Source organism: Amblyraja radiata, chromosome 34 (genome assembly GCF_010909765.2).
Source record: "Amblyraja radiata isolate CabotCenter1 chromosome 34, sAmbRad1.1.pri, whole genome shotgun sequence".
NCBI lineage: Eukaryota > Metazoa > Chordata > Chondrichthyes > Rajiformes > Rajidae > Amblyraja > Amblyraja radiata.
In genome coordinates, this window is record NC_045989.1 from 18,879,831 (window position 1) to 18,945,027 (window position 65,197).

The 65,197-nt window shown below is 44.4% G+C and overlaps 3 protein-coding genes across 10 annotated transcripts in view; 1 reads left to right on the plus strand and 2 right to left on the minus strand.

The window, feature by feature from the left end:
- Positions 1 to 3,050: 3,050 nt before the first annotated feature.
- dpp8 (dipeptidyl peptidase 8) lies at positions 3,051 to 31,833 on the minus strand. 5 transcript variants are annotated; one of them, XM_033050628.1, is made up of 20 exons: positions 31,789 to 31,833; positions 29,972 to 30,241; positions 29,057 to 29,169; positions 28,799 to 28,972; positions 25,967 to 26,135; positions 24,964 to 25,074; positions 23,299 to 23,427; positions 22,307 to 22,368; positions 22,124 to 22,224; positions 20,869 to 21,046; positions 20,550 to 20,709; positions 17,693 to 17,772; positions 14,225 to 14,377; positions 13,821 to 13,956; positions 12,241 to 12,386; positions 10,626 to 10,772; positions 7,339 to 7,491; positions 6,111 to 6,253; positions 4,612 to 4,723; positions 3,051 to 3,950 (listed from the first exon to the last, which is right to left on the minus strand). In XM_033050628.1, the coding sequence occupies exons 2-20, from the start codon at positions 30,228 to 30,230 to the stop codon at positions 3,834 to 3,836; spliced, it is 2,643 nt and encodes an 880-aa protein (XP_032906519.1). In that variant the 5' UTR covers positions 30,231 to 30,241; positions 31,789 to 31,833; the 3' UTR covers positions 3,051 to 3,833. The 5 variants fall into 5 exon arrangements, 3 of the variants coding, with proteins under 3 accessions (XP_032906519.1, XP_032906518.1, XP_032906517.1); XM_033050627.1 differs by lacking the exon at positions 31,789 to 31,833 and adding an exon at positions 31,559 to 31,781; XM_033050626.1 differs by lacking the exon at positions 31,789 to 31,833 and having other exon boundaries at positions 29,972 to 30,629.
- A 9,089-nt stretch (positions 31,834 to 40,922) lies between these two features.
- Positions 40,923 to 58,077, plus strand: LOC116991525 (organic solute transporter subunit beta). 4 transcript variants are annotated; one of them, XM_033050186.1, is made up of 5 exons: positions 40,923 to 41,038; positions 48,514 to 48,624; positions 55,285 to 55,410; positions 56,777 to 56,867; positions 57,572 to 58,077. In XM_033050186.1, the coding sequence occupies exons 2-5, from the start codon at positions 48,567 to 48,569 to the stop codon at positions 57,843 to 57,845; spliced, it is 549 nt and encodes a 182-aa protein (XP_032906077.1). In that variant the 5' UTR covers positions 40,923 to 41,038; positions 48,514 to 48,566; the 3' UTR covers positions 57,846 to 58,077. The 4 variants fall into 4 exon arrangements, with proteins under 4 accessions (XP_032906077.1, XP_032906076.1, XP_032906079.1 ...); XM_033050185.1 differs by lacking the exon at positions 40,923 to 41,038 and adding an exon at positions 45,421 to 45,912; XM_033050187.1 differs by lacking the exon at positions 40,923 to 41,038 and adding an exon at positions 45,423 to 45,697.
- Positions 58,078 to 65,060: 6,983 nt separating this feature from the next.
- The window catches only part of rasl12 (RAS like family 12), a 5,819-nt gene continuing 5,682 nt past the window's right edge, over positions 65,061 to 65,197 (minus strand). The window contains exon 5 of the mRNA XM_033050231.1: positions 65,061 to 65,197. This exon is cut by the window's right edge and continues 398 nt beyond it. The gene's annotated coding sequence lies outside the window, so the exon portion shown is untranslated.

A 65,197-nucleotide genomic window follows, 5' to 3' on the forward strand; every position in this document is an offset into this window, starting at 1 on the left:
GGCATGGGATTATCTCTTTACAGAAATTGGAGAATTCACATACACGTTAACAGTTCATTTTCAGCTTGCATCAGATATTTCACGTCCATTTGACCATTGCAAGGGCGCACCGCCTCTCTGTGCAACAGTAAGAGTGTGGAGTATCTAAGTACAGAGATGTTTAAGGGAAATCGAGATAAGCTTTCAGCAAAGAGGATGTTGATGGGATTTGATGTGGTAAGATTGTGGGAGATTTGGCTGGAGCATAAACACAGTCAAAGGCCTTTGTTTGTAAACATAATTCTCTGCAGCTAAGTATAAGATTGTGTTCCTTAAATATTTTATTTGACCACAGCTAGTATGAATGCAGCAAGCCTCTCACACTGGCACAGCTTACAATCGTGACAACTTACTGGCCAAGCAGCATATTTAGAACGATTTATGAGAAAGCAAGTGGTTCCAACAAGTTAATCAAAGCAGGAACAAAAAGCTGCAGATAGCTAGTTTAAACATCGAGTGAAACCATTAGCAGCACAAAGAAGTCAGCCAAGAGAAAGCGGCACGAGGTTTCTGAAACAAATGTACCATGAATGCACAGCCACATAAACTGCAATCTGACTCCTAAAATCTGCATAGTCATGCCTACCATAATATCCAGAACCAACAGCAATTGTAGATCAAAGCTGCGTTATGTAACAAAAATACGACTGATTATTAACCAATTAAAACGACTTCAGTAAATTTGAATTAGATGAATACCTCAATTATTTCTTCCTTTCAAGAGATTTGATCCTCTCATGTTTTATGTGGGGAATATTTAAACTTACCCCACCATCATGTAGTGTAAAAAGAACCAAGTCATGGTTGGACTAGTTCGAAGGTCCTATGGAAAGTGGAGGTAGTAAACACCAATACCTCGCAAGATTCCTAGACTAGAACACAATCAGGCAGCAGGCGATCTGCACTGTCCCTTTCAAAGGTCGCAGAAGTGAAATGTTTACTGCTACCTTCTCCAGAATTGCTGCCTGACAATTGCCTGTTTAGCTTCAGATACTGGACTGCCTTTATAGTGAAATAACACAGTGCCCTGCATAATGTTTGGGACAAAGATCCATCATTTATTTATTTGCCTCTGTACTCCACAATTTGAGATTTGTAATAGAAAAAAAAATCACATGTGGTTAAAGTGCACATTGTCAGATTTTAAATAAAGGCCATTTTTATACATTTTGGTTTGACCATGTAGAAATTACAGCAACGTTTATACATAGTGATCCCCCTCCTCATTTCAGGGCACCATGTTTGGGACACATGGCTTCACAGGTGTTTGTAATTGCTCAGGTGTGTTTAATTGCCACCTTAATGCAGGTATAAGAGAGTTCTCAGCACCTAGTCTTTCCTCCGTGGCAGCAATGCAACATTGTGGATGCCGGCTGCCGTAAAACTCCAAAGAAGAAGAAGTCTTTCCTCCAGTCTTTCTGTCACCTTTGGAAACTTTTATTGCTGTTTATCAACATGAGGACCAAAGTTGTGCCAATGAAAGTCAAAGAAGCCATTATGACACTGAGAAACAAGAATAAAACTGTTAGAGACATCAGCCAAACCTTAGGCTTACCAAAATCAACTGTTTGGAACATCACTAAGAAGAAAGAGAGCACTGGTGAGCTTACTAATCGCAAAGGGACTGGCAGGCCAAGGAAGATCTCCACAGCTGATGACAGAATTCTCTCTATAATAAAGAAAAATCCACAAAACCTGTCTGACAGATCAGAAACACTCTTCAGGTGTGGATTTGTCAATGACTACAGTCCTCAGAAGACGTCATGAACAGAAATACAGAGGATTTTAGCCACTGCAAGATGCAAACCACTGGTTAGCCGCAAACATAGGATGGCCAGGTTAGTTTGCCAAGAATGCTTAAAAGAGCAACCACAGTTCTGGAAAAAGGTCTTGACATATGCGACGAAGATTAACTTATATCAGAGTGATGGCTAGAGCAAAGCATGGAGGAGAGAAGGAACTGCCCAAGATCCAAAGCATACCACCTCATCTGTGAAACACGGTGGTGGGGGTGTTATGGCCTGGGCATGTATGGCTGTTGAAGGTACTGGCTCACTTATCTTCATTGATGATACAACTGCTGATGGTAGTAGCATGAATTCTAAAGTGTATAGATATATCTTATCTGTTCAAGTTCAAACAAATGCCTCAACTCATTGGCCGGCAGTTCATTCTACAGCAAGCCAATGATCCCAAACATGCTTCTAAAGCAACAAAGGAGTTTTTCAAAGCTAAAAACTGGTCAATTCTTGAGTGGCCAAGTCAATCACCCGATCTGAACCCAATTGAGCATGCCTTTTATATGCTGAAGAGAAAACTGAAGGGGACTAGCCCCCAAAACACACATAAGCTAAAGATGGCTGCAATACAGGCCTGGCAGAGCATCACCAGAGAAGACACCCAGCAATTGGTGATGTCCATGAATCGCAGACTTCAAGCAGTCATTGCATGCAAAGGATATGCAACAAAATATTAAACATGACTAGTTTCATTTACATGACATTGCTGTGTCCCAAACATTATGGTGCCCTGCAAGGGGGGGGACTATGCATAAACACAGCTGTAATTTCAACATGGTGAAACCAAAATGTATTAAAATGGTGTTTAAGAAAGAACTGCAGATGCTGAAAAATCGAAGGTACACAAAAAAGCTGGAGAAACTCAGCGGGTGCAGCAGCATCTACGGATGCTGCTGCACCCGCTGAGTTTCTCCAGCTTTTTTATGTACCTAGTATTAAAATGGCCTTTATTTAAAATCTGACACTGTGCACTTTAACCACATGTGATTTTTTTCTATTACAAATCTCAAATTTTGGTGTAGAGGCAAATAAATAAATGATGGGTCTTGGTCCCAAACATTATGGAGGGCACTGCAAACCCCTGTACTTTTATACTCTGCTCTAACTTCACAGAATGAATGCAAAGCTCTGCAGATATCCACAGATCTAAACCAGACATGGCATAGAAACCTTTGTATCCAGAAGAGAATAAATAAATCATGACCAGATGGAGATATTTTAAGTAAAAAAAGATACTATTTAAGACATTAATCAAGATATTAATTGTACATAAAGTGCTCAAAAATGTTTTACAATCATCTGCATTTACTCTACACCATGGAAACAAGTGTAATTTTATGGTCATTTAACAAATGAACAACCATGCGGGGTTGATGCTGTGAAGGTAGAAGGCAACACTGAAGGTCTGGCAGCTGGAAGTACAGGAAGAAAGCTCTGATAACAAATAGTGTTACAAATAGCTTTGTGAATCAAGGAGGAAGCAACATAAAACGTACGAAATACTGCTACATTATCCAAATCTTACCGCACACGCACGTTCTTCAAAAGGAAGCATCCATAATGCCCACAACATGCTTGTGGTTTTGTGTGTTCATGGATCTCATTCCATTACATTCTTAGAACAAAGAGCAGAAGTTACTGTCAGGCACTATCAGTGAGATTATGGGGAGGCGTTATAATTGTGGGGACACAGGGAAACGGCGGCAAATGTTGCCATGGAGGGAGGGAGATGATCAGATGTGGGAGCTCCAGTTGTGAGATTCAGAAACATCAGCAATGACAGAGAGGGATTCAATAGACAATGGAATGCGGCTATTGCTGTTATTACCGAAACAGTGAGACTGTTGCAAGCAAGAAATGAAGCAACTATCATTAGCTGGAGGAAGGGGGGGGGGGGGGGGGGGGGTAGTCACAGTTGATGAGGTAAGGAAAGGTCTGACATCTCCTGCATTCGATTGTTGGCTGAAATTTGTGTCAAGAATAATACATCATCTTCTACTTCATGGCAGCAATCTGGGAAGCCAGGTTCTCCTGAAGGTAATAGAGCAGATACAGTTCATAATGTTCTCCAGACTCTGGGACCCGAATACTGTGCCGTTCTTGGGGATACACCTGAAAAGGTAATTTCCAAATTGTAAAATCGTATCAGCTTCATTGGACGACAAACACACGTAACTTTCCTGCCACCAACCTGGTTAGAAATGTGGGTTTTCTCATGGATCTCGAAACTCACGTAATTTCCCCTAAAGTTACTTCCAGTATTTTTCTATCGACAATACATTATTAGCTCAGTGCTGGGATGTTTATTGCAATGATTTGTATCTTTAACGAGGATAAGAATTAACTTAATTTAGAGATACTGCGCGGAAACAGGTCCCTCCGCCCACCGGGTCCTCACTGACTAGCGAGCCCCACACACTAACACTATCCTACACACACACTAGGGACAATTTACAATTTTACTAAGCCAATTAGCCTACTAGCCCTGTACGTCTTTGGAGTGTGGGAGGAAACTGGAGCAACTGGAGAAAACCAACGCAGGTCAGGGGACAACGTACAGCACCCGTAGTCAGGATCTACTGCAGGTCTCTGGCGCAGTAAGGCAGCAACTCAACTGCTGCGCCATTGTGCAGCCCGAAGTACCAATACATTAACTCTCAAGCACTTACAATTATAGAGAGGGTAAAGCCATGTCCAACGAATGGGTGCATTGTTCTTAGTGTCAATGTCCGACTTGATGATAGTTTATTCTGTGTGCAGTTTAATAGATTACCTGCAGGTCGTACGGTTTCCCTGACTGAACAAGGAAACTAAGGAGAACTGTGGTGTGAGAAAAGTGGACGTTCTCATCGAGGAAGCCGTGCAGGAGTAGGAGGCGGTTTGGTCTGTGGATGAGATGGGAAAGGAAAGCTGATTGCAGTATTCTCATGTTCATAAGTGATCGGAGCAAAATTATAGACTATTCGGCCCATCAAGTCTACTCCGTCATCCAATCATGGCTGACCTATCTCACCCTCTCAACCCCATTCTCCTGCCTTCTCCCCATAACCCGACACCCGTACTAATCAAGAATCTATCTATATCTGCCTTAAACATATCAATTGACGGCCTTCTGTGGCAATAAATTCCAAATTCACCACCCTCTGACTAAAGAAATTCCTCATCTCCTTCCTAAAAGGATGTCCTTTTATTCCGAGGCTCTGACCTCTAGCCCTAGACTCTCCCACTAGTGGAAACATCCTCTCCACATCCACTCTATCCAAGCTTTTCATTATATTCATTAATTTTCAATGAGGTTCCCCCTTCCCCCCTTCTCTGGAACAAATTGCATTAAGACCGGCAAACAAGTTGAAAAATGCTCTGGTATTCCAATTAATTTTTAATTTGACAACACAATTATTGGAAAGTAAAATTGAAGTTCTCATTGGATTGCCGTGCAGACACACAGATCAGGGAGTTTCCAATCACAGCTCACACTATCAGCAGTAGCAGGTAGATTTAACTCAGCACATTACTCATCTTATTCACATCAGTCTTCCAGAACTAGCTTATCAAACATTCTGATTGATAAATGGTTTTAATTTTATTCAGTCCGAATAAATATCATATAAACTGTTGGGGGTTTAGGCCCAGAAAAGAGGGAGTCTTACAGTGACCTCCCCAGTCACAATGTCAAGTAACCACATAACACTCCCCTTATCACTTCTTCCTCCACATAAAATCCCCTCCCCTTGCTCGTGCCCGCCTGGACTTGCACCTATTTCTCCACTCCCACCTACATTCATCCCTCCAGCTTCACAATTCACAACTCTTCAATCCTTTTTATCTCACATCTTCTGTTTTATCGTCTTTGGCCTTTGCCCAACAATCCTTTTTTTTTTTTTTTTTTAAACCCTTCACGCTTGTATCAGCCTTTTACCTGCCAGGGTTTGTTCCGCCCCTCCTCTCTCCCAGCTTTCTTCTCCCTCTCCTACAATCAGTCTAAAGAAGCACCTTGAGCTGAAATGTCACCTATCCATGTTCTCCAGAGATCTGCTGAATTACTCTCACACTGTGTCTTTTCCCTCCACTCTACCTCGTTGCTACGTATAAAAAAGAAATACATTTAAATTACTGAAAGACCTTTAAAGCTGGTACCAGTGATTGCAGCATCAGCACGGATTGCATAACTTCTCTCTCACATGAAGTGAATTTCAAGTTGGGTATACATAGGCTTGGCACACAACTGGGAAACAACAAAAACACCAGGCATTGCTAAATGGTAAAACTCACTCCAGAGGGAAGTGGTCCACTTGCATTGCCGCTGATCCAATGTCATAGCCACTCTCATTTTTCTCTGGGAGTCCCATGTAGCGCTCGGTGTATCCCGTGTCATAGAAGATCCACAGCGTCACTGGGGCTCCAGCAATGGCTACCTGTGAGAGACCAAGTGGCAAAACATAAAGTCCATAGCTGGCAAAAGCACAGCTGTCCGAGATCATGCATCTTCCAACATGAAAAGAAACCAGTCTGCTCCTGAATCAGCCACATTCACTGCCACCTCAACTTTGAGATCACGGATGCTATCATCCTGATGCAGAGTCTCAACCCGGAATGTCGGCACAACTCTTTCACCTCCACAGATACTGCTTCACCCGAGTTCGGCAACAGTTTATTCGTTGATTCAGATTTCAGCATTCGCGTTCTCTCATTACTCCTTCTCAACTATCTTCCTTAAATCTGGGCATCGTTTCAACAAAACCAAATGACAACTAAGTTCCAACTTAACCCCAACCAGAGATTCCAAAGGTTCCACCAGCATCCCCTTCAGCCCATAAACTCAGAGTACGGCAACAGGCCCTTTGTCCCAACTTGCCCATGCCGATCAAGATGCCCATCTACACTTGTCCCACCTGCCTGCGCTTGGCTCATATCCCTCTAAACCTTTCCGATTCATTTACCTATCCAAATGTCTTTTAAATGTTATTGTGCCTGCCTGGACCACCTCCTCTGGCAGTTTGTTCTGTTTGAACCTTTATTTTTTAATTTTAAAACTTCAACTGGTACATGTTTTATTGAGGCTAAATTAACAGCATTAAAATTCTTTAGCATTTCATATTCCATCTCGGTGCTGTAGAATTTATACTGCGTGTCAGTAACCAAACTTTGAAGCAGGTACATTAAGAGATATATGCAAAGTAAATGTTCTTCAACTGACCCCATTAAACAGTTTCAGATCAGGTATAAGATAACATGGGTTAAATACACAGAATGCTACCGTTGCATTCTGAACGCATCCTTAATTTGATCAGAAGCACATGAACAGCAGTGTTCAGCTTTAATACCAAATACCATGTACATAAAATCAAATGAACAGGAGGGCAATTTTGGTATTTTATTCACTGTGAAGTCAGGTGATCTACAGATGTTCTCTCCGACATCTGTCCTCCCCCGAGCCTTTGACAAGATTCCCCAAAGCCAAATAAATGAGAGCGCTGTGCAGATGATAATAAGTTAGCACCTTAAATATGTCTGGTCTCCTCACTAGAGCCATGAGGGACAGATAGCCTCCGTATGACCAGCCATGGATTGCTACCCGCTCAAGGTCAATAAATCTGTACTTAGCGGCCAGGTACTGTAGCCCTTCCACCTGGTCATCGACTTCCACCTGCCCCTGCAAGAGAAATGTACCCATTAGAATGGTAAGTCCAAGACACATTCAATGTAAATAATCTCAGTGCACAAAAAACTCAATGTTTATTACTTTGTGGGATATAGTTTAGAGATACAGCGAGGAAACAGGCCCTTCGGCCCACCGAGTCCACACCAATCATCAATCACCCATACACTATTTCTATGCTATCCCATCCTACACTTGGGGCAATTTACAGAAGCCAATTAACCTACAAACCTGCATGTCTTTGGAATGTGGAAGAAAACCGGAGCACTCGGAGAAAACCCACGCAGTCACAGGAAGAACGTACAAACTCTGTGCAGACAGCAAGCATAGTCAGGATCGAACCCAGGTCTCTGGTTTTGTGAGACAGCAGCACTACTACTGTGCCAAGGTGTCGTCGTATGGAAGTGACATCAATGAAAGAGAGAAGGGTGCCAACCCTAAACTTCCCCTTTCCTTTTTCTCCAGAGATGCTACTTGACCTGCTGTGTTATTCCAGCATTTTGTGTCTACCTCCAACATTTCTTGACCCTACCTCAATGTTCCGGCACTGAAGGGGTAATTATCAGTAACCACACCTGGGTAGGATTTCATTTCCTGGTGGCCATTTACGAACAAAACAATGATTGTGATTACTATCGCTGATGATTGCTGTGCTTTATTTTAAAAAACCCACTAGATTTATTTAATTGAGAAATTTAAACTCAAATTCTCATCTCGAAATCAATAATGCAGATCTCTGGATACTAGACATGTAACCTAATCACTGCACAACTGTGCCCATAAATGTATCATTCATCAAATCTGTTTGCAAGTCCCAGGGTCCCTCATTCTAAGAATTATGAACACAATGTCACTTGTATTTAATATGAATCTCTCTGTATGGAGTGCGCCCCTGCCTGTGCTGCTTTGAGGTGCAGAATGTTATAAGTGGAAGCCCCTGGAGTGGTTCCCTGTTGTTCCGAAGCATGCTGCTTGCCAGGCCTCTCCAAGTGCGAGCTGCAGAAACAGACCTGACAGCTCATTAACTTGTTCATGAATTATTCTTACTGTAATAAAGCCAAAATACGTTACGCTTTGTTGCACGAGGTGTTAATGAGATTTTAATAGTGTTTATTAACAGCGTGGACACAGTTGGCAAAGCTCGCATTTATAGACTATCGTTCTCTCCAAGACTACTTTCTCTCAAAAGAAAACCAGACCATTCTCCAGGTTTCCCCAGCTCTGTTATATCTGCTTTGATGTTGGGTCTTTTCACAGCGGAATTCTTAAAATGTCTCCCCACACTGAACCGCAGCTGTTCCTTTGCCACTGTAAACAAAGCCTTTGATCGCACCTTTCTATTTTCCATCTCTCACCCACCCCCCCCCACTTCCCCTCTCGGACAGAGCTAGGATGGGGGACCCCGGTCCTCGTCTACCATCCCACCAGCCTCTTATATTCAGATCATAATCATACTTTATTATCCAAGTATGTTTTGCAACATACGAGGAATTTGATTTGCCGTACAGTCATGCTAATAAAAAGCAATGGAACACACAAAATACATTTTAACATAAACATCCACCACAGTGACTCCTCCACGTTCCTCACTGTGATGGAAGGCGAAAAAAAGTTCAATCTCTTCCCTTCGTTGTCCTCCAGCGGTCGGGAGCCTCTAACCTTCTGTTGACGGGACGATCTGACTCCCGTAGCCGGTGGCGGGTCTTCTTGTCGGGGCGATCAAGCTCATGCATCAGGGGCGAATGGAGCGTCGATCCCTGGCAAGGAACCGGCTCCGATGGTAAGCCCAAGCCCCACGGTGGGGATCAAAGTCAGTCCTGAGCAAGGCCTCCAGCTCCACGATGTTAGGCCGCAGAGCGATCGGAGCTACGACCCGGAAAACAATCGCATCTCCGGCAAGGTGAGAGATTGAAAAAGTTTCCCCCTCCCCCCCTCCCACATAAAACAAACCAGAGAACATTAACACAAACGTTTTAAACACAGTAAAATAAACAAAAGAAAGACGAAAAGGACAGACAGACTGAAGGCGAGGCTGCCATCAAAGCACCACCCGGTGGATCCTTCACAGTTTCAGCCAGCCTCACCGAGATTGTGCGCCACACATCTTCCACCATCATGTGATGATCGCTGCCCCATGACCTTAAACCTCTCATGTAACTGCAGCAAGGACACCTGTCCTTCCACCTGTTCCCCCTCCCACCATTGAGGGTCACAAACAATCTTTAAGGCAAAACAGTGAATCACGTGTATTTCTCCCATTCGAGAGTACCGCAGTCAGCATTCTACATTATAGTCCACACTGTAGAAATGACACGCAGATTGGGTGCATGCTTTGCAGAGCATCTATAGACAAACTCCCATTGCCTGACACTTTAATTCTCCATCCCATTCACATTAATTGTCCATGGCCTTTTGTGTTATGATATCCATGTCTATTATAAATGGGTCCAATGTGAGAAACCGTGGGATTGGATGAGACACCTTTGTTGGCATGAGCCAAAGGCCTCTTTCCACACTCCATGACTATTATATGCGCCTTAGAAAGCATTTTATCGGGATGCATCACAGCATGGTTTGGGAACTGTTCCATCCAAGACCGCAAGAAATTGCAGGGAATCATGGATGTAGCCCAGACATTCACGGAAACCAACCTCCCTGACATTGACTCCATCTACACTTCATGTTGCCTTGGAAAGGCCAGCAGCATAATCAAGGACCAGTCTCATCCCAAGCACTCACTCTTCTCCCCTCTCCCATCAGGCAAGAGGTACAGAAGTTTGAGAACACATACCTCCAGATTCAAGCAGAGTTTCTTCCCAGCTATGATCGGGCAACTGAACCATCCTTTCACCAGCTAGTGTGTCATCCTTACCTCCCACCTATCTCATTGGAGACTGTTGAACTATATTTAATTGAACTTTATAGTGCACTAAATACCCTTTCCGTGCATCTGTGCACTATTACAACCTGATTGGAATCATGTAGTCTTTGCATTGATAGGATAGCACGCAACAAAAAAGCTTTTTGTTGTACCTCGGTACACATGACACCAATAAACTAAACTAATTCACCCACTTATGGTCTCTTTAGAAGACCTGGATTTACAAAGCAAAAAGCACTCTACCTACCATCTTGTATTTCAAGGCACCTTCAAACTTCAGCCCTCGGTGGCAGGATCCTCTGGAATCAATGACAACCACAACATAGCCAAGCTCTGCCAGTGTGTTCAGACGCAAGTATTTAACTCCCTTAAAGCGGTTGTTTACCAACTGCACCTGTGGGATGAAAAAAAAGAGCTTTGGATATGCAATATTTTTTTAACCATTTTAATCAAATTACCTTTTTACCGTGAAATAAGCAATAACGCAAAATCAGTTTTTATGAAAAGGTTTTGAGAAAGTAAATACAACGAAAATATTTCCAGGTGAGAACATCACAGCGGCTCCAAGAAATCCAATCAGGAATTCTGAGGAAACTTCTTTACCCAGGTGGTGGTGACATTAAGGACAACAGAACGACAGGGAAATGAACACAGCAGGCACATTGAAAGAGATCTGGGCACATATATTGAGGACTGAGATTAAATGCCATTTGCTCACAATCCTCCATTTATTGCACTGGCATTCTCAGCAGCTTTAGACTTTAGAGATAAAGCGCAGAAACAGGCCCTTTAAACCCACCGAGACCGCACCCAACAGCAATCATCCCGCGCACTCACACTATCCTACACACTAGGGACACATTTACCAAAGCCAATTAACGTAGGAACCTGTACATCTTTGGAGTGTGGGAGGAAATCACTGCACCCGGAGAAAACCCATGCGATCATAGGGAGAACGTACAAACTCCATACAGAGAGTGTCCACAGCCAGGATCGAACCTGGGTCTCTGGCGCTGTGAAGCAGCAACTCTACCGCTGCGCCACTGTGCCACCCATCAGCTCCATTCTGAAGGAAATCCTATATCTGATCAAACGTTCCAGGAGAATGTCCTTTTCTTCCCCATCAACTGAAGCATGGAACTAGATTATCTGTTGTGTGCGAATGGCACGTCATGGCAAAGAAAAAAAAGATATAGAAACATCCTTTATAGTGGGAGTATGAACTCTTAAAATAGTCCTTTAATGCAAACGTATTTCTCTTCAAAGAAGAAAGCTGTGGCGGATGGAATAAAAGAGAAAAGAGAAACTTGAGAAAAGAAATGAGAGAGAAGAATCACAAACATGGTATCCGATATCTCTGTATTTCCAGTATCTGGGGAAATAAATAACCAATCATCCAACTATTGGAAAAAAGATGCACTGCAGCAGGAAAGGGGCATATCCTAATCACTCAGGAGGGAATGATCAAACCCACCAACTTCTACAAACGTTTCTTGATTAGTACGATTGTCAGGGGAGGGCAGGAGAATGGGGTTAAGAGGGAAAGGGAAAGATAGATATGCCATGATTGAATGGCGGAGTAGACTTGATGGACGAATGGCATAACTCTACTCCTATAATTTATGAACTTATCTCGCTGGGTTCACCAGCATCAAGCGTCCAGCAGGTGGAGTGCTGGCCCAAGCAGCCCAATAGATTCAGGTAGCAGATCAATTGTTTGACATTGCCCGAGTAAACACTGGATTCGCTGAAAGTTTTCTGCCTCAGGCTGGGAAACCATCTCTATTTTATGTAGTTCTAAAGAATGTGAACAATGAAAATACTAATCAAGTTTAATGAAAGCTGGCTGGAGATATTCCTACCTGTGGGCCACCATACGTGTAAAGGAGAATGGGGTACTTTGTTCTCGGTTGTAGATTGTGTGGTTTGAACATCATTCCGTGCAATATATAGCCAGACTTGCTGTGAAAATTGAACATCTCTGGAGGAACGTACCCTTGCAGACATCCTGTAAAACACCAACACCATTTCATGCAACAGAGATTGTACCGGCTCTCGTCCCAACAGCCAGTCTGCTGATGTTGCACATCTGAAACCGAGCAAATCCACGTGTCTCAAGAATATTACAGAAGAGCCAATCAGTCTTTCAAGTGCAAATCCACTTCAACCGACTCCCAAATTATTTCCTTGTATCACCGCTATTTGCTTTTTCCAGATGCTCAGGCAATTCCCTTTGAAGAATGCTTCGTTTAGAGTTACAGCGTGAAAAAAGGCCCTTCGGCCCAGCGAATCCGTGCCGGCCAGCAATCCCCACACATTAACGCGATTCGGCACACACTAGGGACTATTCACAATTTTACCAAGTCAATTAACCTACAAACCTGTACGTCTATGGAGTGTGGGAGGAAAGCAGAGGTCCCGGGGAAACCATACATGGGCCACGGGGAGAACATACAAACTCCACACAGACAAGCACCCAAACTCCACACAGACAAGCACCCGTAGTCAGGATCGAACCCGTGTCTCTGGCGCTGTAAGGCACCCACTCTACCTCTGCGCCATTGTGCCACCCAATGCTGTTGACTATATGTAGTACATCATCAATGTATCCAATTTCCTGATTAAATGTTTCCGCTTACATCACATCTTGCTTTTTTTTTTTAAACTGTTCAGCTCTCCTCACCCTCCAGTCTCTGGAAACAGCTTTTCTTTGAACCATCTACAAATTAAAAACAACATTACCTCCTACAGTCTATTCACACAACTCTGGAATTGTTCTCCTATACACCTTCTGTACTTTCTCCAAGGGCCCTATCCTTGTTAGATCTATTTGCTGTCCCAGTTTCAGCAGTCAGCAAACTAGTTATATGTAGATTAACACAAACTCCTGTTTTTTCTACTCAATGTATGATCTATGTGCCTTCTACACTGACAGTTTTACAAAGTGCGAATGCTAGAATTTGCTGCTGCCTCCACTCAGCCTACAGCCTCTGGAAATCTCTGCTCTTTGAACTACTCATGGTTAAAAAAGCTCAAATCTTTATTCTAAGAAAAATATCACCTCCTACAATCAATGTACACAACTGCAATCACTCATCACTGGTACAGTTCTATTAAACACCCCCAAAGGGAAAATGGACCCACTGAATGTTTCCAGCATTTTCTGTTTAATGCCTTATTAATGATGCTGTCAATTCTTACAGCCGCTCGAAAGGATCTTTGTGCAAACATCCCAAATTTCCTATGCTTGCACTCCTTTTAACCTTGTAACATTATGAATAGATGTATGCATGCTTTTTATATCTGTAACTACTTTGGTCTGTATCCCTGCAAGCCTCTAAGTGTTAGGTCTGATACAGCCTGTGTTGTCTCATGGAGACAAGGCAGCACTAACAAAAGGAAGATTTCCTGCATGAGGTTTTATTAATAGCAGCAAATATACCTGGTGATTCTAACATTGTGACCCAGAATTCTCTCCGTTTGTGAAGAGGGGCTTCATCTGATCCCATTAATCGGAAGATGTGTACACAATGCGGGCGGTCCTGATTGCTGAACTTCGTTACAAACATATCAAAGTTCTATAAATGAATAGGAGAGAATTATAACTCCATCCACTGTAAAGTATAAACAGTTACATTAAACCAAATGCAACAGTTCAACTGTATGTCACCCACACTAACGATCTATAAGTGTGCAAAGATATGTGCTAATTACGGTTACTGTCTTTGTAAAATTTATTTAACAACGGGTCATCCAAATGAAGGGAAGGGATAGAGTAATTAATGATTAGTTGTATCTACATTAGTAACATCTTTTAATATGACTGCAGAAGCGTGGAAGCTTTACCTGGCTGACGAAACATTTATGAGAGTAGCCTAACTGTGTCAGTCGCACAACTTCTGTGGGAATTTCATAGCTCAATACGTAGAGATGGTGCTCCAATGGAGTGTCCTTGGTACCTTGAAAATAAACCAGGCGGGTAGCTTCATTCACCCATATCTGTCAAAGATGCACAAGTTGAGAAGACATCAATCCAGATTGTGTTATTAAATATTAACGCAGAAATAAGATGCAATGTAAAGCTAGTCCCTTTTATTAACAGCATCAGACCGAGGGTTAAGTGATGATATTATTGAACACGTGCCAATGAAGCCGCTCCCATTGTCCTATCACAGGTTTGTGCCAAACCAGTCCCCTTCTTGCATATTCTTCAGCCGTGAGTCTCTGCAGTAGGTGCAGATGGGCCATTCAGGGGCGATGCCCTTCAGGAGACGTCTTACCACATTCTTACACGTTTTTCACTTGCAAACAATCAAAAGCAAAGGCATGACCATTTCCTCATCTCAGGCTGAAGTCAATAAATGCATTACATTCACTGGATGACTGCTAAAATCTAAAGGCAGCATTGCCTGGCATAATTTTCTCTTTTTATCTAACGGCTGTACTTCAATATCTCTGTTCATTGTGGAGGCCAGGTCATTGGATATGTTTAGGTTTAAGGCAGAGATTGGCAGATTCTTGATTAGCAAGGACATCAAGGATTATGAGGAGAAGGCAGAAGAATGGAGTCAACAAGAACAATGGATCACCCATGATTGAATAGCGGAGTAGACGATGGGCCGAATGGCCGTCATCTGCTCCTATGACTTGTGAACTTGGTTTAGAACATTCTTCGAGCAATTGGAAATTAATGTAATTGTTCTGCATGTTTCCTGCAATCCCTCCACCTTTCTCACCCAAGTCAAATGGCAGGAGACTGACATGCAGCTACAAGGAAGCATAGAAGGAGATCCGTTTAGCCAGGCATCAGATACAGCACAGACATTATGGGCCAAAGGGCCCGTTGATGTGCTGTACTGTTCTATGTAAGGTGATTTGGACTCCTGCACACAAAAGTCTATTGCCTCGAGAGACTGGAAGTTTTAACAATGGCAATCTCAGACATAGTACCATTTACTTCCAAGAGAGCACACAATGTTGATTGTGAATTCTAGATAGGAATAAATCATTGATTCGTGCAGAAGACTTGAATGCAGATGTCATCATTGTTAATCAGCCCAGACTCCATGGCAACCTCTTGCAGAACCAGCCAGTCAGACCCACTCCCCAACTCTATTCCAGCACCTTAGCAGTTTCCTTTTGGAATCATCGATCATTGCTGTCAATGATTGCCATTAGAACATTTTCACAACCCTCTATCCCCATCCCATCCTCTTCAATATATTTTGCCTAAAATCTTAAATCAGTATCCCCAGTTCTTGTACCAATAGCTAATGGGAATACTTTTTCTTTGACTACCTGATTCAAACCTGCTATCATCTTGTACGCTTCAATCAAATCTTGCCACGACTTTCTTTGCTCCAAGGAAAACCACCCCAGCTTCTCAAACTCAAAGTAGCTGCAATCCTTTGCCCATTATCATCTGGTAAATCTTTGCATCTTCTCAAGGGTCTTCCCGTCGATCCTAAAGTGCAATGATCAGACAAACTAATTGTGACCTAAACAAAACTAATCAAAATTTCAGCATAGTTTCCTGGCTTATCTACATGATATAGAACATAAACGAGTACAGCACAGGAACGAGTCCTTCAGTCCACAATACCCGTGCCGACCATGATACCAAGTTCAATCAATCTTTGCCTGCACATGATCCATGTTCCTCTGCATATCCACATGGAATATCTCTTATTTATAAAGTTCACGCTTTGCAAATAAGCTTTGCAAATTACTCTCACAATATCCTATCAGTTTTTATTATCTATACATGTGACCCCTCCCCATCCTGGAAATCCGTAAATGTGTCATTCAGTCTATACTGTTTGTGCCCAGACCAAAATGTGATCACATTTCACAATTAAATATCATTTGCCTATTCTTCTAGTCTATCATTGCTCTGTTTAATGCATTGGTATCACTGACAGCCACACCACGCCTAGAACCATGGACACATTTTCACTGCTCAAACACAATATTATATGTAATACACGGTAATTTTTAGAGAACACAGCTGTCTACCATTCTTCGGTCTGAGAAACAATCAGTCACCACAACTCACTGTTTTGTGAGACAATGTTTTTGTTGAATCCAAGCCAACGTTCACCTTCCTATTTCCTGAGTCTCGGTTGTGTGAACGAGCCTCCCACATAGCTCAGTGTTAAACATTCTAATGACATCCACCAGAGGGCTACAACCCGTCACCTCCCCCATCAATCTTCTGATAGTTCAAAACAATTCAGGAAGGTTAGACAAATACAATTTGCCTTTCGTAAATGTGCTCCGATTCTTGTTAACTAACTCAAACCTCGGAAAGTACATTTCCTTTCCCTTGATTATTTTCTCCAAAACTTTGTTCACTCCGAACATTAACTGGTAATTATTAGGAATTGTGTCCGTTCTTGAAAAGTCGCTTCGTTTTTCAGACTTTCCAGCCCTTTGGGACCTCACGCATATTCTGGGGAATGGTGGAAGATTTTGGCAAGCCCTTCTGTGTCTGCACCAACTACCCAGCGCTTTAATTCATCAACCAATGTAGACCACGCACCTTATCCACTGCAGGCCTCAATAGCTTCCTCAGGACTTCGAGTACCTCAATTTTCAGCCTATTTATTAGTTCTACAGCATCCAGGGTACAAGCAAGATATGTAGCCAGTCAAGGGTCTGAGCTGTGGCTGGGTGAATGGCCAGAACACAGATTGGAGTCAGAAAACTCGAGATCAAGAACGTGAGTAGTCTGCAGCTGTAACTGGGATCTGGAGTGCCTCTATATTTCCCCATTCTTAAAGTCAGGCAGATAAGAGTGGGTCTTGCCTCACGTTCAGCAGACATTGTGGGCCGAAGGTCCTGAACCTGTGCTGTTCAATGTTATACCCAAACATTGTTAGCTGATACCCAAACCCATGCCGAAGTGTAGGACACAAAGTGCTGGAGTAACTCATCGGATAAGACAGCATCACTGGATAGGCAACAGAAGGGTCCTGATCCAAACGTCACCTATCCATGTTCTCCAGAGATGTTGCCTGGCCTGCGGAGACACTCCAGCACTTTGTGTCTTTTTTGTAAACCAGCATCTGAAGAAGGGTCTCGATGCGAAACAACACCTACTCCTTTTCTCCAGAGCATGTCTGACCCGCTGAGTAGCACCAGCTTTTTGTGTCTATCTGCAGTTCCTTGTTTATATCCTTGCCAGAGTAATTTAGATTAGTGGAGAAGATATTAGCTTAAACTATTAAAGCTTGAAATGTCAGAATTGCTCAGGTTAAAGGAAGTTCCTTCAACTACAACTGGACCGTTGTCATTTTTCCAGTGGATACGTACCGTTGACCCATGTCTCCCAAGTACTTCCCAGTCTCCGCTGGTCAAAGGTAACTCTTGTTTGATTGGGCATTTAAAGTCATCTGAGGAAACAACATGTAGATTAATTAGTTTTTGTATTATATTAATGCACATCAGAAAGTTTAATACAGACTTAAACATTCTTTAAATTTGGTTCTATTATTATTTGTAGTTCAAGCACAAATAGCTTGCAGACAAAGCATGGGATGTACAAGAGGCATGTTTGTGACATTAGGCAAACTGTATCTATATTTATAGTGCATTCATCATCTTTGGTCACAGTCCTGCAATGTGGAAGCACCATCAACATTAGGAGTGCAGCTTTAGATGAACACCAAAGCGGTAAAATTTAGGGTTTTCTCAGCCTCAAGCACATCCCAAAGCCCTAAAAGAATTCTGGGTTGCAATCGGAGTGTTAAGAAAAAAGATGTGAATTGAAGGTGTACACCAGGGGTCGTCAACCTTGTTCTGCATAGGGTCTGGGATGCATGTCTGTGAGCGGATGGCGGGCCACATCTATCACGTGTACACATTAGATTAGATTAGATTATTTAATGACCACACAGTCAAGCTGGTGGAATTCAGGTTCAGTTCAGGATGTTACAAGGTAGGCTGATTCCCGTCAAACATAACATAAAACACAACATCATACAATATACAGTACATGCATGGGGAGGATATGTGCTGTTGTCATAGTGTGTTCAGAATTCGGATTGCGTGTGGGTAAGAACTGTTTTTAAATCGAGATGTCTTGGCGGGCAGTGAGCTGTAGCGCCTTCCTGATGGCAGCAGGTGGAAGATGTGGTGAGCTGGGTGGGAGGGATCAGAGATTATTTTCTTCACCCTTGACACGGACCGTTTGTGATGGAGTGATTCTATTGATGGAAGAGGAGTGCTGATGATTTTGGATGCTTTGTTAACTATGCGCTGTAATTTATTACGGGAGTGAGTGTCTAAACTGCTGAACCAGACTGTAATTGATGAAGTGAGCATGCTTTGGATGATGGCTGTATAGAATCGGATTAGGAGGTGTTTCCTTACTCTAAACTTCTTGAGCTGGCGGAGGAAGAAGAGTCTTTGGTTGGCTTTTTTGTAGATGTGATTTGAATTGATTTTCCATTTGAGGTTATTGCTTATGTGAGTGCCAAGAAATTTGAATGAGAAGAAATCCCGCCCCGGATGGCAGGCATCAAATCACATGTTCAGATGGTAGACAAAAACGCTGGAGAAACTCAGTGGGTGAGGCAGCCTCATGCAATCCTTGCATGTCTCACCCGCTGAGTTTCTCCAGCATTTTTTGTCTACCTTCGTTTTTTCCAGCATCTGCAGTTCTTTCTTAAACGTGTTCACAGAAGGTGCGTGGCCGTGCTGCATTCTGCGCAAAGCCGACGGGAAGCGCTTGGCCGCGGTGCTCGGTGAGGGGGGGGGGGGCTTGGTCGCGTTCGGGGGGGGGGGGCTTGGCCGCGTTCGGGGGGGCTTGGCCGCGTTCGGGGGGGCTTGGCCGCGTTCGGGGGGGCTTGGCCGCGTTCGGGGGGGCTTGGCCGCGTTCGGGGGGGGCTTGGCCGCGTTCGGGGGGGGCTTGGCCGCGTTCGGGGGGGGCTTGGCCGCGTTCGGGGGGGGCTTGGCCGCGTTCGGGGGGGGCTTGGCCGCGTTCGGGGGGGCTTGGCCGTGTTCGGGGGGGGCTTGGCCGTGTTCGGGGGGGGCTTGGCCGTGTTCGGGGGGGGCTTGGCTGTGTTCGGGGGGGGCTTGGCTGTGTTGGGGGGGGCTTGGCTGTGTTGGGGGGGGGGCTTGGCTGTGTTGGGGGGGGGCTTGGCTGTGTTGGGGGGGCTTGGCTGTGTTGGGGGGGGCTTGGCTGTGTTGGGGGGGGGGGCTTGGCTGTGTTCGGGCGGGGGGGGGGCTTGGCTGTGTTCGGGAGTGGGGGGGGGATGTTTACGGGGGGAAAAAAACGCCTGCGGGCCGGATTATTTCGGGTTACGGGCCCTGGTGTACACCAACTGACAAGATGCATTTAATTTCTTCTAATAATAAGAAACAATGTATATTCATCTTAAAGAAAGCAATGTGGAAACCAGCAACACAAATGGGGAAGGTTTATAATAAAACTGGAGGCAGCACTGGAGGAGTCTGACTTGACTTGATCTCACATTGTTGCAGAGGTGCATCTAGGCAAGCCTTTCTCCTCCACATTGTCTTATTTGATATTAGTTCTCTTATATATCCTGAATCTTTTGATGAATAAAAAGCAGAATATATATTTTGGGCCGAAGGGTCTGTTTCCATGCCGTATGACTCTAACTGATGATATTTAACTTGTTGTTGATGATATTACAAAGCAATGGCAACAGAGGGAGGGTGGGGTTACCATGATGGGTTGAGGGAAGAGCCAGCTAGGAGACAAAATGTAATCTGTCAGCATTTATACAGCATCTTTAACATGGACGATCCTGAACAACTAAGTAATTCACTCAGGATCAAACATTCATAGTTGCTTCAGAAGCACAGGCTTCCATCCAATAAATACAGCAGTACAAGAGTGTGTAAGATCAAACACAAGGAAGACCATCTGATCCAAACATGAAGTTATAGAAACACCTCTCTTTTTAATTTAATCCCTAAATTGAATTCCTTGAATTCCTAAATAAAACACAATAACCAGAAGAGAGCTTTCGTTACATACAATATACTCTGAATAATGGAATATGTTAACAGCCATGGTATAGCTGGCCGACAAAAGGACAATGAAGGTTCTAATCGCTATTGATGCACATGTTCCATGTTCCCTATAATTGCTACACAAGCCAACTTGAGGAAAGGCTTCTGGTCTCTGCAGCATGCTTACCTGGAGAGGGGTAGCCCCCACAGGACCGCTTGTACTTGGACTCCTCCAAGACGGTTGTAATCTTGTAAAGGTGTCGAAAGCCAGTTTTACATTCAGAGGCAAAAATGAACTGGATCTCATCTTCCTTGGTTTGAGGAAGTATGTGCAGTATATCGTGGACCTGCAGAGAAGAGGAGAAGGCTTCACTTTGAACGCCGTGACCATTTGCTGCACAACCAAGACCATGCCCCAAAAGGGTGAAAAGATGCACATTAATCTCTCCACCACAATACTGATTATGAGAGCAGGTGGTTTATTAACTGAAGAGGCTGGTACCTACGTTTATCCAAATGTCAGTTGTTTCCTCGTATATGATCAATGGTGTGACATTGTCAGGCACAGATTCCATGAGCTTCTGCCGCTCCACTGCATCACCCACCACTGGGATAAACAAAGTAGGGGGGATCAGAACGATCTGGAGCCTTGTTTGGGGCCGATCCAACAGGATGGCCCATGCACTATGAGAAAACCAGTATTTTATACATTCAGATAGGTTGGCAATATTTAGTTTGCTTTCTTTTTAAAATAAACAGGGCTTATACAATTGAAAGAAAATCAGTAATATTTTTTTTTCTGAATAGAAGAGACCATGGGTGAATCTTTCCAACCCCATAATACTTGCATAAAATTAACACAAATAATTTAATGACAGAAACATTCTGAATCACAAAATATATATGTCAGAACACAGAGCAATGTAGACCAATCTGAGGAATTATTTGCTTAATATTTACTAACAACACTTAGAGCAGTGAATGAATATTTAATAATCAATGCCCAGGGTATTTGTGAGTCCATGCCTGACAACTCATGAACACTCACTGTCTTTGGACATGCATCTTCTACAGGCTCAAATACAGAATACATGTTTTCTGAAGATAGTTTTGTTTAATTCAGTTTAGAGATACAGCATGGATTAAGGCCCTTTAGCCCACGCTAACTGTTAATCACCTGTTCACACCAGTTCTATGCTATCCCACTTTCACATCCACTCCCTACAGACTAGGGCAACTTTACACAGGCAAATTGACCTACAACCCGTTACATCATTGGGATGTGGGAAGAAACCTGGAGGAAACCGATGCAGTCACAAGGAGAACGTGCAAACTCCACACAGACAGCACCCAAAGTCAGGATCAAACACTCTGGCGCTGTGAGGCAGCATCACAATCAGCTGTGCCACTGTGTCGCCATTATGTTATAGGAATAAAATAATTCCTATTATCGGAGAGATACATCAAATAAGTAACTAGTCACTGAAGTGTGACTGTTAAACATCTAGCTTTTCAACACATAGGTCATGATTGAACATGTGGCATCTCATTACGTGAGGCTCAGACTAGATTCCATTATCTCACTGCAAGGATCTGAGACCAACTGTGCAATATTCCAAACCATGGTATCCAAAGCCAGGGCATTTCACTGATCTACATTTGCTGGGCATACAGTATCCGAAATTAGATTATCTGTACTCTGAAAGGTATACATTTCTTGACTTTTTTTTATAATTATCAACTAATCAGGAACATACGCACTATTTTCCTTCTCGTGTCCACCCAACCCGTGCAATGTATTCTGTTCCTTTGAAAAGGATCTCAAAGGGTTGGACCAATTCCTTGTCAACAACACTCGAAATCTACAGAAAAGAAACAGCACCAGGGTTACTTTTAGATTAGACTTTACACGTTCGAAACTTGGTGAGAATTATAAATACTCACCCTTCCAATGGCATTTATTGTTACTTCCGACATCTTGAAAGTTATCTTTGGATTTAGTGTTCCTGCAACATTGAAAAAGTGAATAAAACATAAGCTATCTTGTAAATTCCTGGTTCAACAATGATCCAGTTACAGAAATGCATCTTCATTTCATATTTAATTGTCAAAAGAAAAAGGGGCTAATAAAAGGAAATTAATTCATTTTGCAAGACACAGCAGGTCAGGCAGCATCTCTGGAAAAATAAGGTGACTTTTCGGGTTGGAACCACAACAAAACAGGGCGGCAACAGATGACCTCGGGAAGGGTGGAGTCCATAATGGCCCATTGTTGGCTGGGGAAGATGTGCTAACAACAGGCATAGAGAGAATGCAAACAGCGGAGCACAATGCGGATTCTGTTTTCCGTACATCAAGCCGTAAAAATTCATTAGCACTACCCTTATTCTGTGACCTGTATCTTGATCTTTACTGGTCTCACTGACATTCCTAATTGGAACTTGGCATCCATGACAAGAGCACGATGAGTCAATACAATCCGTGATGAACACAATGCTACAACAGTTGGGCAGGGTGTTCCAGTCAACATACAGCATGTATAGCACGTATCAGATGGGGTTTTGTGTCAACGGAGAATTTTCACCGTCAATCCTAGGAGATTAATTAATATTCCCAGGATCCCATCATGGGATTTGAATCATGTCTCCAGATAACCGTCCGGTAAGATAGCCACTATTCAAAGCTTGAAATCCAAACCAGACAGTTCGTAAATAATGCGTGGAGATAATTCATACTCAAATAAGATGCAAATCCTTAATTTTAGTTGAGGTACATCAAACTCTGCCTCACATCTGTGCACCATCCAGAACATTCCTTGTCAAACCATGCAAGGAATTGGTACATTTATAGTGATGCATCTCTAGCGCACTTTTATACCTGTCATCACAGAGGGTTCACATTAATTAAAACCATGTGCAGAAAATCAAATATCTCACCTGTCCGTGGGTACCGGTATGAATCACACCTTCGTGTCTCAAGCATGGGCGAGGTTACATGGATAATTTCAACATTTGACTCGTCATTCTCTTCGTAAAGTATCCTAAGAATCTTTTCCCCATCTGGGGCTGCAAAAAGAATCAACAACAACATCAAATCAAGTGCTAAAGTAACAAGTTTGATATTTGACTTTATGGGAAGAGGGAGACAAATCAAATCTATCTCATTGGTGTTCACATTAATCATATATCTCCTTCCATGTGACTGTCAGTATTAGATCTATAACACATGTATTTGAGAATTATCATTGAGATCATCACCGTATTACAGAGAAACGATACAGTGAAATAGACACAAGCTCATAATCATTACTTGGTGACATGCAGAGTTCAATTTGTTGCTATGTGACAAACTTATAGGTCTGTAGTTTTGACCCGAGTTATAAAGTTAACCAAGTAAGCCACTAGCATTATATGAAATAGTCTGTGTATTATTAAACCTAACAATTTCACTTACAGGTAGCCAAGGTAATAATGTGCCATTTCCAAATGCCTCACCTTTCGACCCCACAACATTACAACATCTGTTCTCCTCCAAATCTGCCCAGTAGCCCATTCTCAGTTGCAACCGCTCCTTTGCCAACACATGCCTCCACTGCCTGGACCCATTGCACGCAATTCCCCTCTTTAACCTCTAGGCATTTCTACATCTTTTATTAAGATATTCTTAATAAAAATAATGTTTTTGAAAAAACATTTGAGCGACTGTCTGAATAGTTCCTTACTATTCAGACAGGAAGAAATTTCCAGGAAGAAACTTGGGGCATTGTATTACACCCAATGGAATTGTATAAATGTAATCCTTATTGTCCAACACAATGATGAACTGCGCTCACTGCTCGACGGTCCACAAAGCAGTTTACGCAGGAGATGTTGAAGTTACACAATATATTTGCAGACATAAATGCTCTTTATCCTTCTACAATACAATACAATACAATCAGTTTTATTCGTCACATTGCACATAAAGTGCAAGTGAAATGAATTTGTCAGCAGCGGTACAATGATAAAGAACACACAAACACAATAAAAATTTAACACAAACATCCACCACAGCATTCATCACTGTGGTGGAAGGCACAGAAATTGGCCAGTTTCATGAGTGATGGCAGATTTCCTATATATTATTCAATTGCTTGGACTTTGTGTACTGCTGGACAATAACATTGGGATTACTGAGAAGGAGCCCGAAGTGGAGGAACAAGGCTGACTTTCTCCCCCGACTCTGGAGAAGCAGAGCCCTGCCATGGGACCAGCTACTGTAACAACGCCTGCAAATTTAACCAATGTCTCTCTGCTACAATTGGTTCAAGAGCATGTTGAAGGGCCTGTTTCCACACGGTATGACTCCATGACTGCGAACTGAAGACTATTAGAACAGACCTCTGACAAAACCATGAAGACAAGATCAAGTTGATGCAACGTTTGGCAAGACTCTCAGCAATACCTTTATATGCAAAGGTCAGCCGCCTGTCCTCTCCCAACTCAAATGTCAGCTCAATATTGGCTCATTAGTATGTGCAGCAATGGAAAGATGTTGACTTTAGCATAAGAGGATTGTTTAATTGAGTACACATTGAACCATGTGATAGTGGACATACTTACTGTCCTCAGCCAAAGGACACCACCAGTACCCGGTGTACCGGTCAAACTCCTCCTGGAGCACAAAACTGGAGATTCCTGCAGACTTTGGATTGTCCTCCAGGTTAGGCAAGCCTTCAATACAGAAGGATAGGAAGGCAAATATTAGAACTTTTTTTTTTGTTGTAAAAATCTGAAATAGAATAAGAAAATTTATGAAGCTGCATAATTTGTTGGTTTCTCCAAAAGCAGAGAGTAATTTGTTTGTTGATATCTCTCCTGTGCGATTATAAAGATTCTTTAATGATCAAAGTGGGAACATGGCAGATATATATTTTTTAAACTAACAAACCTCATGAATATATTTATATGGGTAGATACTTTTAATATCCTTTTGCTGCAAAGTACTTTAAATAAATAAGGCAAACTACGTTATTGGCAGAAGCACTAGAGTGTACACTGGGAGCTATTGCAAAGATGTTACCAGGACTCGAGGGCCTGAGCTAACGGGAGAGGTTGAGCAGGCTAAGAATTTATTCCTTGGAGTGCAGGAGGATGAGGGTTGATCCCATAGAGGTATATAAGATCATGAGAGGAATATATAGACTAGATACAGTCTTTTACCCAGAGTTGGGGGAATCAAGAGCCAGAGGACATGGGTTTAAGGTGGTGACAAAAATTAAATAAGAACTTGAGGGACAATTTTTTTTTTTTACACACAAAAGGTTGTAGGTATATGGAAAGAGCTGCTGGAGGAAGAAATTGAGGCAGGTACAATCACAACGTTTAAAAAACATTTGGACAGGTACATGGATAGAATAGGTTTAGAGGGATTTGGGCCAAACATAGGCAGGTTGGAGAAGTGCAGTTGGGGCATGTTGCTCAGCTTTGGCAAGATGGGCCAAAGGGCCTGATTCCATGCTGTGACTCCGTGACTGTGAACTGAAGACTATCGGAACAAACCTCAGACACCATCGTGAAGACAAGTTCAAGTCAATGCAATGTTTTGCGCGATTCTCAGAAATACCTTTATGTGCAAAAGTCAGCCGCCTTTCCTCTCCTGACTCAATATTAGAAATCCACAAATCATTGCTGTGGATGAAGGAAATCCAGATTGAATCAGCGGGACATATTTTGGGATCCATCCTGATGTTCGGGCAGCTGGTCTTGACCTGTGAAGGATTTTTCGGTTCATTCTATAAAATAAAACAGTCAAGGCATCATTGATCATCGCACCTCCTCAAACCTCTCGTATAAATGATTTCTTTACTGCATAACAGGCAGCTCAACGGTAAAACAACTATCTTTGTCCTTTAGTGGAATTTTAGGACTTTGCTCTGGTTTAAAATCTTCTTGTTTAACAGTGAACTTTACCTGATCTTGATTTCAATTGAACGCTGTACTATCATATCAAATATAACCGGATTGTTATGCCTCATTGTTATGACTTGTGCGGCACAGTGACGCAGTGGTACAGTTGCGGCCTTGCAGCTCTAGAGACTCGGGTTCGATCCCGACTATGGGCGGTGTCTGGGGCCGGTAGCGCTATATTTAGAACCCATAGCGCAAAGCTGACAGCGCTCCGTTTATACCTTTGCCCGCCAAACCGGCAGCGCTGTGTGCATTGCTTTGCGTGGCAAGTCTGTAGCGCTGTGTATTGCTTTACGCGCCAGTCTGCGGCTGATGGCGCTTTGTTCCCAAACCGGGGGGGGCTCACTCGGATGCAGTCCCTGCCTTTGGTTTGAGTTTGAATTTGAGAGTAATGCTATTGGCCAGGACTTGCCGGCGGTTATTTAAACGGCTGATTTCTTACCTGTATAAAGACAGGCGCCAGGAAGCCATAGGTTTATGCATGAGAGGGTTTTCACTGACGGGCTGAGTCCCGATCAGCACCGTGGATGGAGGGGGTGGGGAGGAGTGAGAGGGAGAGGGAGAGGGAGTCCACGCATACCAAGACGTATTGCTTTTGTCCTCTCGTCAATAAAATGATTTGTAACTAAAGAGACGAGTGAGCCTTTTTCTGTTCTACGAGTCAGATCCTTGAACCTGTTCCATTGTAACACCTCCCACACTCCAAAGACATACAGGTTTGTAGGTTAATTGGCTTGGTATAATTGTAAATTGTCCTTAGTGTGTGTATGATAGTGATAGTGCGCAGGGATTGGTGGTTGGCATGGTCAGTGGGCCGAAGGGCCTGTTTCCACGCGGTGTCTCTAAACTAAATGTCGTAATAAATCTGTGAAAATAAACCTGATCTAGCTGCAAAACCATTATAATATCTACCATGGTCTCACGCCTTTAATCACATGGAACAAAATCTCTCAATTCTTACATAGCAAAAAGCAGTAAAATACCAATTCCTTAATCTAATGTTGCTGCACTATATGCAACTCAGATCAAGAATAAGCTCACCCTGAAACTTCAATCATAGCTGGTCTATCTTTCCCTCTTAACCCCATTCTCCTGCTTTCTCCTGACAAGAATCTGTCAATCTCTGCCTTAAAAATATGCATTGACGAATTCCACAGATTCACCATGCTCTGGCTAAAAAAAATTCCTCATCTCAAAAATCACTGGATGGATTTAAGAGAGAGTTAGATAGAGCTCTAGGGGCTAGTTGAATCAAGGGATATGGGGAGAAGGCAGGCACGGGTTATTGATTTGGGCCGATCAGCCATGATCACAATGAATGACAGTGCTGGCTCGAAGGGCCGAATGGCCTCCTCCTGCACCTATTTTCTATGTCTGTTTCTCCTATCTAAAGGTACATCCTTTTATTCTGGTCGTATATCCTCCCACTTGTGGAAACATCCTCTCCATATTCACTCTATCCAGGCCTTGTTCATGGCAAGGTCAATGTTCAGTACCTATCCTATCCTTAACCAGTCTGAAGAAGGGTCTCGACCCTAAACGTCACACATTCCTTCTCTCCAGAGATGCTGCCTGTCCCGCTGAGTTACTCCAGCATTGTGTGTCTATCCTTAACTCTCCTTGATTAGAATGTGCTGAGCAGTCCTTCAGTCAGTACTCCCACAGTGATACTAGACAGTTCCCACGATTCTAACCCAGCAACAAAGAAATGCCAATACACTTCTACATAGAATAGAAAATAGCGCTGTTTACTGGAACTTGTAAACTGTGCTTGGCCACTCATTAACTCTAACCCGGACGCTGGCATCTCAATTTTTCAGGCAATATACAATTCCATACAATGTAAACAGAATGATTCTCAATGACATTATATGGGGAGCATTTTGCTAGAATTAGTCTACGAAGAATGCAAGTGTGAACTAGTTATCAATTTAGAAGCAATATGGGTAGCTCGGCAAGCAGAATAGATTTTAGGTGACCCGTTGAACAGATGCTGATCAGAACACGGCCTGGTCAAACTAACAAGAAAACTGATGGATATACAGCTTTAAAGCATGTCCGATGTTAAACATGCTAAAAAGATCACCCAGCTGAGGGATTTTAGGGAAAAAAAGACTTGGATACTGCGAGAAGTCACAAGCTTTCCCACGGGGAAGTTAGGCTAGAGAGCGAATCAGCCTTTGGCAATATTACTATTTTCTAAGTGAAATAAAAATGATTTGCATTTATACAAGGCCTTTCGTTCAGTTGCAGAACACCCCTAAGCATGTCAGAGTTCAATCACTGCTTTTGAAGTGTTGGCATATTGCAACGCCTGCTTCCACTCGCAAATAATGACCAGATTCAGTTTTATTCAGTCACACTGACTGGGGGATCAATTAGTCAGAACACAAAAATTATCTTTATCTGCCCTCTTATTCCCCAAATTATATCAGCTCAGGGAATGGAAAAGAAGAGAAAAGTAGCTCAAACTTGAGAGCAGACTCACGGTGAAGCCGCTGCTGCTGCCGTCCGTCGTGTAGTAAATGCTGTTGCTCGCCTGGAATAGAAACATCCCACTCTCTTGGTGGAAGTCGTAGGAGGCGATCCCAATCGTCCCGATTCTTTTCCTCTCCCTTAACAGCTCCTCTTCACGATAGTATATTCCGTAATCAGGAATAGACTGGGTAATAAATGTTAAAAGCGCACTTAGTTTCCCTTATTGAGCAATAAGTAAAATGAAAGACACAAACTCGATCCCCCATACCTGAAAATAGTCCAGCAGTGGAGTCCACGTGAGCAAGTGGGCAGCATCCTTGTTGATAATTTGAGGAATATCCGAGTAGAACAAGGTATTTTCCCGGTTTTCATTTGACATAGCTGGAAGAGAATCACACACTTAAATCCATTATCCTCCAGGTCAAGGGACGGTAATATTACAAGAACTCTTCAGATCAACAAATTATAGATTATCAGCCCTTACAAAGTTGCAAAGCGCTGGAGTGAGTAACTTAACGGGTCAGGCAGCATCTCTGGAGACCATGAAAAGGTGACTTTTGGGTTGGAACCCTTGTTCATACTGATCAGTCTGACGTTGGTGCGCCTTCTTTGTTGTCCCATCAATGTGGTTGTTCCTCAAGAAAGTAGCATTCTTTCTCTCACGAAGGAAAGTTAAAATGTTTGTGTTCAATTTTTATTGTGTATTGTGTGTTCTTTTTTATTGTACTGCTGCTGGCAAATTCATTTCACTTGCACTTTATGTGCAAGTGACAAATAAAACTTGACTTGAGTTTGTTCAGCAATGGATACATCCAGTCACAAAACAGACTGATCCAGATGATTCTAAAGCGACTACGAGCCTTTAGAATTGAAATGTAACAGCAGAGTGGCGCGGCGAGGGTGACACGGTAGAGCAATGGTATAGTCGCTGCCTCACAGCGCCAGGGACCTGGGTGTGATCCTGACTGTGGTTGTTATCAGTATGGAGTTAGTACATGTGCCCTGTATTTTCTCTGGGTTCTCCAGTTTACTCCCACATTTCAAAGACAAGCATAGAACTAGTGTACGGGTGATCAATGGCCGGTGTGGACTCTGGGCCGTAGGGCCTGTTTCCATGCTGTGTCTCTAATCGAAACAATTAATACTGCAGACTGGGTACAATTGAGAAACAGAAGGAACTCACCAAGATAATAGAGACGATCTGATTGAGGACCTTCGGGGTCATTTTTCTTTACAAAATAAAAATCATGGGGGGTTTTTGCCATCATGTGCCCATGCAGTTTCCTGCTGTCCGTGATTAATTTGCGGAGGCGGCTCCACGTGTACCGCTCCACGTAGTACGGTTCAAACGCCTCGCACCCTTCAACATCCGCAGTGGCATTGGCAGAAGCTGTTTCAAAAACCTCAATATTTGGTTGTTCGGTTTCCATTGCTGCAGCCATCAACACCCCTCCTAAAAGATAAGGACAGAGAAAGAAGTATAAAAACACAGAGATACTGCCCCTAAGGTGTGCTACCCCAACAACAGCAGCACTACTGTAGAGTGGCGTGCTGTTGAGATTAATGCATGCCTCTAGATTATTCCTCACTCCACACATAATGCACAACATTGGAAGTAATCTGGCGCAGAAACTGTACCACTCGCTGGTTTTCCTATGACGTTCCAGGTCTTGCAATTAGAACTGTGATAGGTTCCATCATTTGAGGCAATCTCACATTGATTTTTTTGGATTTGAGATATAAAGGCTGAATAATTGATGGATTTTGGAGCATAAGTACAACACAGAAACAGTCCCTTCAGCTCACAATGTCCATGCCCAACATGATGCCAAGCTAAACTAATCTCATTTGTCTACACATGATCCCTATGTCTCCATTCCCTGCATATCCATGTACCTGTCTAAAATCTTTTTGAACACCATTATCTATCTGCCTCCAACACCACCCCACACAACAGTGTAAAATAAAACTTGCCCCCCATATCTTTAAACTTCCCACTTCTCACCATACATCTATCCCTCTAGTCCTTAACGCTTCCGCCCTGCAGTAAAAAAAATGTGTAGGAAGGAACTGCATATGCTGTTTAAATCCAAGGATAGACACAAAAAAACTGGAGGAGCTCAGCAGATCAGGCAGCATCGCTGGAGAAAAGGAGTAGGTGACGTTATGGGTTGAGACCCTTCTTCAGGTTCCGTCTACCTTGTCTATGTCTCTCCTAAATGTATATACTTGTATCTGACCTCGCTGCAACCTCCAGCATTCCTGAGAAAACACTCCAAGTCTGTACAACCTCTCATTATAGCTTACACCCTCTAATCCAGGCATCATCCAGGGTCTGAAGAAGGGGTTCGGCCCGAAACGTTGCCTATTTCCTTCGCTCCATAGATGCTGCTGCACCCGCTGAGTTTCCCCAGCAATTTTGTGTACCTTTGATCATTCAGGCATTTGTGGCTGGCCCTGATCTTTTCTCGCCTGCAAACTCTCCCCCACCCACCCTATACTTTCAGTCTGAAGAGGGTCCCGACCCGAAACATCACCCATCCTGTTTTCTTCCAGAGATGCTGCCTGGCCCCGCTGAGTGACTGCAGCGTTTTGTGTATATCTTCTTCCCGACGAACCTCCCTCCTCTGCACCTTTTTCCAAAGCCTCCCCCACCCTTCCTGTTAATGGGGAAACCAGAACTGCACACGACACACAGAATGCAACAGGCCTAAGCAAAGCTGCGGCAACGACTCGCTGACCCTTAAACACTCAATGCCTGTGATTAAACCTGTGAGGTCAGACTCCTCCCCCTCATGATCCCTGCAGAGGGACGGTGCCGGCGCTACACAAATGCAGGTTCGACGTGCGGGCAGGGAGTGAATGCCGCGCATCCAGGGAGGGAGGGCTCTGCCCCGGGGTGGGGGGTAAAAGACAAGGGTCAGAATGTATTGAGCGCGTCGTTGCTGCTGCTCGGCGGCTGAAGCGGGAGAACAAACGCGGCGTCCGCTCCATCCTCACCCGCACTGCGCGCCTCCCTCGCTCTCTCGCTTCCGGGCCCCTCTTGCACTTCCGTTCCCCGACGTCAACAAACGGGGGGCGAGGGGCGATCCCCGCCCCGCGGATCCGGCCCCGCCCTCCGCCAACAGCGCCGCCCCCGGCCAGACTCCTCCGCCGCCCGCACGCCCACAGGCCGCTACCACTGCAGCCGCCGGAGTTCACTCATCAGCGCCACCTCCGCCACCCGCAGGCTGCGGCTGTTACTGCAGCCGCCCCCAGTTCACTCATCAGCGCCACCTCTGGTCAGCCGACTTCTCCGCCACCCACAGGCTGCGGCTGTTACTGCAGCCGCCCCCAGTTCACTCATCAGCGCCACCTCTGGTCAGCCGACTTCTCCGCCACCCACAGGCTTTAGCTGTAACTGCAGCCGCCGGAGTTCACTCATCAGCGCCACCTCTGGTCACCCGACTCCTCCGCCCATTAGCCCCTCCCGCAGGCTCCGGGCTGTTACTGCAGCTGCTGGACTTCACACATCAGCACCACCTAATTTAACTCCCGAAACAGCAAGGAAACAGACCCTTCGGCCCCGCTCGTCCATGCCAACCAAGATGCTCCATCTAAGGTAGTCTCATTTGCCCGCGTTTGACCCACATCCCTCTCAACTTTTCCTATCCATGTACCTGTCCTAATGTCTTTTGAATGTTGTTATTGTACATGCCTCAACTACCAATGTATAGGAAGGAACTGCGGATGCTGGTTTACGTCGAAGAAAAAGACCCAAAATGTCTCTTTTATGACCTAATATTCATTTTCTCCGGAGATGTTGCCTAACCTGCTGAGTTACTCCAGCACTTTGTGTCCTTTTGGGTGAAGCAGCATCTGCAGTTCCCTGTTTCTACAACAGGAGGTACTTAAGCTACTTAAGGACTCAGAACTGCTGTAGCTTTTGGGAGCAACAGCAGCAGGAGTTTAGCAAGAGATACGACTGATTGGCTCTAGCCCAAGTGGTAGGTATGTTGCAAAGCCTACCTGAAGCGTCGCTGAATATCTGCCGCTGAGGTTGTGCGCGATTTTGGCGCCGTTTAGAGGGGGCGGGTTTAAAACGCGATTTTCTCTAAGCTGTTCCAATCGAAAATGTTCAGCCTAGTTAATTATTAACGAAAAATCGCTGATAGACCCCGTCGCAAAAGCTATTATTAGGTTTAAAGGCCTTGAATAATAGTTATAGTAGTTTAAAAATCAAACTTTAAACCCGCGACCGTCAGCAACCGCAGGGTCTCATAAAGAAAATAGCAGAAGGTAGGTTGTATATTTTTACATTCAAAAGGGCTTCTAAAGATCCTTTTATACAAAATTTAATATTGCGAGTAGCTCAATTTGGGCCCATTATATCGCGCAGTATTTTTCTCGGCATTTGAGGCACAAATCTACCGCAATGTGAACGTTCTAAACCAGCGCGTTCCACAGAGACCCACTGGAAAGCTGATTTAAATGGGCATTTATTTACAGCAATTGAACACTGAATTCCTTCCATTTGGCCTATAAATTAATGTAAATGAGATTTAAAAATCATGTTTTATTGTGAATTATTGTGAATTATTTGGACATTTAGGCTATTTAAAAATGTTAATCATTTATTAAGAAATGGATAGATGTTTAGATCTAGTAATTGAAGTCTGAAATTAGCTACAATTAGGTAACTAACTAATTATATGCTTTAATTTCAGGTCATCCAAGTAAGATTATTTTATATTTGTTTCAGAATGCTTCAATCTATGATAACTGAAAATTTCATTCAGTTCTCTTAATTTTTAAGAAAGTTATGGGCTTTTGACTGTTCACGATCACAACTTTTTTGTTATGTCCATAGAAAATCAATAGGGAACAAGATGCTCATTTCCGAGTATGAAAATGGCCATAACATTTTAAATACTTGAGATATGAAAGTGAATTAGATGTCAAATTAAACTTATTTTTATGCTTTATCTGATGGGATAAATTACAGACTTGATTTTTAAAATCTCAAAATTTTGTAACATTGCTACAAGTGGGAGGAGAGAAGTGAGTCAGAGGGGTGAAAACAGTTAAAGTAGAGGCCAAGGACAGGCAGACTTTACTCAGAACTGCTGTAGCTTTGGGAGCAACAGCAGCAGGAGTTTAGCAAGAGATACGACTGATTGGCTCTAGCCCAAGTGGGAGGAGAGAAGTGAGTCAGTGCTGGGAAAACAGTTGAAAACTGAGGAATTTGGTTTGTAAATTGGTAAATCAGGCAATTTATCAGTCAATTTAAGCAAGACGGCTCTTAGCGAGCGGCAGTGATTGAGCGGCCTTGTGAGGGAAGTGTGAGTCTTTGGCTCGAGAGTCTTCGGCTGAGGAGACGAGACCACGCAATACGTTTGAGAGGTAGAGACGAAAGAAGGAGATGTCAGGCAAGCTGATTCAGTGCGATGCTTGCATTATGTGGGAGGTCAAGGACACCGCTGGTGCCTCTGGCTGCTACAAATGCGAGAAGTGCATCCAGGTAGAGCTCCTGAAGGGCCGTGTTGGGGAACTTGAGAAGCAAGTGGATGACCTCCGGTTCGTCCGAGAAACGGAGTCGTTCCTCGACGAGTCCTACAGTACGATTGTTACACCTAAGGTACTGGAAGAGAGAAGGTGGGAGACAGTGAGAACGGGAGGGAAGCATGGAATGCCAACGTCCCCGGGTGTTGTACCTCTTGTGAACAGGTTCACCCACTTAGAGGCTGTCGGGACAGAAGAGGAGTTTACACTGGGCGGCGGACTGGCTTGTGATGCGAATAGGGCTGTTGAGCCAAAACCAAAAAGGCCTAAGGCAGGCAACGCCATTGTAGTGGGAGACTCCATTGTGAGAGGTACGGACAGGGGTTTCTGCGGCAACAGACGGGATGCGAGGATGGTGTGCTGCCTTCCTGGTGCCAGGATCCAGGATGTCACGGACAGAGTGCAGAAAATCCTCGAGGGCGAAGGTGAACAACCGGAAGTGGTAGTGCATGTCGGCACAAACGATGTTGGAAAGAAGGGGATGAATATTCTGCAGCGTGACTTTAGAGAGCTCGGAAAAATGCTGAAAAGCAGGACCTCCAGGGTTGTTATCTCCGGTTTGCTTCCAGTTCCTTGTGCTGGCGAGAGCAGGAACAGGGAGATACGGGACCTGAACGTGTGGTTGAGGAACTGGTGCACGGGGCAGGGATTTAGATTCTTAGATCACTGGGGTCTGTTTTGGTATAAGGGGGAACTGTACAAAAGGGACGGATTGCATCGTAACAGGTGTGGGACCAGCATTCTGGCAGGCAGGTTTGCCACTGCTACACGGGTGGTTTTAAACTGAATAAGGGGGGTGGGGTGTCAAATGGGATAGTGGAGGATGGAGTTAAAGGGAAAGGGTTTCTTAAATGTGTGGGCGTAGAGACAGAGGGGTGTAAAATGAGGGTAGAAACAATAGGTAGCAAGGTGAAAAGTAAAAGTGGCAGGCAGACAAAACCAGGGCAAAAATCAAAAAGGGCCACTTTTCAGCATAATAGTATAAGGGGTAAGAGTGTTGTAAAAACAAGCCTGAAGGCTTTGTGTCTCCATGCAAGGAGCATTCGTAATAAGGTGGATGAGTTGAATGTGCAGATAGCTATTAATGACTATGATATAGTTGGGATCACGGAAACATGGCTCCAGGGTGACCAAGGCTGGGAGCTGAACATCCAGGGATATTCAATATTCAGGAGGGATAGACAGAAAGGAAAAGGAGGTGGGGTAGCATTGCTGGTTAGAGAGGAGATTAACGCAATGGAAAGGAAGGACATTAGTTTGGAGGATGTGGAATCGGTATGGGTAGAGCTGCGAAACACTAAGGGGCAGAAAACGCTGGTGGGTGTTGTGTACAGGCCACCTAACAGTAGTAGTGAAGTTGGAGATGGTATCAAACAGGAAATTAGAAATGCGTGCGACATGTAGAGGAACCAACGAGAGAGCAGGCTATTCTAGACTGGGTATTGAGTAATGAGGAAGGGTTAGTTAGCAGTCTTGTTGTACGTGCCCCCTTGGGCAAGAGTGACCATAATATGGTTGAGTTCTTCATTAGGATGGAGAGTGACATTGTTAATTCAGAAACAATGGTTCTGAACTTAAAGAAAGGTAACTTTGAGGGTATGAGACGTGAATTGGCCAAGATTGACTGGCAATTAATTCTAAAAGGGTTGACGGTGGATATGCAATGGAAGACATTTAAAGACTGCATGGATGAACTACAAAAATTGTTCATCCCAGTTTGGCAAAAGAATAAATCAGGGAAGGTAGTACATCCGTGGATAACAAGGGAAATCAGGGATAGTATCAAAGTGAAGGATGATGCGTACAAATTAGCCAGAAAAAGCAGCATACCGGAGGACTGGGAGAAATTCAGAGACCAGCAGAGGAGGACAAAGGGCTTAATTAGGAAAGGAAAAATAGACTATGAAAGAAAACTGGCAGGGAACATAAAAACTGACTGCAAAAGTTTTTATAGATATGTGAAAAGAAAGAGATTAGTTAAAACAAATGTAGGTCCCTTGCAGTCAGAAACGGGTGAGTTGATCATGGGGAACAAGGATATGGCAGACCAATTGAATAACTACTTTGGTTCCGTCTTCACTAAGGAAGACATAAATAATCTGCCGGAAATAGCAGGGGACAAAGGAGTTGGAGGAATTGAGTGAAATCCAGGTTAGCCGGGAAGTGGTGTTGGGTAAATTGAATGGATTAAAGGCCGATAAATCCCCAGGGCCAGATAGGCTGCATCCCAGAGTACTTAAGGAAGTAGCTCCAGAAATAGTGGATGCATTAGTAATAATCTTTCAAAACTCTTTAGATTCTGGAGTAGTTCCTGAGGATTGGCGGGTAGCAAACGTAACCCCACTTTTTAAGAAGGGAGGGAGAGAGAAAACGGGGAATTACAGACCAGTTAGTCTAACATCGGTAGTGGGGAAACTGCTAGAGTCAGTTATTAAAGATGGGATAGCAGCACATTTGGAAAGTGGTGAAATCATTGGACAAAGTCAGCATGGATTTACAAAAGGTAAATCATGTCTGACGAATCTTATAGAATTTTTCGAGGATGTAACTAGTAGCGTGGATAGGGGAGAACCAGTGGATGTGGTGTATCTGGACTTCCAGAAGGCTTTCGACAAGGTTCCACATAAGAGATTAGTATACAAACTTAAAGCACACGGCATTGGGGGTTCAGTATTGATGTGGATAGAGAACTGGCTGGCAAACAGGAAGCAAAGAGTAGGAGTAAACGGGTCCTTTTCACAATGGCAGGCAGTGACTAGTGGGGTACCGCAAGGCTCAGTGCTGGGACCCCAGCTATTTACAATATATATTAATGATCTGGATGAGGGAATTGAAGGCAATATCTCCAAGTTTGCGGATGACACTAAGCTGGGGGGCAGTGTTAGCTGTGAGGAGGATGCTAGGAGACTGCAAGGTGACTTGGATAGGCTGGGTGAGTGGGCAAATGTTTGGCAGATGCAGTATAATGTGGATAAATGTGAGGTTATCCATTTTGGTGGCAAAAACAGGAAAGCAGACTATTATCTAAATGGTGGCCGACTAGGAAAAGGGGAGATGCAGCGAGACCTGGGTGTCATGGTACACCAGTCATTGAAAGTAGGCATGCAGGTGCAGCAGGCAGTGAAGAAAGCGAATGGTATGTTAGCTTTCATAGCAAAAGGATTTGAGTATAGGAGCAGGGAGGTTCTACTGCAGTTGTACAGGGTCTTGGTGAGACCACACCTGGAGTATTGCGTGCAGTTTTGGTCTCCAAATCTGAGGAAGGACATTATTGCCAGTGCAGAGAAGGATCACCAGACTGATTCCTGGGATGTCAGGACTGTCTTATGAAGAAAGACTGGATAGACTTGGTTTATACTCTCTAGAATTTAGGAGATTGAGAGGAGATCTTATAGAAACTTATAAAATTCTTAAGGGGTTCGACAGGCTAGATGCAGGAAGATTGCTCCCGATGTTGGGGAAGTCCAGGACAAGGGGTCACAGCTTAAGGATAAAGTGGGGAAATCCTTTAAAACCGAGATGAGAAGAACTTTTTTCACACAGAGAGTGGTGAATCTCTGGAACTCTCTGCCACAGAGGGTAGTCGAGGCCAGTTCATTGGCTATATTTAAGAGGGAGTTAGATGTGGCCCTTGTGGCTAAGGGGATCAGAGGGTATGGAGAGAAGGCAGGTACGGGATACTGAATTGGATGATCAGCCATGATCATATTGAATGGCGGTGAAGGGCCGAATGGCCTACTCCTGCACCTAATTTCTATGTTTCTACCCCTTCAGCACAATGCACCATTCAGTGAGATTATGGCTTCATATTAGCATATTAGCATTGTCCTCTGTTTAGCACCTTGGATAGAACTTTGCTCCGTTCATAAAACAATGAATCCTCCCAACATCGCATTGCAAAACTACAGTTGCCAACTTGGAAAATGAGGCAGGTTTGAACCGCTGTAGAAACAAAGAACTGCGGCCGGGAAGCTAATGGAATTGGGGCTCAACACCTCCCTGTGTGCCTGGGTCCTGGACTTTCTCACCGCCAGGCCCCAGGTAGTCAAGATGGGAGGGAATACATCGAAGTCCCTCACCCTGAGCACAGGATAGTTAATGAGATAGGATAGCCTTTTATTGTCATCCAGACCGAAGTCTGAACGAAATTGAAGCAGTCATACATACAATACAATACAATAAAAAAACAACAATAAACACATATTAACATCCACCACAGTGAGTCCACCCAACATCTCCTCACTGTGATGGAGGCAAAAGTCTTAGGGCTGCAGTCTCTTCCCTCCTCTTCTCCTTCTGCACTGAGGCGATACCCCCCGGGCGATGTTAAAACCTGTCCCGCGGCTCAAACACCGCGGCCCGGGGTAGTCGAAGCTGCCGCTCACCAGTCCTGCTGACGCAGCCGCTGGCCCGCGGCCGAACCCCGGTCTCAGGCCACCGCCGCCAGAACACCGTCCAAGCCACCGGAGCATCGTTCCAGCCCCGAGCCGGATCGCCCTCACGTGAGTACTGCCACCGTCTCAGCCTCGCGCCAGGCCGCCGCTCCTCCCTCGCGCCAGGCCGCCCCGACCGGGCACCGCTCCTCCCTCGGGCTGGGCCGCCCCGACCGGGCACCGCTCCTCCCTCGGGCTGGGCCGCCCCGACCGGGCACCGCTCCTCCCTCGGGCTGGGCCGCCCCGACCGGGCGCCGCTTCTCCCTCGGGCTGGGCCGCCCCGACCGGGCACCGCTCCTCCCTCGGGCTGGGCCGCCCCGACCGGGCACCGCTTCTCCCTCGGGCTGGGCCGCCCCGACTGGGCGCCGCTCCTCCCTCGGGCTGGGCCGCCCCGACTGGGCGCCGCTCCTCCCTGGGGCTGGGCCGCCCCGACTGGGCGCCGCTCCTCCCTCGGGCTGGGAACGCCGTACCTCCCCGAGCTCGGCCACTCCGACGGGAGAACCGTTCCTTCCTCGGGCCGGCCGTCACAGCCCCTCACGGAAGCCCTGTTCCAGCCCCGAGCCGGGCCGTCCTCACGGGAGCGAGCTCAGTGCGAGTCCTGGTGGGCTCTGCCTCCTGAGCCTCGAGGTCGCCAGCTCCGCCATTAGGCCTCAGCGCAGACGGAGGCAGAGAAGGGGAATACGACAAAAAAGTCGCATTCCCCCGCAGGGAGAGACAGCAAGCCCCGTTTCAACCCCCCCCCCAAAAAACACAAACTAAAAACCAAAACTAGACTAACCAAAACGAAAATAAACAACCCAAAAAACACAAAACAAACAGGACTGCCGGAGAGCCGCTGCAGCCAGAGCCGCGCCGCCACAATAGATTCGATCGCCCCAGAGTTGCGTCCTCAGCCCCCTATTGTACTCCCTGTACACACATGACTGTGTAGCTAGGTTCAGCTCCAACTCAATAATTAAGTTTGCTGATGACACTGGTGGTGGGCCTGATCTCAGACAACGATGAGAAGGCATACCGGGAGGAGGTGGCTAATCTAGCACTCTGGTGCCAGGATAACAGCCTCCTCTTGAACATCAAAAAAACGAAGGAGCTGATCATGGACTTTAGGAGGGCACATCATCCGAGGACGTACACTCCATTTAGGATAAATGGGGATCCTGTGGATAGGGTGAACTGTTTTAAATATCTGGGAGTCCACATCTCCGAGGATATGACATGGGCATCACACGCCTCAGCACTCGTGAGTAAGGCAAGGCAGCGCATTTACCACCTCAGGCAATTGAGGAAATTCAGAGTGTCTCCGAGGATCCTCCAGTGCTTCTACGCAGCGGCGGTGGAAAGCATCTTGTCCAGGAACATTACCGGCCTACACCAACTTAAAGCAGCGGTCTCCGGTCGGGAAGAGCCGACTCTGGACTTACCTGGACTCGTACCTTGTCCTTACCATCTGGACGCCCGCAGCAGCGGCTGCGGAGGGTTGAGGTCCCGACCACGGGGGAAAATGGAGGAGGACTGGCCAAATTGTGTGCCTTCCATCACAGTGATGAATGCTGTGGTGGATGTTTATGTTAAATTTTTATTGTGTTTTTGTATGTGCTCTTTATCATTGTATCGCTGCTGACATATCCATTTCACTTGCACTTTTTGTGCAATGTGACAAATAAACCGTATTGTATTGTACCATCTGGTTTGGGAATTGCTCTGCCAAGGACAAGAAGGCTCTGCAGAGAGTAGTGCATTCGGCCGAACGCACTATGGGAACTTCACTTGCCCCCCTGCAGGAACTATACATCAGGAGGTGCAACTCCAGAGCCAACAATATCATGAGAGACCCCTTCCACCCCTGCAACGGACTGTTCCAGCTGCTACAGTCAGGCAAACGTCTCCGTTGCCATGCGGTGAGAACAGAGAGGTTGAGAAGGAGTTTCTTCCCAGAGGCCATTCGGACTGTAAACGCCTATCTCACCAGGGACTAACTCTACTGAACGTTTTTCCTTCCATTATTTATTATGTAAAGGTATATGTGTGTTATGATTGTGTTTATAGTTTGTTTGGTTGTTTGTCTTTTTGCACAAAAGTCCGCGAGCATTGCCACTTTCATTTCACTGCACATCTCGTATGTGTATGTGACAAATAAACTTGACTTGACTTGACTTGACTTGAAGAAGTTGCCCCAATCCGAAACGGCACCTATCCATGTTCTCCAGGAATGCTGCCTGCCCTGCTGAATTACTCCAGCACTCTGTTTCCTGAGGTTTGAACCCCTCGTAAATAAGGTGAGCCTGATGTATTAACAACTGGGATATATTTGTATTATCTCTTGTTTCACTCTTTATTGCTTTAACTGGATGCTAACCCAGTTATCAGATGTTTCTGTGCCTTTATATGAGGCTTTGTCTTCTTCTTTCGTGTGGCGTGCACAGCCTAAAGTTGTTGGACAACTTGTTCTATTTGGTCTTTCGTTTGTGCACGTCGAGTTGATTGCATTAGTCGAAACAGGGTGGACCACGTGAAGGTTGCAATCTTCCAACCCTTTATGAGGCTGTGATTTGTTTACTGCCCCTTATCTTCCAAAGATCATTTCACTTTCTGAACAGCTCACCAGTCTTTGTGAAGGCAATAGTGCACTCGCTAAATGATGTAATTACTACTGGGGTTATAACTTCTTGAATTTGGTCTGGTTGGAATCCCAGGACCTGTCCTCAGGATTTATGTGGATCAGCTGGAAGAGGTAATCACAGACATCTTTAACCAAAAAGACCACTATCATCCCAGTGCCAAAAAAAACTAAGGTAGCGTGCCTTCATGATTTACCATCCAGTGGCTCTGACCTCCATTATCAAGAGGTTCTTCCAGAGACTGGTGATAGCACACATTAACTCCAATCTCCTCGCTAGCCTTGATACACTGCAGTTTGCTGCCGTCAGTACAGATCCACAGCATGTACCATCTCCCCCGGCCCTGAACTCATCTCTGGAAGACCCAGATAACTGGGACACCTATATTAGACTCCTATTTGTGTATGAAGGAACTGCAGATGCTGGTTTAAATCAAAGATAGACACAAAATGCTGGAGTAACTCAGCGGGAAAGGCAGCATCTCCAGAGAGAAGGCATAGGTGACATTTCGGGTAGAGACCCCTTCTTCAGACTGATGTCAGGGGAAAGGGGGATACAGAGATAAGGAAGTGTAAGATGTGAAAACAGGACAAGGGGAATGGAGATCAAGGACAATGTAGAACAGATCAATGTTAGCTGGGAGAAGGTAATTACAGCACAGAGATAAAATGTATTTGGAAAGATTCCTATTTATCAACTATAGCGCTGCCTTCACAAAAATAGTTAAAAATATCAATGTCCCAATTTGCACACAACACAGAAATTACCTGACCAAAAGTCAAGCCCACTGCTACAAGTGGAGAGATGGTAGTTGCTGGAATCTGGAACAAAACCAAACAGCTGGAGGAAGCTGGATCTCTTCCAACCACTACAAGTGACTGCAAACTATCCCAGCATTTTAAAAGCTTGTCTTTAAGTTAAACATCAAAGGCCGAGATTTAGTAACTTTAGTTTTTAGATTCAATGTGGGATCAAAAAATAGTTTATTTGTGGTTACATGACAACATTAGCAACAGCACAATTACATGGCTATTTTGGAGGTCCACTTGATGGTTCGAGTTGCTAATATTGGATCATAGGCTAGATAGTTTAAATATGCAGTCACTATTTATTTTAATGCAAGAGCTTTATTCAAGGCTTGGTGCAAACTAACCTTTGGACCAACAGGGGGACTTGGTTGTAGTAAAGATTGAACAAAGCACAGTCGAAGAAGCAGCAACTGCAAAATCTCAGCCCAGATACATTGAATCTATCCCCATTCAAACACACACCTTCAGCTTCTGTTGAGCTCCTGGACAGGAGTACAACATTTTAGTTTTAGAAATACAGCATGGAAACAGGCCCTTCGTCCCACCGAGTCCATTCACACTATCCTGCACACACCAGGGACAATTTTACAATTACAATTATACCAAGTCTGAAGAAGGATCTCGACCTGTTCCTTTTCTCCAAGATGCTGCCTGACCCACTGAGTTATTCCAGTTTTTTTAGTGTATCCAGAGGAATCTAGCCAATAGCACTATTGAACCTTTAAAATCTGTTGCTCCTGCCCTCTATGTTGGTCTGGCTTTTAATTAAAATGTTTTACAAGAGAGGATTTTAATTTAAACAATTTAACAGTCAGATTTATATGATAAAAATGAAGCTATACATACAAATAAAGAGAATTCCAGAAGGCTAAATAATGAGAAATCCACTTTAAAAAAATGTTTTGGCAATATTAAATCAACAGTTATATGATTCATTTGTGCCAAGAATCCCCAGAAATTTTCAGTGCGCTTTGAACTTGAGTCCATCAGAGATATTTTGCTTTTGAGTTGTATGGTAAATATTTATCCATCTATTAATGTTTCTGTGGAGAGTTGGATCCATAACTCTCTTACAACCCTGACCACGAATACATTGTTAGTGAGACTAGGAACCAGGGTGGAGGCCGGGAAAATTCCACATTCGATAGAGCATCGTGGATTGATCCTGGATAGCATGGATGCGGAAAGAATGTTTCCACTAGTGGGAGAGTCTAGGACCAGAGGGCACAGCCTCCGAATAAAAGGATGTACCTTTGGAAAGGAGGAATTTATTTAGTCAGTGGCTGGTGAATCTGTGGAATTCATTGCCACCATCAGCTGTGGAGGTCATCGTTGGGTATTTTTAGGGTGCAGATTGGCAGATTCATGATTAGTATGGGTGTCAGGGGCTATAGGGAGAAGGCAGGAGAATGGGGTTGAGAGCAAAAGATAGATCATTGAATGAATTGAATGGCGGAGTAGACTTGATGGGCCAGATGACTCCCATTAGTGGAAACATCATCTCTACATCCACTCTATCTTTCCTTCTCAACTCCATTCTCCTGCCTTCTCCCCATCATAAGGGTCCGAAGTATGGTCTCAACCCGAAACGTCACCTATCCCAGTTCTCCAGCGATGCTTCCTGGCCTGCCGAGTTATCCAGCACTTTGTGTCCTTTTGTGTATTAACCAGCATCTGCAGTTCTTTATTTCTACATGATGATATCTGCCATTGATTTTCAGTTGTCAGTACAAACAGCCCAGCACTATAACCCATCATTTTACTTCAAACTGACAGGTTATTTGTGATCTTTAGAGCCGTCTTGTTTCACCACTTTGTAATGCTTTACAAATGCCCTGTGGCAAATTGGGAAGTTCGAAGAATACAGCTTACGGTTGATTTACAAGTTCCCGAGTTAGCGCTATCCAGTTGACATGAGTCAATTTGCTGTGTTAAGATTATTGGTGGGAAGAATATTACATATTTATCCATCTATACCAAGTGCACAGAAAGACTTGTCTGAAAGGCTTGGCTTTGTCAACGACCGGAACAAGGAGACTCCGTGGTACACAAAAATGCTGGAGAAACTCAGCGGGTGCAGCAGCATCTATGAAGAAGGGTTTCGGCCCGAAACGTTGCCTATTTCCTTCGCTCCATAGATGCTGCTGCACCCGCTGAGTTTCTCCAGCATTTTTGTGTACCTTCGATCTTCCAGCATCTGCAGTTCCTTCTTGAACACAAGGAGACTCCGTGTTGCTTTAGCCAACTCTCAGAAAAGAAAGATGTTGTCACATGGAGTTGAAACTCTGTCGTTCCTCCACAGTGTTCATCTTTTTCACCCGCCTCCCTGGCGCTGAGCCCGGCTCTCCCTCCTCCCTGCAAACTCAGCTTAGTTCATGAACAACAAACTTTGTTTCATCTTTTGTGACATTTTGTGACAATGAGAGGTCGGGTAGACGCACAGAGCCTCTTGCCCAGAGTAGGGGAACCGAGAACCAGAGAACATAGGTTTAAAGGGAGGGGGGGAAAGAGGGGTATCTTTTTCCACACAAAGGGTAAGCACAAAATGCTGGAGTAACTCAGCGGGACAGGCAGCATCTCTGGAGAGGAGGTATGGGTGACGTTTCGGATCGAGACCCTTCTTCAGACTCAAAGGGCGCTGGGTGCATGGAACGAGCTGCCGCAGGAGGTAGTTGAGGCGGGACTATCACAACGTTTCAGAAACATTTTAGACAACATCTTTCTTTTCCGTCCCTTTACGACAGGCGGCGCTTCTAAACTCATTCGGTGTCTATAAACCTTTATGGAATAAAAATGCAATTGAACAGAAAATGCTGGGATCGCTCAGAAGACCAGGGACGTGTAGAAGGGGAGCCCTGCCGTCGCAGATGCTGCCCGACCCGAGAGCAGCGCTACCAGCATCTCAGGCCCTCAGTTGGAAACATAGAAAAATAAGTGCAGTATTAGGCCGTTCGGCCCTTCGAGCCAGCATGCCCATTCAATATGATCATGGCTGATCATCTGAAATCAGTACCCCGTTCTGCTTTCTCTCCATATCCCTTGATTCCTTTAACCCTAAAAGCTAAATCTAACTCTCTCTTGAAAATGTCAGCATCTGCTGTTGGACATTTTACTTTGCCAATTAAAATTACAAATCTATGAACCCGTGTTGGTCATATCGTCGTCATTCTTGATTGGTTAAACATTTGTAGTTGCAGCTGATCGTTGATGGCCAGTCTTTAGTTACCCATTAAAGTCGGTCAGTGACACCGCTGGAAAGGAACAAGTCTCACAGCTGGGGGTTATCGAAGCTGAAGCTGGAAATCCCCGCCAACTAAATACTTCAAAACCAGACATCTCATTCGAGTGGCTTCACCAGATTCATAGTTTTTGTTCTAAAGCAGAAACCGTGTTACAGTCTGGACTTGGCCCAACTTCAGAGGAAAGACGTTTTATTTAATATTTCCAAGTGCATGGGCCATAAAAAGGTTGAAGTGCCGGGAACTCACGGCAGCGTTTTATACTGGTGGTGGTAAATGTGCATTTCAAAATAAACTCGATGACAGGGCAAGCTGCTTTTTTCACATTTCCGGGTCACATTCAGTCGTGGGAATCGCTTGCTGGGGTCTTTCAGTTGACATCTGAGTCCCGGGGACTGTCGCTTTGCCGAGTTCACCACGAGGTTTTCTGCGCTTGGGCCAAACGGAGAGACTGCAGCGGCACACAGAGACCAAGAAACCATGGGTAGGTCCCATTAGTTAAAGCAGACAGCTGTAGGATTGTGGCGTTCGTGCCGGTGGAGGTTGGGGATGTGGAGAGGACCGAAGAAGGATATTTGTTGAAATATTAACAGATGTGCTGGAAATTAAAGACATATTAACTTGTTTCTGAATCGTTGATATAATAGTGTGTCTGACATGATGAGGAAATCAGCTTCAAGCTGGGACTTGCCCAGAGTAGGGGAATCGAGAACCAGAGGACATAGTGGAGTAGACAAAGTGTTTAAGAAGGAACTGCAGATGCTGGAAAATCGAAGGTAGACAAAAATGCTGGAGAAACTCAGCGGGTGCGGCAGCATCTATGGAGCGAAGGAGATAGGCAACGTTTCGGGTTCCGAAACGTTGCCTATCTCCTTCGCTCCATAGATGCTGCCGCACCCGCTGAGTTTCTCCAGCATTTTCGTCTATCAGAGGACATAGGTTCAACGGTGAGGGAGGAGATTACATAGGGATCGGTCCGAAGGGTAATATTTTTACACAAAGGGCAATGGGCGTAAGGAACAAGCTGCCGGAGGAGGTAGTTGAGGCAGGTACTATCGCGCCGTTTAAGAAACAATGAGACAGGTACATGGATAGGAAAGGTTTTAGAGGGACATGGGACAAACACAGGCAGGTGGGACAAGTGTAGATGGGACATGTTGGCCGGTGTGGGCAATTTGGGCCGAAGGGCCTGTTTCCATGCTGTATGACCATGCGACTCCATGATCATTGAAGCGTGAGGTGGTGACGATGGAGCAATTTGTTTTGCATTATGCATGGCTAAGTGGCTCCGCTGCTGCATCTGTCCATTGAGCTGTGGAGCAACTCACCATAAAGTAGTTGAGTTTATTGTCACGTTTACCGAGGTACAGTGAAAAAACTGTTGTTGCGTGCTAACCAGTCAGCGGAAAGACAATACATGAATATACACGATAAAGGCAACACATTGACAATACAATTGAGCCAGCCACAGTGTGTAGATACATGAAAAGGGGGATAACATGAATACCGTTTGGAGCAAGGTAAAGCCAGTAGCCGGGGCATGGTCTGAGGTCCGACACTGCTCCGTCACTCTTGAGCCAAACATTGCTGTTGCGGTAGATTTAATCAGATGCTTTTAATAACGATAATCTGAAATTTGGATTTCTTCCCATTATTTCCCATGCAAACAGACGCTGGGGCATTAACTGCAGCAAGACAGTGTTCACTTGTCAGACACCACAAAGGGCCTATTCTTCAGAGAGGTTATCAGTATAAACCATCGTCACATGTGCTACATATTGTATCCAATGTGGGATTATTTTAACCAATTACACAAAACGCTGAGTTTATGGATTCTGACACCACTTGTGACGTTGGCCTTTATTTCCGGATTTAACTACACTTTAAACAACTAAATTTATGAAAACTTTGTTTATATTCAGCAGGCAATTCATATGTTATCGGAGCTGAATTTTGCCCTTCGGCCCATCAAGTCTACTCCGCCATTGAATCATGGCTGATATATCTTTCCCTTCCTACTCCATTATTCTGCCTTCTCCCCATAAGCCCCGCCACCCTTACTAATTAAGATCCAAATGCACTGTTTCCCCTACAATTCATGATCACAATCTATTTTAAACAACCAAAGTAACAAAAAACATTCACTGTAAAAATAGGTCCAAGTTTGGTGGACAATATATGTTGTATAGAAATGAAAACAATCGGGAACAATAAAGTAATTGAGCCAGTTGGTCTGTGGCCACGTCCATGGTCTAAGGTGCCTCTTGCTGCATTCTCTGAGCTGTCAGTAATTCCTTCTATTATTTTCCCCATCATATACCTCCCCTTGAATGTCCCGATGATACTTCACCAAACCTCTCCATGCAGACTGAGGAAGAGTCCTGACCTGAAACATCATCATTCCATGTTCTCCAGAGATGCTGCCTGACCCGCTGAGTTACTCCAGCACATTCTGTCCATCTTTGACATCATGTTAATCGCTGGTGTCCACACAAAGTGCAGACCCCTCTGCGTCCGCAGATGCTGCTTGGTCTGCTGAATTTCTCCAGTAGTTTGTTCGTGACTCCACATTCAAGCTTCTGTTGTATCGTGTGCTTTCATAATTTATCGGCAGTTTATCCACGGGCCAATTATAGCATTTACCAATAAATTACAGGAACAGCTCATTACTTAATAAGTTCTGCTTGCCTCATAAAGTTATCAGCCAGCTGTACCATCTAATCCATCTCTTCATTATCATGATTAGATTGATGCCCTTGTGTAAGAAGGTGTTTAGTTTAGTTTAGAGATACAGTGCGGAAACAGGCCCTTCAAACCTCCAAGTCTGCATCGACCAGTAATCCTCGTGCACTAACACTAGGGACAATTTACAATTTTACTGAAACCGATTAACCTACAAAGCTGTATGTTTTTGGAGGGTGGGAGGAAACCAAAGTTCACGGAGAAATCCCATGCAGGTCACAGGGGAGGACATACAAACTCCATGCATGCAAGCACCCATGGTCATGATCGAACCCGGGTGTTTGGCGCTGTGAGGAATCAACTCTACCGCTGGAATTGTGATTGAGATCCTCTTTCCCTGCAGGCCTTGTTTATCTTGGAGCTCACGGACGCACACCTCCAACTGGAAAACCAGACATGAGCGGTTTGTTGAAATACCTCTTTGGTTGCTTCATCCTGTGTCTGCTGTTGCAAGGTAATCATTGCTGAGTGTGTGAGAGGGAGACAGTACAAACATTCAACAACATCTATCCCATAGAGGGATTAATCTTTATAGTTGCTCACTGGCACAGAGGCCATGAGTACAGGGCGGAGATATTCTACAAGTTATAGATATGGTTTTCATGAATCAGTGTTACACAGATGAAATTGTCATGTTCATAAATTACATGAGAAGGATTAGGCTGTTCAGCCCATCGTCTACTCATGGCTATCTATTGTCTCAATCCCATTCTCCTGCCTTCCCCCATCACCTCTGACACCCATGCTAATCAAAGATGTCAATCTATGTCCCACAGATTCACCACCCACTGACCCAAAATTCCTTCTCATTGCCTTTCTAAAGGTACATCCTTTTATTCTGAGGCTATGGCCTCTGATCCCAGACTCTCCCACTAGTGGAAACATCCTCTCCACACATCCACTCTATCCAGGCCTTTCACTATTCGGTAAATGTCAGTAAGGTCCCTCCTCATCCTTCTAAACTCCAGCGAACACAGGCCTAGTGCCTGCAAACGCTCACCATATGTTAACCTAATCATTCCTGGGATATTTCTCGTAAACCTCCTCTGGACCCTCTCCAACCCTTTTGGTTTCAGATAATGAGATCCACTGGCTCCACTGGCTCATCTTTGGAAGAACCTTCCAATTAATTCTGCTTTTCACTCTTTACACAAGGATCCCCAAACTATTTATCTTTGCAAGTTTAGTTCCCTTAATATATAAACTTTCACCTGAGAGAACCATGAACCAAAATGTCTTCTTCGAAAATCACAAATCATTAACTTGTTTTCCCAATCAGAGTCAGGTGAGCCATCTGTAATGAGTCAATTCTCAATCACTGTGCTCACAAATGCCTTACGTATCTCTGTTGCTGTAGAAGCAAAGAACTGCAGTTGCTCGTTATTACGCAAAAGGACACAAGTGCTGCAGTAACTCAGCAGGTCAGGCAGCATCTCTGGAGAACATAGATAGGTGGCGTTTCGGGTCGAGACCCTTCTTTGGTCTGAAGAAGGTTCTCAACCTAAAACGTCAACTATCCATGTTCTCCAGAGATGCTGCCTGACCTGCTGAGTTACTCCAACACTTTGTGCCCAATCTCTGTTGGCTTCATTTTGATTTATAATATCGGGACCACTGGCTCAGTTGGTCAACAGATGCATCTCAATTACAGCACAAACTCCCACAGAAGTTTCTCACTGTTGCCAAAACTTGGTTGGGAGTGTTTTCTTTATCCTGCCTTTGTAGAGAATCCATATAAAATACTGAACCTGCCTAGATTAAGTGTACAAACCTTGTAGCAGGTTGGAATTTCTTTCATCAGCCGTTGTCAACCCCCTTGCCTTAGCAAGGGTCTGGACTACTACAGTTCACCTGCCAACATCAAGATCAACATGCAGTCTCTTTGGCTCTCCACAATGCGCTGGACCACTTGGACAATAAGAACAAGTACATCAGGCTGGTGTTCACTGATTATAGCTTCGTGTTCAATACTATCATTCTCTCTAAACTTACAAAACGCAAAGTTCTGGGTCTCTGCTCATACCTATGTAATTGAATCCTTGACTTCCTTACCAGCAGCACAAATTGGCAACAACACTTCCTCCTTGATAACCGTGAGCACAGGAATACCTGAGGTTTGTGTGCGTCATGCCCTGGTCTACTCTCTCTGTCCCCATGGATTCTGTAGCTTTGATGCCACATTTAAATTCACCAACAATACCACCATTGTTGGACAAGTAGCGGGTAACGATGAGTCAGCGTACAGAAGGGAGATTGAAGATCAGATTGAATGATGTCAGAACAACAATCTTCCTGTCAACATTACCAAGAACAAGGAGCTGATTGTTGACATCAGGAAGGGAAGGACAAGGGCCTTATGAACCTGTCGTCATCGATGGGACAGTGGTGGAGAGTCAACAGATTCCTGGGTGTGCCCATCTCTGAAGGTCTGCATTGGGCCCAGCTCATTGACGCAATCACAAAGAAAGCTCATCAACGCCTCCACTGTGATGACACACGGGATCTCCTCAATCAGGTGTTCAGTAGGAACCACACTGACTGGTTGCATCGTGACCTGGTTCGGTAACTCGGACGCCCAAGAATGAAGGAGGTCACAGAAAATGGTAGACATTGGCCAGTCTACCATTGGTATTACATATTTCAGTTTTGCAATATTATAGTTACCTAGTATCACTGATTATTAATTTATTGCATTATAGATTATTGGCCAATTACTTGTTGTGTCTTTGCAATATTAGGCAGCTAAAGCTGCAGCAAATAATTGTTTTGTTCCAATACAAATGACAATTAAACATTCTTGACGCTCGCCTCTCCAGACTGTAACCTGAGTGTGAGATTAGCTCCTTTGGTAATGGGGAATTGGGTTGAATGAATATTGCTGTCACTACAGGCCTTGATCCTGAATTAAACATTAGTTAATGCTGGGAACTGCTGCTCATTAAGGGAACAAAAATCACAGTATTACCCACCGTGAGATAAGCGAGTTCAGTAACCCGCTGGAGTAATGACGTGGGCGTCGCTGTGATAGCAGTTAGCCTTTGGAACTGGTTATCACAAACACAGGTGAAACTCCATTGCAAACATTCTTGCTTTATAGCTCATTATATTTCTGTTCTTTCAATTCTTTCAGTTAAAAACATGCTTTATAAAAATTATTTTCTTTCTTTCATTCCCCGATCAGCGAAAAGTTCTTGCCTTTGCTGCTCTGCTGCTGCACGTAGATGTGGATGGAGCTGGGCTGAGGATAGCTCAATGGGACAGGCACTCAGAACCACATATCCGCACTGGCAGATGTGTCGACACTTCCACGGGCTCTGCCAAAGAACCTCCCCTTGTCACTGTGTGTAGGAAGGGATTGCAGATGCTGGTTTACACAGAAGATAAACACAAAATGCTGGAGTAACTCAGCGGGTCAGGCAGCATCTCTGGAGAAAAGGAATCAGTTCAGTTTAGTTTATTGTCACGTGTACCGAGGTACAGTGAAAAGCTTCTGTTGCTTGCAATCCAGTCAGCAGAAAGACGATACAGGATTACAATCGACCCATTTACAGAATATAGATACATGATAAAGGAATTATGTTTAGTGCAAGTTTACGCCAGCCAAGTCTGATCAAGGATAGTCTGAGGAATAGGTGATGTTTTGGGTCTGATGAAGGGTCTAGATTGCTGCCTGACACGCTGAGTTACTCCAGCATTTTTGTCACTTACCTTTCGTCACAGACCCCTTGCGTTACTTGTAATCATGGCTGAAATATCGTGGATTCACCACAGATCAGACCCTCGCCCGTGTTGCTCTAGAAAGCCCTTGGAAGATATAAAAATAATTCAAGCTAAATGCCATTCCAGTTTTCCTGGTGTAATGTGTAACGTCACTTGTACTTCCACGAAGCTGTCGATCGGATGCGTAACAGCCTGACCCGTGTAAATCTTCAAGCCCTCCACTCTCTGTGAAGAATACACTCAGGCACTGAATACCACAGCCCCAGAATTTTGCTTTGTCAATTGGCCAAAATAAATTGTTTAAAATGGTGGCGCAGCGGGAGAGTTGCTACCTCACAGTGCCAGAGACCCGGGTTCGATCCTGACTATGGGTGCTGTCTGCACGGAGTTTGCACGTTCTCCCTGTGACCATGTGGGTTTTCTCCAGGTGCTCTGGTTTCCTCCCATATTTCAAAGACGTGCAGGTTTGTAGGTTAATTGGCTTCGGTAAAATTGTAAATTGTCCCTCGTGTGTAGGATAGTGTTAGTGTACGTATGGTCAGCGCAGACCCGGTGGGCCGAAGGGCCTGCTTCCACCCTGTATCTCTAAGGGGAAGAAGATTGAACTTTCTTGCCTTCCACCACAGTGAGGAATGTGGGATCCAATGTGATGGATGTTTATGTTAACTTTTATGTGGTTGTGTGTCTTGTTGCTTTTCACTTAGTATGGCTGTATGGTAACTCAAATTTCACTGTACCTTAATTGGCACATGTGACAATAAACTGCCCTTGAAACCTTGAAAGTCTAAAGTAAAGATTGCAACTTGCTGCGTTTTCTCTGAATGTGTGCAGGAGTCGACGTTTTTGTGATGAAGAGCGTTAAGGGTCAGTGTTTAGTTGCCTCTGTGAGAGACAGCCATGTGTTAACAGAGACATGCAACCCTGACTCACCACTCCAGCAATGGACGTGGAAAGGAACCCGGCTCTACAATCGAGGGACCAGGCGATGCCTCTCGGCAGATGGGACCTTCCTTGTTATGACCGCAGTTTGTGAAAACGGGACCAACCTCGCGTGGGTTTGCAGGGACCGCAATCTGGTCCACGTGGAGACGTCTCGGTTCCTGACCAATGTCGGGCCCGCGGTGTCGATTACCAGAGAAAAGAGGAAAAAATCCAGGTGGAGGTCGGCAAATAACACCAACATCTGCGAGGAGCAACTTCGGGGTAAGAAGGAGAAATCAGAGATGGCTATGGGAGACGCAGGGACTCAAATCCTTCAGGAAAATGAATTGTGGAGATCAGAAGTGGAAATAATTGGGAGTTCAGGTAGCATTTGTGCAGAGGGAAACACAGTTAACCTTGCAGGTTGGTGACTAATCTTCAGAGCACTTCCCTCTCACAGATGATGCCTGATCGGAAGACTACGTCTGGGCATTATTTGTTTAATCAAGTGCGATTCGCGGCACGGCCTGCAGTTTTAGTTACACTGGTCGAAAACTGAATCAAATGATCATGATTGGTGCAGGATGTGGAGTTGACCTTGCACCGTGCTAAATGTGATCAGATTGTAACCTTTTTAAAGTTGTTGCTTCATATTTTCCAACTCAACAGGAGGCCAAGTCAATGGATATTTTTAAGGCGGAGATAGATAGATTCTTGATTAGTACAATTGACAGGGGTTATGGGGAGAAGGCAGGTGAATGGGGTTAGGAGAGAGAGAGATAGATCAGCCATTATTGAATGGCGGAGTAGACTTGATGGGCCAAATGGCCTAATTCAGCTCCGATCACTTATGACCATGAACAACTTCTATAAGCAGATCCCCTCACCAAACTTAAAAGAAGATATTTGAGAAGCTAAAAGCCTCAAAACAAATATATATTGGCAAAGAGCAGAAGGTAATTTTGAATTATTTCATAGGATTCATCAGACTCTCTGAAGGACATAAATGATGCCAGGAACAACCCAATGTGCTTATTCTTGGTTTAAATTATTGATTCGCTACCGCAATCATAAGCAAGTCAAGTGCGAATAGAACTGTTCCATCTCCTCACTTCCAGAACAGTGAGGAAGCCCTGGGCCCCACAAGCTCAATTCAAGCTCAGTTTGAAGGTGATGGCAAATTCAAACTACCTTCTTGGGTCTTTTCCCATTGACTGTTTTTAAAGTGTGAGTTTGGAGCAAGGACATCAATACGTTATTTACCATCTTGGTCTCATCTAACGTTCCCCAGCAATTTGTTAACATAAAGACCCATATGTGATGAGGACCATATATTTCAGTGATAGGCAAGATTTTGAGGCCAATGGGATTAGTATACAGAGGTCTGAAGAAGGGTTTCGGCCCGAAACGTTGCCTATTTCCTTCGCTCTATAGATGCTGCTGCACCCGCTGAGTTTCTCCAGCATTTTTGTGTACCTTAGTGTACAGAGACATCTTGACCAGATGGGCCTGTTTCCATGCGCATAACTCTATCAATCAACTCTATCAATAGGTCAGACACCAAAGTCAACTCCCTTGCTTCACTTCCAGGATTTTACCTGGAGAGGGAAAACCTGGATGGTTTAACTTCTCTTGTGGACATGTCAACACTGACAGGACAGCCCTATATGCCCTCTGCTGCCGTGACTGTCAACTTAGAGTTTTGCGCTCAGTTTCTGGAGTGGAACTGGAACACCTAACCTTCTAACTCAGATACATGAGGTTACTCAGGGCAGCACTCCAGGATTTAACTGGTTCACAACAGACCATGTTGTTGCTTTGAGACTGTGCAAATATAAAATGTTAATGCATGGCTTCTGGTATCTCCTTTCACTGCAAAGACAAGACACAATTAACATCAGAAACCATGGGCAAACCCCGTGAGTTACAAAGTAGGTGTGTAGCAACACCAGGATAAGCGCTCAACCAAGCCCAATGCCAAAGTAATATCTAAACTACCTATACATACTAATGCAATAGGACATTAACTAACTTTGTATTCAGTAACAAGCTAGCTACATGTTAACAAACACACAAGCTAAATGTTTAACCAAGAAACCCAATCCCAATACCACGTGAGAATCTAAAATGCCTTTACAAAGCTAAATTATGGGTCAACAAAAACTGGGTGTGTAGATGTCAGTATATCATTGGTGTTACCACCTCCCTTCACTGGTGTTACCACCTCCCTTCACTGGTGTTTCATTGAGTTAAGCCCATATCACCTTGGTAAGGCTCAACAGTTAATTCTGGCTCCCCCCTCAATACCTCCTCTCACCACCAGTAGGCACTAGTAAGCAACTAATTATGTAAATATTTACGAAGTAAAAGAAACAACAGCCGATTGATTCACAACAGATCACGTTGTGGCTTTGAACATGTGCAAATATAAAATACTAATGCATATTTCCTGGTATCTCCTTTCAATGTAAAGGCAAGACACATATGACATCAGCAACAATCAGCAAACCAAATGAGACAATTGGCATCGAGAAGCAGAACATGACTCGAGAGCGGAACAGTACATTAGCTCAGCAGTTATCCTTTCCGATGGAAGATCGTAAGTGTACTTGGACTCTGTTTCTTTCGTTTGTATATGATTTACTTTTACTAGGATTGAGTGATCAAAACTTACACACATTAAAAATACGACCTCGTGATGACCATGCTGCGAGGATGAGTCAAGGTCAAACTCGGCAGAGGTCATGAAAGTGGGACATGCCCTTTACAGTCACATTTTACCAGCACCCCTCCACACCTGTCTCATGTAGACTAGCCAACTCATTTAGACTAGCCAACTGATTCCCCTTGAATACCACCTGATACTCAGAGATTTTTAAACACTATTCCCAGTGGAGTTGCTGCTTTACAGCCTAGGTTCCATCCTAACCTCAGGTGCTGTCTGTATGGAGTTCGTACGTTCTCGCCATGATTTCCCCCGGGTGCTCTGGTTTCTTCCCACACTCTAAAGACGGATAGGTTTGTAGGTTAATTTGGCTTTGGTAAATATCGTAAATTGTCCCTATTGCTGGTATATGGGGATTGCTGGTCTGCACGGACTCGGTAGGGCATGTTTCCGTGCTGTATTTCTAAGTAACCCACAAACTTGCATGGCATTCAGTTGTAGGAGGACATGGAGACCTGGTGGAAACTCACAGAATCAAAAGGAGACTGTGCAAACTCCGCACAGGCAGCATCTGAGGTCAGGATAGAACCCAGATCTCTGGCGCTGTGAGGCAGCATCTCTACCATCTGTGCAACTGTGCTGCCCTCATCAATTAGATTAAATTACCAATCAGGCCAACAACCAACTACATTCAGCCCTTCATTTCTGTGCTATTGGTATAGAAGGAATACAGGAAGGAATACAGGAAGGAATACAGGAAGGAATACAGGAAGGAATACAGGAAGGAATACAGGAAGGAATACAGGAAGGGAGGGCATGACTTTCATCAAATCCAATGCATAGGAAGTCAGCAAGGTTCATCATATCTGCCAGAAGGAGAGGCCGAGTAATTGGCAGGATCGATGAGATGTGCTGCCAACAGGACCCGCTACAATGAATCGAGGACCAGAGGACACAGGTTTAAGGTGAAGGAGAAAAGATTTAATAGGAATCTGAGGGTAACTTTTTCACACTAAGGGTGGTGGGTGTATGGAAAGAGTTGCCAGAGGAGGTAGTTGAGGCTGGGACTATCCCAACGTTTAAGAAACAGTTAGACAGGTACATGAACAGGACAGGTTTGGAGGAATACGGACCAAACGCGGGCAAGTGGGACTAGTGTAGCTGGGACATGTTGGCCGGTGTGGGCATATTGGGGCAAAGGGCCTGTTTCCACATTGTATCACTCTATGACTCTAATGAGTGATTCCAGTTTGCAGTTATATTTGTCTGTTCTGACTGAAATTCCTTTTATTCCCTGCAGCCACTAACTGGAACTATGCGATATTGGCCCTTGCATTTGTGGCCCTGTTTCTGGCATTCCTCATCCTGGCACGAAACTCCAGAGCTAACAGGTACGTCAGAACTCACTGCTCTGTCTCGTGTGTCCCTTGGGAGTTTTGACTTTCAGACGTTTAGCGTTGAAGTAACTCAACGGGACAGGCAGCATCTCTGGAGAGAAGGAATGGGTGACGTTTTGGGTTGAGACCCTTCTTCAGACTGAGAGTCGGGGGGAAAGGGAAACGAGAGATATAGACGATGATGTAGAGATATATGGAACAAATGAATGAAAGATGTGCTAAATAGTTACGTGATAAAGGAAACACGCCATTGTTAGCTATTGTAACTTCACACAGCTTTCTGGTTTACTGACCGAAAGCTATTTCTCTTTCTCCGTGAAAAGTATTTGAAAAGTCACCAACCAATTTGTCAAGAAATGTTTCCTGGTATGTGACCTAATCTTCCCTTTCACCAGTTGTATACCCAAAGTCATTGTCGGGCTCAATATTAATATAATAGTACTGTATTTTCCACCTTTAAACATCCCCCTTCCCAATCTCCTCCTGACCAGACCACACAACATCCGATTACATTTCCTGCAATTTGATCAGATGTTTCTAAGACAAAGTTTTGTGTAAAATGAGACCAGACAGAAGTCTCACTCATTAGACCGTGCAGAGAAAATGAGAAACTGTTCAGTTCAGACCTGCGAATGGGAGGATATCATCTGGCATGCACTTGCGGGCAATATTCAGTAATCTCCCATATCCACATGCAGGACACGAAAGATGAAGGCATTGAACGGAGCAGCGGGCAGGAATGAAACGGAGGCAGACTCGACACAGAAGGCAATGATGCAATATGTTGTTGAGGTTGACAATCTTGCTGAAACAGACCAGGTGCTACAGAGCAAGCCGACGTACATCTCCCTGAACCAGGTGACACAGACCTCATCTCCAAAGGTCCTCCCAAAAGAAGGACAGATCCTGGTCGAATGGAAGGATGGAAATATTGACTTCCTTTACACCGACAGCAAGGAAGATGATGTGTAGCAACCAGCTACAGGAGGGTGGTTGGCCTAAATCATTCCATTACAAGAGTTATTGACATATCTTTATATGTGTTTCTTTATAAATAATCAGGTAACAATCGGTTTATGGAGTGGGGATAAGCGGGTAAAGCATTGGGGTGGAAATATGCCTCTTGGATTATTGCTGGGAATATTATTATTCATAATTTACTCAGGATTTGGAAATAAAATGTAAAAATTGGCATGAAAACCAAGATGAAGGCAATGCTTAATTCCAAGGAAGATTGTGACTACGAGGATGAATAAAATAAAGCAGAAAATAGTCTTAGAGTCATACAGCATGGAAACAGGACCTTCAGTCCAACTTGCCTATGCCGACCAAGATGCCACGTCTACACTCTTCCCACCTGTCTGCATTTGGCTCAGATTCTTCTAACTCTTTCCTATCCATGTACCTGTCCAATGTTGTTTAAATGTTGTTATAATACCTGGCTCATCTACCTCCTCTAACATCTTGTTCCAAATACCCACCACCCTCTGTATGAACAAAATGCCCTTCAGGTTCCTCTTAAATCTTTTTCCTTTCAGCTTAAACAATGCCCTCTGGTTCTTTATCCACCTACTCTTGGTAAAAGACTCTGTGCATTCAACCTATCTATTCCCCTCAAGATATTATACACTTCTATAAGATCACCACTCAGCCTCCTACACACCAAGGAATAGAGTCCTAACCTACCCAACCTCTTCCTATAGCTCAGGCCATCGAGTCCTGGCAACATCCTCGTAAATCTCCTCTGTACTCATTCCAGCCCTTTTCCCGCAGGATTTTCAATATCTATAAATGTATTGTTATTAAACTAAAGGTTGCGTGTTACATTGTTTAGTAGACTATCGTTGCCCAAGTGTCCACAGAATTATTGCTTGTCAAATACAACGGCCACCAACTGTGAAACTGACAGACTATGTTCTCAAGGCACAATGATGTCTGATTGCTGCGGGGACGTTACATGGAAGCAGTTTTTTTCCCCCCTAAACTGTTTAAATCCAAGACATTTGTCAATTTCCAAAGTAACTTTCAAGTCGTTCCCTAGTTCCTTTTCAAAATCACATTCCAACCAATTCACGCCGCGTAATGCAAATAGTGTTCCCTGATTCCTCGCTCACGTTATATTAATTTCATTGTGTGGAAACTAGAGTTATAGCAGAACTGCATGTCTACCCAAATCACTGGTGACACCATACAGACCACACAATGGCATGTAAGGTGCTGAGGTTTCACCTTATAGCTCTTACCTGAGAAGATGGCCATAACTCAGACGTCCATGTGAGGGCATTGATTCATCACTGTGCAGGTGCTGCCTGCACTGTGGGTAGAATACATGCAACAGCTGATAGTTGATAGACACAGTGCTGGAATAACTCAGACAACCTCTAATGAGAAAAAGGTTGAGTGATGTCATGGGTCATAACCCTTCTTCAGATTGCTCCAGAGATGCTGCCTAACCCGATGAGTTACTCCAGCACTTTGTGTCTATCTTTGGTATAAACCAGCTTCTTTTCTGCATATCATGTGATTGAATAGGGAGTGTGATCTTAATCCTGTTAGTTCAATTAACTTGTTGCATCTGCCAATGGTTTTTCCAATACCAAGAATCAACAGTCATAGTCACACAGCACGGAGACAGCACTTCGACCCAACTTGCCCACACTGACCAACATGCCCCCATCTACACTGCTCCCACCTGCCTGCATTTGGCCCATATCCTTCTAACCTTCCCTATACATGCACCTGTCCAAATGTCTCTACATTTTGTAATGGTCGACAAAAATGCTGGAGAAACTCAGCGGGTGAGGCAGCATCGATGGAGAATTTTGTTATAGTAGCTGTGTCAACTACTTCCTCTGGCAGCTCGTTCCATATATGCAGCATCCTCTGTGTGGAAAAAGTCACCCCTCAGGTTCCCCTTAAATCTTTACCCTCTCACCTTAAACCTGTGTCCACTAGTTCTTGTCACAGGGAGCGTTTAAGTGCCACAGGGAACTGAAGCCTGAAAGAATATGAGGAAAGGGATGAACAGTCTCCTGATTCTAGAGCGAGTCCAAGAACATGTTGCTACGTCTTCATAAATCAATATGACTTACGTTAAATTACTAATAGCTTTCCACAAGTCTTATCTTTTTCCTAAAGGTTCATTTTGACCTCAGTCAACATCCAGAGATGTCGAGGGTTAGGAATCACGTATGGGACTTTCAGCTGATTTATCCCCCTTCCTGTCTTGGAAGGTGAGGTGTGTTACAGCTTCCCTGCAGTCTTGAGCTGTGAGCCTTGCAGCAAGCGATCGAATCGATAGAAGGACCCGCTCAATCCACGTGGAGCAGCGCTTAGCGGCATAGTCATCTGAATGGACTTTTTTAGGGAAAAAGTACATGATATTTGATCTAATTCACTGTGCTGTGTTACATTTTGCTTTAAATTTGAGGTCTTGACCTAAAACGTCTCCTGTCCATGTTCTCCAGAGATGTTGCCTGAGGGCCCGTTTAGTTACTCCAGCACTTTGAGTCTTTTTTTTGTTTTTTACATTTTGCGTGTTGCTTGTAGGGGTTGATCCGCTGTGTGCTTTAACACCATAATATTCTCCTCGGTATTTGATAACGTATAGTTGTTCATGGACTGTGGACACTGTGGGACAGATTGGGTGTAATCGCCCATTGCTAATAATCTCCCAAAGTAAAGACAGGAGGCAGTGAAGGCAGAACCTTGTTGGTGGGGCCGGGGTCTCTTGTGAACCAGGCGAGCCCAGGACAGCAGATATCCTTGCCTGAACAATGTTAGTGAAACAGGTCTTTATTTAAGTAATGACGTAACTTTGTAGCTACCATTTAAAATTCATACTTATTTAATTACATGAATTTAAATTCTCCAGCTATCCTAATGGGATTCCAAATTGTGTCACTGGATCGAAAGTCCAGACATCTGACTGTTTGACCAATAATTGAACCTGTCTGCTGTCATTTCTGACCTACCTCAGATCTGATCTCTGAATTGTGAACATCGTTGAAGATTTCAATTCACCATTGCTTTTGCTTTAGCTTAGTTTGAAGATACAGGCTCTTCGACCCATCGAGTCTGTGCAGACCAGCGATCCCCGTGGTATACTTCATACCGGGGACAATTTTTTACAATTTTACCGAAACCAATTAACCTACAAACCTGTACGTCTTTGGAATGTGGGAGGTAACCGGAACACACTGAGAAACAGGGGCCGGTTTCAGAACCAGGGGCCACAGTTTAAGAATAAGGAGTAAGCCATTTAGAACGGAGACGAGGAAACACTTTTTCTCACAGAGAGTGGTGAGTCTGTGAAATTCTCTGCCTCAGGTGGAGGCAGGTTCTCTGGATGCTTTCAAGAGAGAGCTAGATAGGGCTCTTAAAAATAGTGGAGTCAGGGGATATGGGGAGAAGGCAGGAACGGGGTACTGATTGGGGATGATCAGCCATGATCACATTGAATGGCGGTGCTGGCTCGAAGGGCCGAATGGCCTATTCCTGCACCTATTGTCTAGGTCTAAAACCCACGCGGTCACAGGGAGAATGTACAAACTCCATACATACAGCACCCATTGTCAGGATCAAACTTGGGTTCTCTAGAGCTGTAAGGAAGTATCTCCACCAAGATCATCAGGACAATAGAATACTAGCCATTGATATATAAAGTGACGTATGTATCAGCCGTGGGCTGAGAAGAGATGTGAAATTTAGGCCAAACCACAAGTACACAGAGTGACAAACAGCGGACAATATAGGGTGTTTATTAATCCAACATCGTCAAGTAATATTTTGTTTCCCTCATATTATTGTGAATGATTGATGAAGTACTGCATGCTGTACTCCGTACTGCATGCTGACAAGAAACATCCCAAAGATCTGGAGGAAAACCAAAATCATCGCTCTTCTAAAACCCGGTAAAGATCCAGCATATGCAAAGAGCTTCCGCCCAATCTCCCTGCTATGCCACCCGTACAAGCTGTTTGAGCGCCTGATCCTCAACAGGTTTGCCCCAGTCGCTGAACCAGCCATCATCCCTCAACAAGCTGGATTCCGACCTGGCAAATCCACAACAAGTCAACTTCTGAATCTCACACAGCACATTGAAGACGGGTTCCAGAAAGGACTGGTGACAGGAGCCGTCTTTGTTGATCTGTCTGCCGCGTATGACACTGTGAACCACCGCCTCCTCCTAAAAAAGATCTTGGAGAATACCAAAGACCTGGCACTCACGGACCTCATCAGAGCCCTCCTGAAAGATAGGCGCTTCTATGTTGTCCTTAACAACAAGCAAAGTCGCTGGCGACGACAACGGAATGGCTTGCCTCAAGGTAGTGTGCTGGCTCCACTACTATATAACATCTACACCAATGACCAGCCAATGGACCAGAACACTGAGCGGTTCATCTACGCCGACGACCTCTGTGTAACATCCCAAGAGAGTACGTTTGAAGCTGTAGAAGCGAATCTCACCTCAGCCCTAGATGAGCTACACCTCTACTACGAGCGCAACCACCTACACGCAAACCCTGCGAAGACCCAAGCCTGCTCGTTCCATCTCAGGAACCGGGAAGCAAACAGACCCCTTAACATCACATGGTCTGGAACACCTCTTGGGCACTGCACCTACCCTGTCTACCTCGGTGTAACACTGGATCGCACTCTCTCCTATAAGGAACACGTCAAAAACACCAAACTGAAAGTTAACTCCCGAAATAACATCCTCCGGAAGCTGACCAACTCCAAATGGGGAGCCACAGCACACACATTAAGATCTACTGCTCTGGCCCTGTGCTACTCCTCTGCGGAGTATGCGTGTCCTGTTTGGGAGAGATCATCCCATGCCAAGAAATTAGACCCAGCGTTGAATAACACCTGCCGCTCAATCACTGGCTGCTTGAAGCCCACCAACATAAACAAGCTGCACCTCCTCGCTGGCATTGCCCCTGCTGATGTGAGATGGGAAGTCGCCAGCCGAGTAGAGATGACCAAGGCCCCCAGTGATGAACGCCACCTCCTCTATGGACGTGTACCCCCGGCCCAACGGCTGAAGTCCAGGAGAAGCTTTCTCAGCCATGTCCAGCCCCTAATAACATCACGGGAAGAAACCAGACTCCAACTATGGACAAAAAGGCTTGAGGACGACACCCCTCCTACTGACATGGGTATCCCTCCTTCTGAAGCCCTCCCTCCGGGCTCAGAAGCACCATGGGTCCAGTGGAAGATGCTCAACCGCCTGAGAACAGGAACAGGGCGATCAAAAGCTGCCATGGCCAGATGGGGCTATGAAACTGGCCAAACCACCTGTGAATGTGGAGAAGAGGACCATACAATGCAGCACTGCCTTGTCTGCCCCCTACTACCCAACCAGTGCTGCTCAAAGGATCTTGCAGTGTTCAACAAAAACGCAAAGGACTGTGTAAAGGAATGGGAAACTGTCATATAGTCAACCAGCTTCAAAGACTCGAAAAGAAGAAGAAGTTTGATGATAATTTTTTTAATATATTTGTTCTACTCAAAAGTAACTTACATATGTAGTATATATATTGCAGATAAAATGTATGATTGAAGAAATGAATGTGTTATGTTACCCATGAATGAAAGATAGTTCATAGATATCTGCTGCTGTGCTCAGAAAACTATCATGGGGAAACTATTCATTGGGGATTATAAATTGATACATGATTATTTGGTTAATTATTGTGGTTTGTTTAGCAAAGAATATCAGAAACAATTTTCTTATTTTTATCTTCAAAGTCATCACCTTTTACAGGCAGCCATACAAACATTTGGCCCGATGTTGCCTAAAATTAGACTTTAGATTTTTTGGACTTTAGGCTTCAGAGATACAACTTGGAAACAGGCCCTCCGGCCCACCAAGTCCGCGCCAACCAGCGATCACCCAATACACTCTCACTATCCTACATACACTAGGGACAGTTTGCCATTTTTATCCGAAGCCAATTAAGCTAAAAACCTGAACGTCTTTCGAGTGTGGGAGGAAACGGGAGCACCTGGAGAAAACCCATGCGGTCACAGGGAGAATGCACAAACTCCGTACAGACAGCATCTGTAGTCAGGATCGAACCCGGGTCTCTGGCACAGTTTAGGCTGTGCCACCGTGCCGCCCAAATTGTCTAGTGTGAACCTGTAGCCCAATCCAAAAAATATGAACAATTATTTTCTCTGTATTGGATATCCTTGTGACTTTTAAGTGAAACTACTACCTAACAATCACCAAATTATGAGCAAGACTGTTCTGTAAACGCCATCTATTGGGAAAGCGATATGTATTTTACAAATTCCTCACTACAAGTTTCCAATCAAGCTATATAACATCCTGACTTGTAAATCTTTCAATGATCCTTCAACTTTACAGAGCTAATTTCTGGAACTTCCTATCACTGGTCTAATTGTTACCACAACTTTTGAAGGTAAATTGAAGGAAATCGGTTCTGATTATCCTTTGTCAAACAACCACTGCCTTAGGAAGATCAATCTCGCCTCCTTCGAAGAACGTTCGCAACCATTACTTCACTGTACCATCATCAGAACAGTATTGCTTGGATCCTGACTAGATAAGATAGCGGTCCCATTTATGAATTTATTGGTCTTCTGAGCAACATCTTCATTATTAACATGGGAAAATATCATGTACTTTACAGGTTGTTCCTGGAGTAATTGATATTTGGAAAATAAATATAATTTTCATATGGTGATCCTTGACAAGCTTGTTCCACTACCCTCATTACCACAGTCATGTGGACATCTCGCAGACACTGACCCTGCTCTTCTGATTACTGGACATTTGCTACATTCCTCCCTTCTCGTAGAGAACTCCTGCAGCAGAGGCCGCAATAAATATTCTTCTCACTAATTATTTTCGCCGAAAGAGCTCTGGCAATCGTCAAAGGCAGGCACACGTGACCACTGTGAGCCATTGGCCCATTTACTCCTATCTGAATCCACATATCGTTGAGCAAAGATCACATGCAGTTAAACTTTGGTTGATATTAAAAATCAGTGGCAGTTTTCACCGACCATGGAACAAGATGCATGACTGAAGATAGACACAGAATGCTGGGATAACTCAGCGAGTTAGGCAGGCAGGCAGCATCTCTGGAGAGAAGGAATGGGTGAAGAAGGGTCTCGACTCGTTCCTTCTCTCCAGAGATGCTGCCTGACCCGGTGCGTTACTCCAGCATTTTGTGTCTATCTTCAGTGTAAACCAGCATCTGCAGTTCCTTCCTACACAAGATGCATGATCCACCTGGTTGATATGACCCAGCTGGCTACGTTGAGTTTTGCTATTCAGTGTGGCGATTAAT

Coding starts and splice junctions, on each gene's coding strand:
- LOC116991525 (XM_033050185.1), top strand. Junction 55,411..56,776: donor ATCCTTTCCGATGGAAGATC/GTAAGTGTACTT, acceptor TATTCCCTGCAG/CCACTAACTGGAACTATGCG. Junction 56,868..57,571: donor CGAAACTCCAGAGCTAACAG/GTACGTCAGAAC, acceptor ATCCACATGCAG/GACACGAAAGATGAAGGCAT.
- dpp8 (XM_033050626.1), bottom strand. CDS start 30,398: ATGTTGTGCATTATGTGTGGAGTGAGGAATAATCTAGAGGCATGCATT. Junction 29,170..29,971: donor AGATCGTCTCTATTATCTTG/GTGAGTTCCTTC, acceptor ATTCTCTTCCAG/CTATGTCAAATGAAAACCGG. Junction 25,075..25,966: donor GCTGACTTTTGCACATAAAG/GTATTTCTGAGA, acceptor TCTGTATTGAAG/GCTTGCCTAACCTGGAGGAC.